This window comes from Malus sylvestris, chromosome 17, assembly GCF_916048215.2.
Source record: "Malus sylvestris chromosome 17, drMalSylv7.2, whole genome shotgun sequence".
Classification (NCBI taxonomy): domain Eukaryota; kingdom Viridiplantae; phylum Streptophyta; class Magnoliopsida; order Rosales; family Rosaceae; genus Malus; species Malus sylvestris.
Window position 1 is genome coordinate 21491504 of NC_062276.1, and position 63007 is coordinate 21554510.

At 36.9% G+C, this 63007-nt stretch overlaps 3 protein-coding genes and 1 long non-coding RNA gene across 10 annotated transcripts; 3 read left to right on the forward strand and 1 right to left on the reverse strand.

The window, feature by feature from the left end:
* Positions 1-45172: 45172 nt before the first annotated feature.
* Positions 45173-46534, forward strand: LOC126611684 (uncharacterized). The gene has a single exon (XM_050280059.1). The coding sequence runs from the start codon at positions 45277-45279 to the stop codon at positions 45853-45855; it is 579 nt and encodes a 192-aa protein (XP_050136016.1). The 5' UTR covers positions 45173-45276; the 3' UTR covers positions 45856-46534.
* Positions 46535-48282: 1748 nt separating this feature from the next.
* Positions 48283-51287, forward strand: LOC126611404 (uncharacterized). 7 transcript variants are annotated; one of them, XM_050279682.1, is made up of 5 exons: positions 48283-48685; positions 48763-48874; positions 49426-49515; positions 49944-50006; positions 50145-51287. In XM_050279682.1, the coding sequence occupies exons 1-5, from the start codon at positions 48649-48651 to the stop codon at positions 50149-50151; spliced, it is 309 nt and encodes a 102-aa protein (XP_050135639.1). In that variant the 5' UTR covers positions 48283-48648; the 3' UTR covers positions 50152-51287. The 7 variants fall into 7 exon arrangements, 2 of the variants coding, with proteins under 2 accessions (XP_050135639.1, XP_050135640.1); XR_007618830.1 differs by having other exon boundaries at positions 48964-50006; XR_007618832.1 differs by having other exon boundaries at positions 48964-49515; positions 49944-51287.
* Positions 51288-52402: 1115 nt separating this feature from the next.
* On the reverse strand, positions 52403-59469 carry LOC126611403 (homeobox-leucine zipper protein ATHB-15-like). The gene is made up of 18 exons (XM_050279681.1): positions 58468-59469; positions 58131-58290; positions 57632-57732; positions 57440-57530; positions 56958-57053; positions 56758-56871; positions 56589-56672; positions 56282-56437; positions 56099-56173; positions 55860-55966; positions 55580-55772; positions 55211-55396; positions 54959-55039; positions 54361-54495; positions 53927-54252; positions 53593-53698; positions 52911-53060; positions 52403-52717 (listed from the first exon to the last, which is right to left on the reverse strand). Exons 1-18 carry the CDS (start codon positions 58674-58676, stop codon positions 52571-52573), a joined length of 2517 nt encoding a protein of 838 aa, XP_050135638.1. The 5' UTR covers positions 58677-59469; the 3' UTR covers positions 52403-52570.
* Positions 59428-59927, forward strand: LOC126611405 (uncharacterized). The gene is made up of 2 exons (XR_007618834.1): positions 59428-59502; positions 59625-59927. It is a non-coding gene; the product is annotated as an uncharacterized LOC126611405 (long non-coding RNA).
* Positions 59928-63007: the final 3080 nt, after the last annotated feature.

Sequence of the window (63007 nt, forward strand, 5' to 3'; positions counted from 1 at the left end):
CTTGAACCCCAAATGTTGGAACTTCAAGGTGTACTGAAGATCAATGAAAGTCTGAAGGAAGAAGTGGATGAGCTGCAGAGCATCCATGTTGGTCTGCTCGAGGAGGATGAGCAGCTGAAAGGTGAAGAGGCTGGGTTCGGGGTTTCGAGACCTTCTCTATTTTTCCGGAATACTTGCTTGATTTTACTTTTAAGGCTTCTATTGGTGAAGTAGTTGGAGAAGTTAGTGCCCAGGCTAGGGCAGCCGAGGGTGAAGCGCCGGATGATACGGCTGCTAAGAGCGTCGTGGCTGCTGAAAGTGTGGCGACCGAGTAGTCGTGGGATGTCCAAGCTGCTATAGTCTTCTAGGTAGCCTTTAGGATTTTATTTTATTTTTCTTGTAGCTCTTGTTTTGCTTGAACTCCTTCGGCCTTTGCTAGTTGTTTATAAACATGTTTTCCTTCACTTTTCTTCATCTTCGCTTCTTTTGTTCATGCCTTAACCTTTAGACTTGATAGACCAATGGCAGGTATGCTACTTTTTTATAAGCAGACAAGCACGCATAGCCTATGCAGCCGTAGGTGTTGGTGTAGAATTTTGCAAAGTTGTTAGCCATAGGGTTGGCAGCCGGATGCCTTACTTACAGAAGCAGACAAGTCCGCGTAACCACTAGGCTGTTAACCTTGACTTTCTTTAATTCCGTAGGTTGCGTAGCAAGTATCACAACACTTTAGGACTTGGTGTAGGTTGTTCCGCGCTTGGCAGAGGTGAAGCTTATCGACTACGTAGCATGTCGGCAGTGGATAAAACTTTGTATATGCGCGCTAGCTTGTTTAACCTTTCACAAGAATGTGCGGTTGTATAAGTCTAGCGCGGCTTTACTGCTCGAAGGGTAAGTCGTAGGCAGTCTTCCGGAATCCGTAGACTACCTTAGTGCACTCGGTAGCAGCTTTAGGATTCCAGGGCAGCCGTCTATAGGGCGTACTGCGTAATGTGCCCCTTCCGTCTCTAGGGCCCGGTTCCCTGCAGATTAGGCCAAGAGACCCAAAATCCTTCAGTTAGCTAAGCCTTGAAAAAGACCATTGTGGCTAATTCTAGGAATCCCGGCGCAAGCCATCGTGCATCTAGTTATACTAGGGCAACCAGGCTTATCCACGTCTGGATATTCAGAGTGTAAAGTTTATCCTCTCGTCTTGGAGAGCTAACCCATATGGGTGTCAGGGAATTGGTTTACCCTCTCGCACTGGAGAGCAATTAGTTTACTCTCTCGAACTGGAGAGTATGGTTGGTCCCTCGGGGGGCGCAATTCCTGCGATGGGTGCCTAAGAAGGGCGTAGTCTTCTTTTGAAGTGCCGAAGTGATCAGTTGTTGTAAGCATGCAGCCGAGCCAAGTTATGATTACTTCTGAATTCCTTATTGAAAAACGAGTGAAACGAACGAGAACTTAGCTGTAAGGTAGGAACTGCATAACAACTAGATAGTCCTCGACTTGTAAGGTGGTGCCCGTCGAGCTTCTTGAGTCTTCGGGCTTTGATGTAGTGGAAGGTCACACATAGTACTTCTTCAGATTGTAAGTGCTCCACTATTTTTCGATCTTTTTATCATTTCATGGTGGCGAGGGTGTAATTACTCTTGCCGCCTATTCTGCTGATCTTGTACAGACCTTCCCATATGAGATCTACCTTTTTTTAGCCTTCTTTGTGGGCAATGATGATGGCTTTTCTTAGGACTAGATCTTTGGGTTGGAATTGCCGGATCTTGGCCCTTTTGTTGTAGCTGGAAAGGAACTACTTCTGGTAAGCTGCGATGAGGGTGATAGTCTGCTCGTACTTCTCCTCTGTCAGATTTAAGCTTGTGGCCATCTATTTTCGGTTGCTTGTCTTTTGGTGGTGCGATATGCCCATAGACATCCAGGGAGTTCGTCTGGCCATTTTCTTTTCTTACTGGTGGGGGATTTCTTGTGGCAGTCGATGATCATCTTGATAGATACTTTGGCCTGCTTATTGCCTTGAGAATATCTTGGCGTAGACATATGCTGCTTGATGTCATATTTTTTGAAGAACTTCGCCAAATCTTTGCCCATAAATTGCAGGCCGTTGTTGGTGACGATGGATTAAGGGATGCCAAATCGGTAAATGATGTTTCTCCCTATGAAGCGCTCTATGTCCGTCTAAATCGTGGTCGTCATGGGCTCTGTTTCTACCTATTTGGTGAACTAGTCGGTTGCCACGATTATCATGCCTTTGCCCCTAGGAGTCTGGCTGGTGATTAGCTGGGAATCAGAATGAATTGAAAGCTTTTTAACTGCCAAGTCTTTTGTCATTTGAAGGCCTGTTAGTGGGGCTTCGTACTCTGCTTTGTTGTTAGATGCTTTGAAACCTAGAATGATCGCCTGCTCCGGCATCGAACTGCCTGGGGTGACAAGGACCACGTCTGCTCTAAACCTTTGTAGTTGGATGCACTGTTGACATGAAAATGCCAGAAGTCTCCATTGGTTGGAGCAAGCGCGGCTGAAGTGTGCTCAGCAACCTTCGGGGAGTCATTAGGCTATTCTGTTACGTTGTTAAGGTTAGGCGTGAAGGCGCGGTAGGGAGCCATAGAACTAGGGCCATGTTACATGTGGCAGGAAATGCTCAACTACCGGTATTGGGCCACTCTAGAATTGAATAATTGAGCAAGGGTCAGCTAGGGCCGTGTGACACGCAGCAGGAGGTAGTGTTCAACTGCCAGTACATGTTGCTCTTATGTAGAATCTTTTGGGATGACAAGGATAAAACTTGTTTATAAGTGTTCCTTCTAGTGTTCGTCTGCCCTTGGCGTGTCTTTTGGGCCGAGTTGTTGCGTTCGTCAGAAAACTTTGCATCCGCCAAGGTATACGCCTTTATTGTTGTGCGTCTGGATTCGACGGAATAGTGAGTCATGATGATGACTGTGTGCGTTTGAAGGTCAAACTTGAGCTTTCAGGTTACAACAAATATTGCCAAAGTTAACTTTTGAATTTCTAATAGCATCGATGAGAGCTTTTAAACTAAAGAATACAGGTATTGTTGGAAATATGCCCTGAAAGTCAATCTTTGGAAGAAACCTTTCAGGACAAACGAATCGATGTATGGATGACTCTTATACATCAAATGGCAAAGACACGAATTAGGACTATCTCAATAAACGATATATGTCCTAAATAGTGTATCCATGGATAATGGATCGATTGAAGAAGTAATCTAATGATGTTAGACTATAGAGACCTTCTTCAAATAACCATTATGTCCAAAAGGTTCCTAGTCATTGGATTGTCGGAGGGAAACTGACAATGCTTAGACCGGTACATACTGTGTCCGCTTCAAATGGAAGGATGGAAAGTCTCATCCCATTCGTGTTGTGACACTAAGACAAGTATGTAGGTGCTCATTAAGAGAATGAGTTCACTGAACATAATCGAACAAGAGTACTTCCATGGAGGTCTACTCACATGTCAAGCAAGTAACTCTAATGGTTGGAATAATGTAAGTAGTCCGTTGACCTGAGGCGTCGTCGTTGTCTTGTGGCTAAGTACTTAATCTTTGATTATGTCAAAGTCACCCCATTCGCGGATGTCCACGGCATAATTGGGGTTAAGCCACTTAGTCATGAAGGCAAGTGAATGCGCAACAAGGAATCTCTAATCCTTGATTAGAGAGGAAGAATACTCTAAGATATGATTCGGGAATCTTCGGCCGAAGTATCGAGCGTAATAAAGGAAAGTGTTCCTATACGACTCAATAGAATCATATAAGAAGGAATAATCACATTAGGGGTTTGACATAATATATCCATACCCTAGTAATGTGATTGAGAGTATTGTTTTAGAGAAGGATCGAATTACATTGTAATTCCAACTGAATAGGTTCTCCGAACAACTTCTACATTAGCTTGGGTAGCTATGACTAGGCCTGGCAAACGGGTCGTGTCAGTCGTGTTCGTGTCGTTTTCGTGTAACACCTGTTATCTTAATGGGTCGTGTCGTGTCACACCCGTTATCTTAACGGGTCCTTAACAGGTCGTGTCACTTTACCCAACGGGTAAAGTGACCCGACCCGTTATGACCCGTTATGACCCGTTAATAAAAATATATTTTTTTTCTTAAATTTGCACATACCACACATTGCCACATAAATATTACTTCAAAACATTAAAATACATTTGTCGTTTAAGTACTACATCTACACTCGAAAATAAGAGCCTAATAAAAAAATAATACATACACTACTAATCTATTACAAATTTTAAATGTGCAAGGATATGCAAAATGAAACAGTTTTTGTTTTCAAGGTTGTGAAATCTTTCTCAAAAGTTTAAACCTCAATTTACAAAATCCTCGATTTACATCGATTATCATGAAATTGCATTGGAACTTTGGCTTGATCTATTGCCTTCAAGAGTTATGTTGATGATGTTTTCAGTAAGGTTTTCCACGTCATAACTCTCTTCTGCATAAACTAAGCATAGAAAAACCAAACATTAAAAATCATTCAAATTATGAGAAGTTTACCAAAATAATTATGAAAAAAAATAAAACAATAGTACTATACCATACTTTTATTAAGTATAAACATAAGATTTTGTGGTATCCACTAGTGTAAATATTTTAAATTGAAGATCGAATTCAATCATTGTATTCATATAAGGTCAAGGAGTGTAGTTGTAAAAAATCATCAAAATCGGAGTTAAATTAACCGTTAAATCGTGATTTTTCGTTTATAACCATCGAAAAGTTTTGTCCCATTACTTGCTCCCTGAATGTTTGTTTTTTGCAATTTTTGGCGTATGCGATATCGAAATATATACAAACATGTTCGACGGTTGGATCATTGAAACTAGTTTCGTAGAATGAGTATCCCATCAAAACAATAGATTCACTAATACATAAGAGTTTATTCATACTTTTATTAAGTATAACATAAGATTTTGTGGTATCCACTAGTGTAAATATTTTAAATTGAAGATCGAATTCAATCATTGTATTCATATAGGGTCAAGAAGTGTAGTTGTTAAAAATAATCAAAATCGGAGTTAAAATGACCGTTAAATCGTGATTTTTCGTTTATAACCGTCGAAAACTTTTGTCCTGGTACTTGCTCTCTGAATATTTGTTTTTTTCACTTTTTGGCGTATGCAATCTTGAAGTATATATAAACATGTTTGACGGTTGGATCATTGAAACTAGTTTCGTAGAATGAGTATCCCATCAAAACAATAGATTCACTAATACTTAATAGTTTATTCATACTTTTATTAAGTATAATATAAGATTTTGTGGTATCCACTAGTGTAAATATTTTAAATTGAAGATCGAATTCAATCGTTGTATTCATATAGGATCAAGGAGTGTGGTTGTAAAAAATCATCAAAATCGGAGTTAAAATGACCGTTAAATCGTGATTTTTCGTTTATAACCATCGAAAACTTTTGTCCCGTTACTTGATCTCTGAATGTTTGTTTTTTGTAATTTTTGACGTATACGATCTCGAAGTATATACAAACATGTTTGACGGTTGGATCTTTGAAACTAGTTTCGTAGAATGAGTATCCCATCAAAACAATATATTCACTAATACTTAATAGTTTATTCATACTTTTATTAAGTATAATATAAGATTTTGTGGTATCCACTAGTGTAATTATTTTAAATTGAAGATCGAATTCAATCATTGTATTCATATAAGGTCAAGGAGTGTAGCTGCAAAAAATCATCAAAATTAGAGTTAAAATGACCGTTAAATCGTGATTTTTCTTTTTATAACTGTCGAAAAGTTTTGTCCCGTTAATTGATCTCTGAATGTTTGTTTTTTGTAATTTTTGACGTATGCGATCTCGAAGTATATACAAACATGTTTGACGGTTTGATCTTTGAAACTAATTTCGTAGAATGAGTATCCCATCAAAACAATAGATTCACTAATACTTAATAGTTTATTCATACTTTTATTAAGTATAACATAAGATTTTGTGGTATCCACTAGTGTAAATATTTTAATTTGAAGATCGAATTCAATCATTGTATTTATATAAGGTCAAGGAGTGTAGTTGTAAAAAATCATCAAACTTGGAGTTAAATTAACCGTTAAATCGTGATTTTTCGTTTATAACCGTCGAAAAGTTTTGTCCCGTTACTTGCTCTCTGAATGTTTGTTTTTTGCAATTTTTGGCATATGCGATCTCGAAATATATACAAACATGTTTGACGGTTGGATCATTGAAACTAGTTTCGTAGAATGAGTATCTCATCAAAACAATAGATTCACTAATACTTAAGAGTTCATTCATACTTTTATTAAGTATAACATAAGATTTTGTGGTATCCACTACTGTAAATATTTTAAATTGAAGATCGAATTCAATCATTGTATTCATATAAGGTCAAGGAGTGTAGTTGTAAAAAATCATCAAAATCGGAGTTAAATTAGCCGTTAAATTGTGATTTTTCGTTTATAACCGTCGAAAAGTTTTGTCCCGTTACTTGCTCTCTGAATGTTTGTTTTTTTCAATTTTTGGCGTATGCAATCTCGAAATATATACAAACATGTTTGATGGTTGGATCATTGAAACTAGTTTCGTAGAATGAGTATCCCATCAAAACAATAGATTCACTAATACTTAAGAGTTTATTCATACTTTTATTAAGTATAACATAAGATTTTGTGGTATCCACTAGTGTAAATATTTTAAATTGAAGATCGAATTCAATCATTGTATTCATATAAGGTCAAGGAGTGTAGTTGTAAAAAATCATCAAAATCGGAGTTAAAATGACCGTTAAATCGTGATTTTTCGTTTATAACCGTCGAAATGTTTTGTCCCGTTACTTGATCTTTGAATGTTTGTTTTTTGTAATTTTTGGCGTATGCGATCTCGAAGTATATATAAACATGTTTGACGGTTGGATCATTGAAACTAGTTTCGTAGAATGAGTATCCTATCAAAACAATAGATTCACTAATACTTAATAGTTTATTCATACTTTTATTAAGTATAATATAAGATTTTATGGTATCCACTAGTGTAAATATTTTAAATTGAAGATCGAATTCAATCATTGTATTCATATAAGGTCAAGGAGTGTAGCTGCAAAAAATCATCAAAATCAGAGTTAAAATGACCGTTAAATCGTGATTTTTCTTTTTATAACCGTCGAAAAGTTTTGTCCCGTTAATTGATCTCTGAATGTTTGTTTTTTGTAATTTTTGACGTATACGATCTCGAGGTATATACAAACATGTTTGACGGTTGGATCTTTGAAACTAGTTTCGTAGAATGAGTATCCCATCAAAACAATAGATTCACTAATACTTAATAGTTTATATATACTTTTATTAAGTATAACATAAGATTTTGTGGTATCCACTAGTGTAAATATTTTAAATTGAAGATCGAATTCATTACTTGTATTCATATAGGGTCAAGGAGTGTAGTTGTCAAAAATCATCAAAATCGGAGTTAAAATAATTAAATCGTGATTTTTCGTTTATAACCGTCGAAAACTTTTGTCTCGTTACTTGATCTCTGAATGTTTGTTTTTTTGCAATTTTTGGCGTATGCGATCTTGAAGTATATACAAACATGTTTGACGGTTGGATCATTGAAACTAGTTTTGTAGAATGAGTATCCCATCAAAACAATAGATTCACTAATACTTAAGATTTTATTCATACTTTTATTAAGTATAACATAAGATTTTGTGGTATCCACTAGTGTAAATATTTTAAATTGAAGATCGAATGTAATCATTGTATTCATATAGGGTCAAAGAGTGTGGTTGTAAAAAATCATCAAAATCGGAGTTAAAATGACCGTTAAATAGTGATTTTTCGTTGATAACCGTCGAAAAGTTTTGTCCCATTACTTGGTCTCTGAATTTTTATTTTTTGCAATTTTTGACGTATGCGATTTCGAAGTATATACAAACATGTTTGACGGTTGGATCGTTGAAATTAGTTTCGTATAATTCGTATCCCATGAAGTTCAATGGTGTGTGTGTGTGTATATATGTATTTATTTATTAAGTAGATTTAAATCTATTTATTTTGTATGTATAATTATTATAGTTTTTAGGGGTATAAAATTTAATATATATATATATATATATATATAATTATTATAGTTAATATTTTGGGTATAATTATTATAGTATATATAATTATTATAATTATTATAGTTAATTTAATATATATATATATATATAATTATTATAGTTTTTAGGGGTATAAAATTGTTAAATTAATATATATATATATAATTATTATAGTATTTTTTTAGGGTTATAAATTATTAAATTAATATTCTGCTTATCGTGTATCGTGTTACCCACGTGTATACCCGAACAAACCCGTTATCTTAACAGGTGCTTATCGGGTTACCCGATAACGACCCGTTTCGTTATCGTGTCGACCCGAACACCTGTTAATTTCGTGTCGTGTCGTGTCGGGTTATCGGGTCGTGTCAGGAATTGCCAGGCCTAGCTATGACATATGGTTAGATGTCACTCATAGCTTGTGAGTTCTTCTAAATGATTAAATGTAGTCATCAAAGAAGAAAGGTGAATTAAAATGAAGTTTTAATTCACTAAGTGATTGAATTAAATATAATCAATTGGATTGAAGCCAATCACCTCACTGCCTTGCTAATGAGAACCTAAAATGATTGTACACCGATACACTCTTGTAGTGAGTAATTAATGGATGTTGGAAATAATTAATTGGATTAATTAAGTGTTGTGATTAATTTAGAAAGTCTAAAGAAATCATAAAAGCGATAAAAGATTGTTTTGGGCTTAAAGAAACGTTCGGGTTTAATTAGGCTCATTGGGCCTAAACCCATTGCGTTTTTATTCAAGCATAGGATGACTTGAAATAATAAAAGCCCAAAGCCCAAACCAAACACTAAAGGGCCGACCACTTAAAGGGTTTGGGAGAGATATTTAGTCAAGTTGTTGACTAGGTTTCTTTTTGTCTATATAAGGAACTTTATAGCACAAAGTTCATTAGGGTTTTTTGTGTGTTTTTGAACAACAAAGAGGCAAAAGAAAATAGCTCTCTAAAACCACAAAGGCCGGCCACCTAGAGGGTGAATTTACTAACAATCTTTCACCCTTTTGGTTATTCCTCCATCCATCTCACTACACTAGTGGGTGTTGATCTTTAGAGGTCTTCTCCTTTGGAGACTAAAGGAGAACCTTGGAGCACTCTTACTAACAAAGTGGAGGAGGCAAGGAGGGAGGCTAGGCTCAAGGACTTCAAGGAACAAAGGGCTTGGAGGTGGTCCATCATTGGCCTCAAGTCTAGATCAAGAGGTATAAGACTAAACTTTCACTTTGTTCTTTTCTAAAATGTTTTGATGCATTATATATAAACCTATGAACCTTGAAGGGGATTTGCATGACTATTGCTTTGATATTATTTGATAAATTGCTTCCGTTGCTCATGTATATAAATTTTGAATTGTATATGCATGCTAGTCATTTAGAAATCCCATGTGTTAAACTCATATTTTTTTCCCTTCAGGTAATCGGGCCCCCAACTCTTCTCGCATGATGATAGAGCTTATTGCTGGTCTAGATACTGTCAAACACGTAAATAAGTCATCCACTGCTTCCGGTTTGGATAGTAGGGATGTGATGTCGAGTACTTTTTCAAGTCTTTGAATGTGCATTGGCGAGCCTCGTCCCAAAGTGCATGCTTCTCTGCCAGAGCGAAAGAGTCTGCCAGAGTTAGATCCTCTTTCATGATCAATATTCCGAATAGCGGGTGGTCTGCTAGAAGTCTTTTTTGGAAGACTGCTCTAGTTATTGAGTCGTTGCATCCGACTATCCTTACCTTTTCTACTCTGAACCTCCTCACATAGTCGTGAAGCGACTCTTTTGGGTTCTTCTTGACGTCGAACAAATGGTCAGACTTCTTTTTGATCGAGCGATATGATGGATATTCTTTGGTGAAAACCAAAGAAAGTTCGTAAAAATTCCGGATGGATTGTGGCAGCAAGGTGTAGAACCAATCTTGCGCCTCGCCTTGTAGAGTGGTGGCGAATATCTTGCACATGAGATCATCATTGTTTCGATAATGGATCATTGCGCTTTGGTAGTGTTTTAAGTGTCTCTCCGGGTCTTCATCCCCTTTGAAAGATGTGAAATATGGCATGCTGAACTCGCGTGGAGGCTCTACCTGCTCGATCTCGTCCGTGAAAGGTAACCTGCTTATGTTGGTCATGTTCTGTCGTAGTGCCTCGTTGATGACCTCGTTGCATTGGAAATCATGTAATCGCTTAGTCAAGAGTCTCTCTACTTCTTCTTGAATTTACCTTTGTTGGGGTAGCGGAGCTCTCGGCTGCCCCCAGCCATGACTTACTGGTCTAGACTACTCTTCCATGTGTTTGGCTCATCTATACCATGGATGCAGTGCATGTGGTGCGTTCCTAGCAAGCGAGCGAGTTCTTCGCAGGCTGCTGGTTAAACTAAAGCTAGATTGAGTGACTGCTTCTCTCCGTCCGTCGTGCTGCCTACTCCGATGTGAGGTGGAGGATGCTCCTTGCGGGCTTAGCCATGAATGAACACTTTTCCTGGAAGATTGCTCATGTTGACTATCGGAGTGTGACCCCAACCGTGAATGTATGCTCATCTGTGGGCCTAGTCGAGAGTGCACTCTCCTCCGCGCGCTAAGACGAGAGTATACGTTATCTCGAGAGCCCAATCAAGAATGTACACTGCCCGAACGCTTGGCTCTTGTCTGGTTGAGTGGCTACTTACCGAGACGCTGCTGGAAAGGTTCGTCTGCCCTTGTCTTACTTCGGGATACCTCGTTTGGGGCACGTTGGATCCCGATGCGTTGAAAAGGTTGATTCACCAAGGTTGTCTGTTGTGCAAGGGCGCTTGTCAACTCTATGACTTGTCGAGACAAGTGTTGTTCACCATTTGGATTGGAAGAGCTTGGAAGGAATGCACCTTCTTAGGCAGTGGAAGGGTGGTAGACTCCGTGCGCGAGATTTGAGTTGGGAAATGTCAAATCCGCGAAAAAATGTGGTGAGAATGCCCCTTGCTCGATGGTAGGTCCGGATGGTTGAGATAGTCTTGGGCCGACTTGGACTGCTTGGAAAGCCACGGGAGCAAGCTGGGTCACAAGAGTGAGCTGCTCGACAGAAGCAGGCTGGACCACGGGAGTGGGCTGCTCGTCGGGAACAGGCTGGGCCACGAGAGCAGGCTGCTCGGCGAGAGCAGGCTGAACCAAGGGAGTGGGCTGCTCATCGGGAACAGGCTGGGCCACGAGAGTAGGCTACTTGGCGAGAGCAGGCTGGGCAGTGAGAGCAGGTTGGGCCATGAGAGCAGGCTGGGCCGCGAGAGTGGGCCGCTCGTCGGGAACAGGCTGCTCAGCGCGTGATGCATGCGAATGCGAGGCTTGGGCTCAGACGCGTGCAAGCTTAGATGGCATGGCTTGGGCTCGGAAGCATGCAAGCTTGGATGGCACGGCTTGGGCCGTGGCTTTGGTGCCGTGAGCCTTGGATGGCACGGCTCGGGCCGTGGTGAAGGCACCATGGACCTCGCCATGGGTGGCTACCGAGGTAGCCACCCTGGTGGTTCCCGTGGTGGAAACTCGTGGTAGTGGTGCTGCTCCACTTATTGTCGCATTTAGCCTCACGGATCTCCGCAATCCCATTTCTTGAACATTAGAAATTTCACTTGTGGAATTTTCTAAATTTCTAGCCATTATATTTTGGTTATACGTTTTATCAAAGAACCTTTGCAAGTAAAAAACCTTTGTAAGTAAAAAATTCTAATAATAAGAATGTATGAAAAATATTCAAATGGACTAGAAAATAAAGAAAAAACCTTTTTGTGCGAGAGTCTTCTACGAGCATGGATTTCAACTCTCAATGAAAGCACCAATTTGTGGATGCAAATTTTCTCCTCCTTGATCTTGGACGATTTTGCACCTACAAAACAACTAGCACCTTAGGTTAAGGCCAAAAGCCTCACGTGCCCACGATGAATGGGGGGGGCTTTGGCCGAAGAACCTCTGATGCCAATGTTAGAATTTTAGAGAGAAAAAAGTGTTTAGAGTGTTTGGGATTTTTTGTAAGAGAATTAGCCTTAGTGTTTGGTGAAAATGGGAACCAATATATAGGAGAGGAAGGGTGTGGCCGGCCATTAGGCCAAGGATGAGTTATTTTTGGGAGGTTATGGAGATAATGGGCTAGTTATTTTGGGGGGTTATGGAAATAATTGGCTAGTTAATTAGCAAATAATAATAACCTAATTAACTAGCTATTTGAATGTCATAAAAGGGGAAGAAAATGGTAGCAAAAAATAGAAAATAAAAGGCATGGCCGGCCCTAGTGGGTAACCGGCCTTTGGTAAGTTTTTTGGTTATAATTTGGTGGTTTAATTGATAATTAAGGGATTGATTAGGTAATTAATCACTTAATTAGTCAATTTTAGGAAATATGAAAGGAATATATTATTTAGCTAATTTATTAGCTAAATAATGAAATATAGAACATATAGAATAAATTAGATTTTGGGAATTACCTTATAGAAAGGATTTGGTGAAATAGGTTTTAAATTGTTACCTATTTTGGGCACTTTTGACTTGGTTGAAAGATGATTGCCCACTGCTCGTGCGTAGGAATCCCGATATGCCTCAAGGGTATTTTTGTCATCTTTTGTCCAAAAGTCCACATGTCGCCTAGTGAATATTTTTGGCTCCACAGTTGGTGTTGCTTTTATAAAACATAGTGGCCCTTAAGACATTACGACACCTACTTTACATGGTGTCGGAATTACTGTTGCTTATAACCGACATAAACTGTTAATGTCGCTTATAACCGACATAGATTTTAATATTTTTTAATAGTGGTGTCGCTTTTAACCGACATAATGTTAGCGTCGGTTAAAAGAAGACTGGTGTTGCTTTTTTCCGACACTAATAATAGTTTTTAAATATTTTCAAAGCCAGTGTCGGTTGTAGCCGACATAAGTTTTAATTTTTATTCAATATTTTGAAACCCGATGTCGCTTGTAATCGACATAAAGTTAGTGTCGGTTAAAAGAAGACTGGTGTCGCTTATACCTGACACTAGAGAAAGTTTTTAAATATTTTCAAAGCCTGTGTCGCTTGTAGCCAACATAGATTTTAAATTTTTTTTAATATTTTTAAACCTGGTACAGTTGTAGGCGACAGATTGGTGGCTTTTATATACCCTCTAGAATAGGTCTGGAAAACAAGTCATGTTTGTCGTGTTCGTGTCGTTTTTGTGTAACACCTGTTATCTTAATAGGTCGTGTCGTGTCACACCCATTATCTTAACGGGTCACTTTACCCGTTGGGTAAAGTGACCCGACCCGTTATGACCCGTTAAAAAAATAATTTTTTTTCTTAAATTTGCACATACCACACATTGCCACATAAATATTACTTCAAAACATTAAAACACATTTGTTGTTTAAGTACTACATCTACACTCGAAAATAAGTGCCTAATAAACAAACATCCATACACTACTAGTCTATTACAAAATATTAAATGTGCAAGGATATGCAAAATGAAAGAGTTTTTGTTTTCAAGGTTGTGAAGCTTTTCTCAAAAGTTTAAACCTTAGCCAATGGAACTCAAAGCTTGCATGTTATTCCTTTTACAAAATCCTCAATTTTCATCGATCATCATGACATAAGATTTTGTGGTATCCACTTGTGTAAATATTTTAACTTGACGATCATATTAGTTCATTGTATTCATATAGGATCAAGGAGTGTAGCTATAAAAAATCATCAAAATCGGAGTTAAAATAACCGTTAAATCGTGATTTTTCGTTTATAACCGTTGAAAAACTTTCTCCTGTTACTTGATCTCTGAATGTTTGTTTCTTGCAATTTTTGGTGTATGCAATCTCGAAGTATATACAAACATGTTTGACAGTTGGATCGTTGAAACTAATTTCGTAGAATGCGTATCCCATCAAAACAATAGATTCACTAACACTTAAGAGTTTATGCATACTTGCATTAAGTATAACATAAGATTTTGTGGTATCCACTAGTGTAAATATTTTAAATTGAAGATCGAGTTCATTCATTTTATTCATATAGGGTCAAGGAGTGTAGCTGTAAAAAATCATCAAAATCGGAGTTAAAATAACCGTTAAATCGTGACTTTTCGTTGATAACCGTCGAAAATTTTTTTGCCATTACTTGATCTCTGAATGTTTGTTTTTTGCGATTTTTGGCGTATGCGATCTCGAAGCATATACAAACAAGTTTGACAATTGGATCGTTGAAACTAGCTTCATAGAATGCGTATCCCATCAAAACAATAGATTTACTAACACTTAAGAGTTTATTCATACTTTCATTAACTATGACATAAGATTTTCTGGTATTCACTTGTGTAAATATTTTAAATTGACGATCAAATTAGTTCATTTTATTCATATAGGATCAAGGAGTGTAGCTATAAAAAATCATCAAAATCGGAGTTACAATAACAGTTAAATCGTGATTTTTCGTTTATAACCGTCGAAAAGTTTTGTGTCATTACTTGATCTTTGAATGTTTGTTTTTTGCAATTTTTGGTGTATGCGATCTTGAAGTATATACAAACATGTTTGACAATTGGATCGTTGAAACTAGTTTCATAGAATGCGTATCCCATCAAAATAATAGATTCACTACCACTTAAGAGTTTATTCATACTTTCATTAACTATGACATAAGATTTTGTGGTATCAACTTGTGTAAATATTTTAAATTGACGATCAAATTAGTTCATTGTATTCATATAGGATCAAGGAGTGTAGCGGTAAAAAATCATCAAAATCGAAGTTAAAATAACCGTTAAATCTTGATTTTTCGTTAATAACCGTCGAAAAGTTTTGTGCCGTTACTTGATCTCTGAATGTTTGTTTTTTACGATTTTTGGCGTATGCGATCTCGAATCATATACAAACAAGTTTGACGGTTGGATCATTGAAACTAGTTTCGTAGAATGCGTATTCCATCAAAACAATAGATTCTCTAACACGTACCAGTTTATTCATAATTTCATTAACTATGACATAAGATTTTGTGGTATCCACTTGTGTAAATATTTTAAATTGACGATCAAATTAGTTCATTGTATTCATATAGGGTCAAGGAGTGTAGCTGTAAAAAATCATCAAAATTGGAGTTAAAATAACCGTTAAATCGTGATTTTTCGTTGATAACCGTTGAAAAGTTTTGTGCCGTTACTTGATCTCTGAATGTTTGCTTTTTTCGATTTTTGGCGTATGCGATCTTGAATCATATACAAACAAGTTTGACGGTTCGATCGTTGAAATTAGTTTCGTAAGATGTGTATCCCATCAAAACGATAGATTCACTAACACTTAGAGTTTATTTATACTTTCATTAAGTATAACATAAGATTTTGTTGTATCCACTAGTGTAAATATTTTGAAATTGAAGATCGAGTTCATTCATTGTGTTAATATAGGGTCATTGTATTCATATTGATGATTATGTCATACCTAATTTGGATGATTGGATACTTGACAATGAAAATTTCCATACAAGGGTTGGGGTGGAAGAGACTCATTTTTATGAATCATTACCGTCTGTGATGATATTAATTAGACTATGTATTAATTAGACTAAACATATTAATTATTTTATGTATTAATTAGACTAAATATATTAATTATTTTATGTATTAATTAGACTATGATTCGTATGTGATGATATTTTATCATAAAATTATATTTTTATTTTTTATTACGTACTTTATTTATTAAAATCTTAAAATATTATATGAGATAACATTTTAAAAAAAAACGATGGTTAATCTTTTTCTTTGGGTTAAACATTTTTTTTTTCAAAATAGTTTTCTGTCGCTTTTAAATGATGCCATTGGCCGGATTATTTGAAATACTTAGGCAGGAATTTTCCCGTTTGTATCTCTTAATTCGACACCATGTGAGTAGTGTCGATTAAAAGCGATGTAAAGTGACTTGGGAAGAGAAATTCAATCAGTCACTTGGGAAAGGGACCATCAGTCCGCAGTCAAAGTGTCAGATATGCTGTCGTTTTTAACCGACGCTGCGTGTATTTAAATAAAGTGTGTCAGAATCTAGTGTCGGTTATAACCGACACCAATTTTCATTAAACCGACGCTGCCTGAACTTCAATAAAGTTTGTCAGGCTTTATTTAATTCGACGTGGTCTGTCAGAAGTTGGTGTGGGGTTTAATCGACACTAAGATTAATTTATTTCGACGCTAGTGACTTTTATTTCGACGTCATGCAGTCAATGTCGGTGTTAACCGATGCCAACTCAGTATCCATATTTAAACCCCTTCTTCCCCATTTCATCAGTGCCTTCATTTCTGTCTTTCTCCTTCTCCATCCCCATTTCATCCGTGCTCCATCTTCCCCGTGCGTCCCTTTCTTCCCTTGTTTCAATTTTCTCCTTCTCCTTCTAGTAACATGTGTTATGGATCAACATTTTGAAGATCAACATTCTGAGGAACTCCAATTCGAAGAGGAAGAGTTAGAGGGTGGTTCATTTTTAAATTATTGTGATTATTAATTTTTGTTTTTGCTTTGTAGTCTAACTAGTATTATGCTTAAATTGAAAATTTATTTTTTGTTTCTTGGGTTTTAACTGTTTTTTTTTTTTTTTTGTATTTGTAAGGATCAACTCAACGGAGACGTGGACCCTCAATTCCCATTTGGAAAGAGCAGCCTTGTTCATTTGATTCATCTGGAGAATGCATTAGTGATAATTCTAGTGCATTTTCTAGACATGTAGCGGCAAAGGTTAGAGATTACATAAATATTCCAATGGTGAGAGATGCATTTGATCAAGGAAGAAGACAAGGAAGTGTTCTGGAATTGAATAAAGGTATAAATATTTTTTTTTACTTGAAGATTGTAGAATAAGTCAATGATTATAATAATAATTAATTAGCTTGGATTTTTTTTGATGAATTTAGGACAATGTTATTTTTCAAGAAGATATAGTCAATGATCGGCCACATGATGATTAAGTCAATGATCCGCCACATTACGCTTAAGATTACGGAGCATGCACATAAAGAGTATAGAAATAAATTTAAAAAAAAACGTATTATAATGATAAACCAATCAAGTTTGTTATGGCGGATGAGTTTTTGTATGTTATGTGTGATATAAAATGTTTGTTATGGTAGATAATTGTTATTAATTTGTATTAATGTTTGCTTTGGCCTAAAATATGTTGGGAATTATTTTTTATATAAATTTTTTTTATTAATTAATTTAATTTTTTTTTATTAAAATATTTGGTGTCGCTTATGGATGACAGCACAAGAAATATTTTATGTATCGAGATGTCAGGTAATGTCGGTTCAAACCAATAGTAGGTTTGATTAATTTATTATTTTAATTGTTGATGTCGATTATGATCAACAATAGGTTTGATATTTTAATTCTTTAATTGTTGCTTGATGTTGCTTAGAACATCCATCATGTCATAACCTAACGTCGTTTCTAACCGACGTAATGTTGGATGTCACTTTTAAGCGACACTGTTGTTCTTTTTTATTTTATATTACTTTGCTTCGTGGTGGCGGATTAAAGGGACTAACCGACGTCAATACCTTTTTGGTGACGGGAGCAATGGTTGTCATTTCACCTATCCAACATTGCACGACTTTATGTCGGATTTTTACCAAAAATCCGATGGTAATTGGGTTTTATTGTTTGTTTTTACACTGGCAGTGATAACCTCTTTTGTATTAGTGACGGACAGAGTAAAACATTTCTTCTAATGGGGGCAATTTGAAAACAATTAACAAAACCTTATTATGGTATGGCTTGTACCAAATATGATAATGGAGATGATTTCAAATGATGATTCATCACAATTTTTGTCACATATCGGCTCAGGCCCCCATCACATCCTGGGCCCTACTCCACCATAGCACGATATTCTCCGCTTTAGGGCCCAATCACGCCCTCACGATTTTGTTTCTGGGAACTCACACGAGAACTTCCCAGTGGGTCACCCATCATGGGATAGCTCTCGCACGAACTCGTTTAACTTCGGAGTTCTGACGAAACCCAAAGCCAATGAGCTCCCAAAAGGCCTCGTGCTAGGTAGAAATGGGAATATACATATAAGGCTTACAGGATCCACTTCCTTGGGCGATGTGGGATCTTACAATCCACCACCCTTAGGGGCCGAAGTCCTCGTCGGCACACATCCGGCCAGGGATTGGCTCTAATACCAAATTGTCACATTCCGGCCTTGGCCCCCATCACATCCTGGGCCTGACTCCACCGTAGCACGATATTCTCCATTTTGGGCCCCAACCACGCCCTCAAGGTTTTGTTTCTGGGAACTCACACGAGAACTTCCCAGTGGGTCACCCATCATGGGATAGCTCTCGTGCGAACTCGCTTAACTTTGAGTTTTAACGAAACCCGAAGCCAGTGAGCTCCCAAAAGGCCTCGTGCTAGGTAGAGATGAGAATATACATATAAGGCTTACAGGATCCACTCCCTTGGGCAATGTGGGATCTTACAATTTCAATGTTACAAAAATTTCAGTGTAGTAATAGAAAGTGGTAAAATGTGGAGAAAAATATAACACATGAAATGCGAGAGAGGAGTTTTTTTGTTTGAATGATTGAACAAGAACACTTTTGCTCATATAATATTTTATATAAGGGTATGCTTGATATTAGATACATATACGTTCTTCAAATATAATAAGTGTATGTATATAACTGCAATCTACAGCTTAACAATGAATGACTTGAGTGGGAGCATATACCCCTTCATTAGCTCCATCTATGCAAACATGTACAATGGTATTACTTTTTTAGTAGGGAATTTGCATAAATACGACTTGAACTTTTAGAACAATGCACAAATACCACATGAACTAAAAACTTTTGCAACTTACCACCCAAACTTTGCTTTTTTAGCAATGTACCACCTGCCGTTACAAAATTTGTTAACTGATGATGTGTGCTATGAGGATCTCGATGCTTTGGTTGATGTGTATGCCACGTGTATACTAAATGGCAAAACAAAACAAAACAAAAATGAAAAGGACGAAATCTGGTTATGGAGCCAGAGATTCCTAGGTCTTCTTTATTTGAACGCATGGGTTGCCTCCCAAGAAACGCTTGCTTTAACATCTTTCAGTCGGACGAAATCTCTTCTTAAGCTTTATTGGACCCCACGGCATGGAGGGGTACATCCTCTACGACATTTCCCTCGAAACACTTCATACTTTGGATCTTTGAACGGAATGGGATAATGATCTTTCCTAATTGCGGTGTTTTGCTTCCTTAAGTCAACGTGAACTCGCCTCCCACCTTGAATTCGATTAGGTACCTGCACCAAAGGAGGTAACAACCTATTAGTTGAAATAGGAATGGGAATTGGCGTAGGTGGCTTACCAATGTATTGCAATGAAATGGCAGTACTGTTAACAGATGCACAAGGGGTTCTCTCGGCCAGATTTGGTGGTATGAGGCTTGGGGCGTGTCCCTTATGCTTTACTCCAATTCCCTCTTCATTGGTGCTTCGAAATTCATCCATCTTAATTGGTGTTGAACGTTCCTGCCCTACATCTTTAATTACATCAATGGCAAAACAAGAACGAAAATCATTAGGATTCTCAATTCAGGAATTTTAAAGTTAATCATATTGCCACCAAACGCCATTGGTAATGTTCATTTGCCACATCAATCTTGGTTTGGGCTGTTTTCATGAAAGGTCGTCCAAGTAAGATTGGCGATGATGAAGAGTGGGCTGAATTCTCCATGTCAAGCACATAGAAATCTGCAGGAAAAATCAAGTTGCCTACCTGCACCAAAACATCTTCCAAAACTCCTTTTAGGTATGCATTAGATCGATTGGCTAATTGAATAATAACACCATCATTTTTAAGCTCTCCTAAATTTATAGATGCATAAACAGAATATGGCATGACATTAATTGATGCACCTAAATCTAGCATAGCATGTTCAAACCTTGTATTACCAATTACACAAGGGACAGTGAAACTACTTGGATCTTTGCATTTAGGTGGCAGCTTTCTTTGCAACATTGCAGAGACATTCTCACTCATATGTACCACCTCTTTCTCCCGAATCCATTTCCTTGTTATACAAAGCTTCTTAAAAAACTTAACGTACTTCAGGATTTGCTTTATAGCATCAATGAGCGAGATATTGACGTGCATTTTCCTAAACGTCTCCAGAATGTCCTTTTCATCCTCTTCGTTCTTAGCTTGCATAAATCTACTAGGAAAAGGCACATTTGGTGGAATAACGTTAGAATTAACCGACTTGGAACCAACCTTACCTAAATTTGTCGAATTGGAAGGTTTAGGGGGTTGCGGCAAGGGTTGTGCAATCCTTGCCATGGGTTTGTCCAATTTTTCTTCTTCGAGCAGCAACTTCTCTTCCTCTTCTTGTTGTGGTCATGTTTGGCTTGGTTCCAATCTCTTTACCACTTCTCAAAGTGATGGCCTTGGCAGTTTCAAAACCTCATTTTGGATTAACAATGGTTGAGCTAGGTAGTTTGCCTTCTTCTCAAAACTGCCCAAGGAACTCTGAAATATGCCCTATTTGCTTCTTTACTTCACTCATCTCCTTGGCTTGTTTTTGTTGGCCCTGCATTAATGAAGTTAGTAATTGAAGAAGTGTATCATTATCTAATGACGAACCTGAGTTTGTTTGGGCAGATTGTGGATGGGGTTGAATTGGTGCGAATGGTCTTTGATAGAGCCCGGGAGGTGGCTGTCTATATCCTCCTTGTTGTTGAGGTTGTTGAGGCTCCCTCCACTTGAAGTTTGGGTAATCTCTCCAGCCCGGATTATAGGTGTTAGAGTATGGATCATTCCGTGGCTGATTTTAGCCTTGATAGCCCACGGCATTTGGACTTTCCCATCTTCTATTCTCTATCAACTAAGGGCATTGATCATTAAGATGCCCCTGTATAGAGCACACTCCACATATGGCCGCACCTTGCACTTTGGATCCATTGACAACCTGTGACAAAAAAACAGTAAGATTAGCCATTTGAGATTGAAGTTCGAAAATTGCACTTACCTCATTCACTTGTTGTTGCCGTGGGATGTCTCTTTGTCCAACACCTTAGTATTGTTGTGCATTCAAGGCTCGGTTTGCAATTAAGAATTTGGCAGCCACCGGTGTTTTATCAACTAAAGCACATCCCGCTGAAGCATCTAACATTTGTCTTTCAATTGGGCGGAGTCCCTCATAGAAATATTGAAGTAAAAGTTCTCGAAGTTGGGAAAAACTTTTCTAAAAATGCTCGTTTCATGCTTTCCCAAGAAGTGACAGTTCCGGGTGCCAATTCGTATAACCAATCTTTAGCCTTATCCATAAGAGATAATGGAAAGGCCTTCATCTTTAGAATGCTCCCATCAACATTGATGGGTGTCATGCTTGAGCACACCACTTCAAACTCCTTCAAATGCTTGTTTGGATATTCCATGGATAGCCCATGGTACTTGGGAATATGATGCAACAAGCATGACTTCAACTCGAACTCATCGGTCTTTCCTTGGGCAGCCACGGGGTATTGAATGCAAAGGGGCACGACATTGTCCAACCTTGAGGCTGAAAGTTCTTTGATTGTACGATTGTCTACTGCCATGACTTGTTCTTCTTCTTCTTCTTCTTCTTCTTCAAATTCATATTCGGCCTCTGAACTTAAACTAGGTGGATTAGGTTCTGGTTGCTTCCTCTTTCTTCTCAAAGTTCGTTCAAAATCGTCATCAAACTCCAAGATGTCTGCACTAATAGGTTGAGAACTACGAGTCATAAACTAGTACCTGAAACAAGAAACAAAAACAAATAAACAACCAGGTAAAGGGTACGGCAAAAACACACAAAAACACACTTTGACATTTAAAAGAAAGCACAAAGACACAACACAAACAAAGGATTAGCAAATTTGCTAATCCCCGGCAACGGCGCCAAAATTTGATGTGAAAATTACTTGACACATAAATTAAACCCTATTGTTAACAATTGTAATAAAGATGTAAGTAGAGATTGTTCTAAAACGAGGATTAACTAAGGATGATAATCTACACAAATTAAACTTGAAAACACTAAACTAGACTCAAAAACACAAAACTAGACACTTAAGACTTAAAACTGACTCAAAACACTCAAAACAGCAACAAACAATAAAAAAGACTCAATTCTAGACCCTAGGGAGTTATTTGGACGAATTTAAGACTAGTAAGACTCAAAACACTAAATTGGACAGATTCAAACACTTTTCTAACTAATCTAAGACACTTAATTAAAAGGGGGATTGATTTGGACGAAATTTAACTAAACTAAACAGATTGCAAAACTAAAGCAAACTAGGTACGAAATCAGGTGAATTGAATGGTGAAATAGGCTAGTTAGAGGGTCCTTCTCCACACATGACATATGCATACGAACTAATTTCCAGTATTGTTCCTTTAAACCATGAATGACAACACCCCAAGTTAACCGTGACAGCACAAATTAACCATCAGATTTTCCTTAACTCGTTGAATTAGACGGGATACGCATCACAACCAAATTATCCTTATCAAGTCCCTTAACTATGAAAAGCATGAGAGAGAGACATATCAAAGGTCATTAAGTTCCTTGAAAATTATAAGCATTGACGAGGCATTCGTAACTATGAAAAGCATGATACTCCTACCAAGGATCACTTAACACGATTATGACTAGCAACCTCCATTACTTGTGAATTTCATAACGATTAGGTGAAACTCCCTTATACTCTAGCATCAAGTTTATGCATGCAAACTAAGTATGCATCCTCAATCAACACACATAAACAAGTTTTAATAACTCAGATAAGCAAATCACATTCAAGACTCAAGAAACAATAACTAAATGTAATCAATTCATATAAAACATATAATCATGGCTTCGAATTCACCTCGAACTAAAAAGAAATTAGTTCCTCATGTTCGCAATTAAGCAAAGACAATTAAATTTAAACATTGAGAATAAAGATAGAATACACCTAGAAACGCCCAACAATCCAATGTCTTGAATGGCAAGCACGGCTCCAGGTGGCTCCTTCTTCTCCTTCCTTGCACAGCTGCAGCATAATGAGATGAATTTGTGGTGGATGGTGTGGTGATCTGATGGTAGACGGTGGTGATCTGAATGAGTGCTGGAGCAATTATATTTATAAGGAGAAAAAGCACGACCTAGGTAGCATTGGAAAAGCATTGGCACTCCAAAACCCAAGTGGAATGGGTTAAAACAATCAGAAACCAAGGGAAATTAGGATGACACATCAAAAACCATCAGGAACAAGGATATAAGGTGCGGCACCACTAGGAAAAAGGGTTCTAGAAGGGGTTGGGGTGCCACTTTTGTAGGGATAGGAGATTGTTGGAAATGTGCCCTAAAACCAATCATATGATGATACTTTACGGACATTTCACATGTTAAACTAATCTAGTTTAATATCAAGGGCAAAGATTATTGTTTGAGCCGTCTCATATAAATGTTATATGCTTAAACGATAAGTCCAAGGAATATGTGATTGGGAGAATGCAATCTAAAGAAGTTAGATTCATGAGACCATTCTTTCGTAGACACATCCTAAACGTTCCTGATCATAGGATTGCCAATTGGGCATTGACAGTCCGTTAAGATCAGTACATGATGTGTCTTCTCTCAGGGAGAGTGACTAGTCTCGAGTCATTGGTGTGTGTGACATCAAGACAAGTACGTAGGTGCTCAATAGAGAATGAGTTCACTGAACACGATCAACGAAGAGTTCTCATATTCATGTCACATGAGAACTCATGGTTGGGATAATGCAAAGTAGTCCTTTGACCTGAGGCATCATAGTTGTCTTGTGGTTAAGTCCTTGATCTTTGATTATGTCAAAGTCACTCCATCAGGAGGGTGTCCACGGCATGGTTGGGGTTAAGCCACTTAGCTATGGAGGCAAGTGAATGCGCAACAAGGGATCTCTAACCTTCAAACTGTTTGAGGGAGAATACTCTATGATATGATTAAGAATCTCTGGCCAGAGTATGAATGAGATTTAGGAAAGTCGTTCCAAATCACATTCAAGGTAATCATATGAGCACACGAATTACATTGGATAGTAGACATGAATAAACTATCAAACCAAACAATGTGGTCAAGAGTATTGTATTAGAGAAAGACCGTATTGCATTTGTAATCCTAAACTGAATAGGTTCTCTACCTCTTCTGATTAGCTTGGGTAACCATGATATGCTGCTAGGTGTCACTCTTGGTTTGTGGAAGCCCTAAACGTGTATAATCACTAAGGGGAGAATTGAAAGTAAGTTTCAATTCACAATCGATTTGAAAGAGTTCTAATCACCCACTGCCTCGCTAAAAGGAACCTAATGGATCGTACACCGTGTAAGGTGGAGATTGAAGAAACAATGGAGATGAGTAAGAATAATTAAATGGTTTAATTGTTTATGGCAAGGATTAATTAATATGTTAATTAATCAAACGAATAAGTTCGTTAAAGACCTCGGGATAGTTTTGGACCTTAAGGCCCAATGGGCTTCGAACGTCAAGCCCATTGACTTAAGATTGTATGACAATTTAATGAATAAAGATTCACAAAGGCCCAAAAGCCCAAATCCCTTATGTGGCCGGCCATGTGTGTTGAATTAGGGTTTTTGGTTCTTTAGGTCATTTAAAGAAGTGACTATATAAAGAACTTTATAGCCTAAAATTCATTAAGGGTTCTTTTGGAGAAAATTGGAGAGAACATGTCTCTCCTTTTCTCTCTAGGAGGCCGGCCTCCTTGGAGGGTGTATCTAGCAATCCCACTACTCCAAGGTCATTCATTTCTTCATCAATCTTACCTTGGTGTAGAGACTTAGAGGTTCTCAATTTTGGGAACTTGGAGAACCATATTCTTTCATCCAAATCCATGGATCTAAGAAGCAAGGAATGAAGGCCCTCTCTTTGGGTGATTAGCCTTTGCTTATGCAAAGAGGAATCTACAAAAGTATAAATTTCTCAACTCACTTTGATTTGAGTTGAGTCTTGGTTCACCAATCTACTAGGCTTTGAATTTCATGGGTAATGTTTTGTTTTTGAATGCATGCAAGCATGATTCCGCCTTTTAATTGTTAAATGCATGCTATAGATGTTATTCAAATGAACATGTTTTCACAAATCATCCTTCAGAGATAAGGCTTCAAGAATCTGAAGTATGTATTTTAAATGTATAATTATCCCTTATAAATGACTAGAATTAAGGCACAAACTGATTTGGATAAGATAAGATTGGATAATGCTAGATTAGGAAATGATAAGATAAGATAAGGTTAGTTTGGATAAAATAATGTTGGATAAGGTTTTGGATAATGACTCCTTCTTTTGAGCTGATTCTTTATCTTCTTTGTCTTGAATTTATTTTCTTCATCTTTTCAGCACATTCCTAGCCTTTTGAACTTCAAATTCGTCCATCCATCTTGCTCCATATGTAAGCTATCAATTTGATGCCCAAAACTGCTTCAAAATGCTCCAAATTGCACTTTCTTATCAATTTTGTCAATTGGACCTACAAACACACGAAAATAGCTTAAAACACTATAATAAACACAAACTAACTAAGAAAATTCAAGAAAACAAGCTAACTAAGTCGCATAAATATGCTCCTATCATTTCTATAAAAAATTAATATAAGATGTTGACGTGGCTTAACCGTGACCGTTCAAATAGGAGGGGAGGGAAGGGGAGGGAAAAAAAGAGGGGAGAGAATCCTACTCCTTAATCCAAATGAATTAAAGGCTTCATTTAAGAGAACTCAAATGATAAAATTACCCGACGAGGTAGGGATCGGAGGTGCCTTCTTCGGAGAGGAACAAGATGCTTTGGTAATTTTCTTTTGGATTTTTATCACAAATGGTTCTTGAAATTGACCTATCCTATCAAGATGGTCCTTAAAATTAAAAATCAATCAATGTGGTCCCTAAAATTGAGAATCGCAAATTAATGTGTTCCTTTCATTACAATTTTGTTACAAATTATGTTATGTACTATTATGACACATAACTGAGTTCCACATGTCTAATTAAATATTGTACTATTAGTTTAAAATATTAAGTAATGAAAAAACAATTTTTTTTGTCTAATTAAAAACTTAAAAAATAAATTTAAAAAAAAAAAAAAAAAAAAAAGCTGAGACTTTACTTTTGTTTTTGGTGGGGGAGGGTTAGCACTGGGTGCTTGCAGAGGCCCCCATTCAAGAATTTGATGATGATGGGTTTCATGATGTGGATGGCTACGAGTACGGTCATTTGCTTTTTTTGCATGGGAATCACATATCCGCTCAACTTACAAGGTATATAGAAGGTTTCTAAGCCTACAAGGACAACAAAGTAGATCTTAATCCCCCAAAGTTGCTCGTCGTTGCCCTAATTTGGGGGGTTTACCATTGGGTGTTTGGAAGCTTAACACTTTTGGGTTGCTTCCTACACATGCATCTGATTCGGTTTCTTCCTTAAACCCTGCTCAAGAGGTTGAGTATTCAGGTGGTGGCATTCCTCTTTATTGACATCACCGCTCAGTTTGCAAGGATGAATGGCAACTTGCAGAAGCAAAAAGAAGATTGATTTGGGTATTGAAATTAATTCCATAGAGCAGGAAGAAAGTACCAACACGTTTCAAAAAGAATAGAATTTGGGATTTGTAGGGCGTGAGGAGGGGCTTGGATGTGGTTGTGCTCGGGGTAGGAGGGGAAGAAGAAGATCAAATCATCATCATCTTCTTTTTTTAAGTTTCAATATACAAAAATAAAAATTGTTCTTTATTATTTAAATAATTTTAATACAATATTTAATTAAACTTGTGGGACCCAGTTATGTGCCACATTAACACATAATATAATTTTTAACAAAGCTATAACGGAATGACCACATTGATTTGCAACACCTAATTTCAAAAACTACATTGATCGATTTTCAATTTCAGATATATTCTTGATGGAGTGGGTCAATTTCAGAGACCATTTGTGAAATCCTTTTCTTCTTTTTTTCCTTTTTATTTTTGTTTTGTTTTTCCATGTAGTATATATATGGCAGACACATCAACTCAAGCCTCGAGGCCTACATGGCACACATCATCAATTAAAAGATTTTGTAACGGCAGGTGGTATATTGCTACAAAAGCAAAGTCTGGGTGGTAAGTAGCAAAATTTTTTAGTTCAAATGGTATTTGCACATTGTTCTAGCTAAAAGTTCATGTGATATTTATGCAAATTTCCATTTTTAGAATGGAATGGTACTTTTAGGAATGTGATGATAAAATGTAAAGCTCTGCGCAATATATTTGCTTCAAAGAGAATCGGCAATAAAAGCTATAATGAGGAGAGAAAAGCCCTAGAGGATGAAATTGACAAACAACAGGTTACAAAGAGATTTACTGGCATCAACATTCACGTGTGAATTGGCTAACTTATCAGGATCAAAATGAGCTCACTTTTTGAGAGAACTCAAATTTTTCATTGCCCAAAGTGCTTTGAAGCAATTTCGCTGAAACTTTTCTCGCTAAAGAACTAAAAGCACACCTCGGGTGTTATTAACCATAGTCATTAGTGATGACATGGCTGATTAGTGATGACGTGGTTGATTCCTTGATAGTCATTAGAGGTAGTTAAAATGTGTTGTTAGGTTGTTATAAGGATAAGATTGGTTAAGTGTTGTTAGAGGGTATTATTGTAATTGAGCTCATCAATCTAGCTCTATAAAACCAAAATGTAAACAGCCATCTATGGTTAACAAAAACATATATGAAAAATCCTATTCTTTCTCTCTTCTTCTCTTCAAAAGTTCTTTCTTTTATTCTTTGTTTTTTGTTCTTCGTTCTTTAGAAAAGTTATCATGGTATCAGAGTTGGAAACGGGTTGCTGCCATTTCCGATCCTGATGGTTGTTCTTCCGCTGATGTTATTTCTTTCACTGGCGATTGCGCTTCCGCTGGAGATTTTTGGTTCTGAAGGAATGTTTTGATTGGGTTGCTGCTGCGTTTCGAATCAGGTGTTATTCCTGTTATCTTTGTGATTAAATGTTTGGGTGTATTGATTCGGTCAGGTTTATTCCTGCGATCTGGGTATTCATATGATTCTTGATTCTCTAAGAAAGTATCAGTCTTTCTTGAATTAGAAGGAAGTGTCATTCTTTCTTCGTTGCAGATAGTGTTTTTGTTGTTGTTGGAAATATACAGAAAGTGTCAATCTTTCTTGTAGTGAGTAGAAAGTATCAATCTTTCGTGCTTTACAAGGGGGTATCAATCTTTCCTGCGAAATTAATACACAGTTTTTTTTTTTTTTTGGGATATATTGTGTATTTCATCATGTCTACATCTACGGTTAAAGTTGAGAGTCTTTTGGGTATGCTCACAATCAAACTGAGGGATGACAATTTTACTAAGTGGGTGTTTCAGTTCAAGTCGGTTTTAAAAGGATATAAAATGTTTGGCCATTTTGATGGTACTGATGCTTGTCCACCAAAATTTGTGATAACTACTGATACTGGGGTTACAACTGAGATTAATAAAGAATATATTGACTGGGAATCGGTTGATATGGCACTACTTAGTCTATTACTAGCTACTCTTTCTGATGATGCTATTGAGTATGTTCTTGGTTGTAGAACTGCATTTGAAGCTTGGTCCAATCTTGTTGATCGGTTTGAATCTGTATCTAAGTCCAGAGTTAATCATTTGAAAACAGAGCTGCATACCATTCAAAAGGGAGCATATTCTATAGAAAAGTATATGTTGAGACTAAAGAACATAAGAAATCAATTAACTGCTGCAGGAGAGTTTGTGTCTGATAGTGATGTTATAATTGCTGGACTTGCTGGATTACCAAAAGAGTATGCTATAATTCGCACAGTCATTCTTGCCAAAGAATCTACTATTACTTTGAAGGAGTTTCAAGCTCAGTTGTTAGGTGCTGAAAATGAGGTTGAAGGGGAGCTCAATGTATTGTCACAAAGCACGAATGCTTTTTATACTTAAGGCTCATCTACGATGCAGAATTCATCTAATGCATCGGGTTCTAATCCATTGGGACATTGTCATATTCCTGCAACAACTGGTGGTGTAATTCAACAACAGGTTCCAGTGCCTCAGTACCAACAACAACAATTTCCCCAACCCCAATTTCCTATGTCTCAGTATCAACAACAGCAATTTCCTTTGTTCCAGCAGCCCCCAAATTTTGAGTCACAGTCTTATAGTTTTGGTTTCATGGGGAATGGTTTCAACTCTGGAGGATCACGATAAAATTATGGTCAGAAGTCATTCAATGGTTCAAATGCCAGAAAACAAAATGGTAGGTATAGAGGTAAAAATTTCAACTCAGGTAGTTCTTCTAGTTTTCAGTCTGGGAATTCAAGACAGAATGGGTGGAAAGGTAACACTGAAACCAGGCATACTGTGGTTATAGAATGTCAAATTTGCAATAAAATGGGTCACACAGCTGTCAATTGTTTCCATCGAAATTCAAGTACACCATCCACAGGGTTCTTGATTGAGTGCCAGATTTGTGGAAAAAAAAGGGCATTCTGCACTTGAATGCTTTCACAGGGCAAATTATGCCTTCCAAGGGGCTTCTCCACCATCAACAATGACTGATATGGCTGCACAGCAAACATCTCAGTATGGTCAACAAGATTCATGGATTGTTGACACCGGGGCTTCTCACCATATCACTACCGATGTGCATGCCCTGAGTCAAGTCACTCCCTTTGCTGGTTCTGATAAAATTACTATTGGCAATGGAACAGGTTTAGCCATTGACAATATTGGTTCTACTACTCTTAAACATAACTCTCATGAATTGATTCTTAAGAATGTATTACATGTACCTAAAATTGCAAGAAGTCTTCTATCTGTAAAACAACTTTGTGCTGATAACCATAGTTGGTTTATTTGTGATGAAAGTGAGTTCTTTGTGTAGGACAAAAAGACAAATGAGGTTTTGTATTAAGGAAAGAGTAAGCCTAAGGAGTTGTTTCAAATCCCAGTTATGAAAGGAGCAAGAGGAGTACAGTCTACAGTGCAGAGTTCAGCTTTCTTGGGAAAATTGGTCAAATAAAAAATGTGGCACCAGAGATTGGGGCATCCAACACATGAAATATTGGCTGTTATGTTGAAAAAGGCAAATATAAGTGTAGATACTGATAGTACACATAGTATATGTTCTCAGTGTATAAAAGGCAAAATGTCAAGAGTTCCATTTTCGGTTAGAAATGATAAGTGTTCTGTGCCATTTCAAAAGGTTCACTGAGATATTTGGGGACCATCTCCTGTAAAATCCATTGAAGGGCATAAATACTATGTACTGTTTGTTGATGAATATACAAAGTATACTTGGATTTTTCCATTGTGCAATAAATCTGATATACTTGTTGTGTTTATGAGGTTTTATAATTTTGTTCACACTCAGTTTGGCACTGCAATTAAATGTTTGCAAACTGATGGTGGAGGTGAATACACCAGTTTTTCTTTTAAAGGGTTTCTTGATTCCAAAGGGATAGAACACATGATTGCTTGTCCATACACACCACAGCAAAATGGATTAGTTGAAAGCAAACACAAGCATGTAGTGGATACAGGTATTACTTTGCTAATTGCTGCTGGGTTATCTGCTGAATTCTGGTATTATGCATGTGCACACTCAGTATTTCTGATCAATAGGATGGTTTGTAAATCTTTGTCCTTTGAATCTCCTTATCAAAAGTTGTATACTAAACCACCTGATTTGAAGTCTCTGTGGATTTTTGGTACTGCTGTATATCCATGGTTGGGACCATATAACAACAATAAACTTCAATCAAGGTCTGAGCGATGTGTTTTCTTGGGATATTCAATGGGATATGTTTTAATCCTAATACCAAGAAATGTGTTATTTCAAGGCATGTTTTATTTGATGAAATGGTTTTTCCCTACAGTCAGGATTCCAAAAGACATGATTCTTCTTCATATGCTGTGGATGCACATTCTCCTGAGATTAGGCCAGTTATTGTTCCAGTTCCGATTCCATTACAAAATGATCATCATGAGAATGTAGATACTTCAAATGACTATTCTTATTCAGCCTCTTTATATAGTCAGCCTGTGAGTGTTTCTATGCACACTGAGGGATCTACTAGCACATATCTTAATCCTACTGAATCTCCAACTACAGCTCATCAAGATATCAGTGGTCAGATTCAAGATTCAGCACCTACAATAGGCTATACTCTTTCCTCCCCACCTGATACACCTTCTTTGCTTCCTGTCCTTGATTATGCACAACTCCAGGTAATTCTTCCTATTTCTCCACCTCATTCTCATAATACCTCCCCAAATATACATGATAGTATTCAAACTCAGTTGAAGACATGAGCTATTACAAGAAAAGATTACTCATCTTTTGCTGCTGCCTTCCCAGAGTTACAATCATTACATTTCCATGATTCTTGTGGTTCTACAAATTTCAATTATATGAGTGATGGATTCTCTTTTATTGCTGATGCAACTGAAGTGACAGAACCTAAGAATTTTAGGGTAGCTTCTACAATGGTCCAATGGCAGAATGCCATGCAAGAAGAGTTTGATGCATTACGAGTTCAAGGAACTTGGAGATTAGTTCCACCTCCTGATCAACGAGCTATTATTGGTAGTAAATGGGTCTATAAGGTTAAAAGAAATCCGGTTGGGACAGTTGCACGGTATAAAGCAAGGTTGGTAGCTCAAGGTTATAGTCAATAACAGGGTTTGGATTATTCCAAGACTTTTGGTCCAGTAGTTCGACACACTACAGTGCGACTAATTCTTGCATTGGTTGTTCAACACAATTGGAGTTTAAGACAATTAGACGTGAAAAATGCCTTTTTACATGGAGAATTGGATGAGGAGGTCTATATGACACAACCACAAGGTTTTGTGCATCCCAAACACCCATCACACGTTTGCAGGCTTGTAAAATCTCTTTATGGTCTTAAACAAGCTCCACGAGCTTGGAATTCAAAGTTCACTAGCTTCTTACCTTCTTTGGGGTTTAAAACATCAATGGTTGATACAAGTTTATTTGTCAAAGAAGATGATGGTGATGTGGTTATCATGCTCTTATATGTTGATGACATAATATTGACAAGGTCAAGTACAACAAAGGTCCAATCTGTTATTTCTTAGCTAGCAAAAGTTTTTGACTTAAAAGATATGGGGCAGTTGACATATTTCTTAGGTCTTCAGATCCATTATCAAGTAGATGGGTCTATATTTGTAAATCAATCAAAGTATACCACATAGTTATTAAAGAGAGCAGGAATGGAGTCTTGCAAACCTACTTCAACCCCTTCCAAGCCTCATTATCAAGTTCTTATATCTGAAGGAAGTCCTATGACTGATCCAACATATTACAAAAGCATCGTGGCGGCACTCTAGTATCTGACTTTCACACAACCCGATATAGCTCATGCTGTTAATGTTGTGTGTTAGTACATGACACAACCATCTGACCTCCATATGCATTTAGTCAAAAGAATTTTGCGGTACTTGAAGGGTACAATCCATTGTGGTTTAAAGTATACAAAGTCACATGACTTTATACTTTCAGCTTACTCTGATTCGGATTGGGCGGCTGACATCAATACACGACGGTCTATAACCGGTTATGTGGTTTATATTGGTTATAATCCAATTTCATGGCAGTCTAACCGACAATCCACTGTATCTCAAAGCTTTACAGAGGCCAAATATAAGGCATTAGCTCATTGTGCAGCTGATGTGTTTTGGATTCGTTCTTTACTAAAAGACCTCTATTAGTTTCTTCCAGTACCACCTCATTTACATTGTGATAATTTTTCAACACTTGCATTGTGTTCAAATCCAGTGTTTCACTCTAAAATTAAACACCTTGACACAGATTATCATTTTGTGAGGGAACGGGTACAGAAATGAGATATAACAGTGCAGTACATTCCTACTAAAGAACAGGTAGTTGATGTCTTCACTAAAGGCCTCCACAGTTCAATTTTCAGCAAACATTGTCATAATCTCAATATTGGTGCTCTGTCCCAAGCTACTACAACGAGTTCTGTGACTTAGCAGTATTCGAAGGTGTCTGTCAAGCAATCTAAGCTATGACTACTTAGCTTTAGGGGGGAGTATTAACCATAGTGATTAGTGATGACATGGTTGATTCCTTGATAGTCATAGAGGTAGTTAAAATGTGTTGTTAGGTTGTTATAAGGATAAGATTGGCTAAGTGTTGTTAGAGGGTATTATTGTAATTGAGCTCATCAATCTAGCTCTATAAAACCAAATTGTAAACATCCATCTATGGTTAACAAAAACATATATGAAAAATCCTATTCTTTCTCTCTTCTTCTCTTCAAAAGTTCTTTCTTTTATTCTTTGTTTTTTGTTCTTCGTTCTTTAGAAAAGTTATCAGTTTCGATTGTACTGTACCAGAAATGTTATGTAGGGTTGCCTAAAAGTGCTAGAAAAGAGTAAGATATTTCGCAATCTGAAAGATCGTATTCAAACCAAAGTTCAAAAATGGGAAGGGAAGTTGTTGTCCAAGGTTAGGAAAGGATTCGAAGGAAACTCTTATTAGGTTGTTTGTTAAACAATAGATTTTGTTATATTAAATGTTAAATTAGCCACCAACGGAGTTTGAACCATGTTGTCATGTAAGAACTCAATACATTTTCATCACTGTAGTAAACGGCCACTTACTCTCCAAATATAGTATTGAGCCTTTTTTTTTATTTTTTTTATTTATGGTTTGTGCTACGAGTTGGAAATAATTATTGCTCGATTTTAGTGATCTAAAGGTGGGAGTAGAGGGTTTATTTATAATTCTAAGTACAAAGAAGGCGATTTTACTAATTGTGTCAAAAAATATATAATTTGTTGATATGTAATATTTGAGACACACCAATATGGGTTAGGCCTTCTACCTCTCTGGTGCCTCTATTTTTGGGCTATGTTGCCTTTGGGTTGTGCCCATTGGGTACTAACTGGGTTTATTGGGTTTTTTTTTTTTTTTTTGGTCCTAAAACTGGGTTTATTGGTTATGTAGCAATGTTGGGGATGTTGGTTATTTACCTTATTTTATTAAAGATTCAAAACATTTTTATTATTATTTAAAAGAATAAATATGAAGATTCATGTCTTTTATCAAAGGGCATATAGAGTTTTATAGATAGGGAACATGAAATATACGTTATAATATTTCCCTTCTCTTTCTACTACAGTACTCATTTATATTGTCTATTATCCTCCTACTCATCCTTATCATCAATGGGCAATTAATCACTACTTGGCCCCCGTCTGTTGTAATCATATTTATGGACTAAACACTTTGTGAGATTCAAGGATTGTATCTTGGAGTTGTAGATAGCCCTTATAATCTGCACATAGGGAGTTGTCAACGGCTTTAGAACATTGATATTCTCTATTATCCTCCTTACTCTTTTATATATTGCTTTGTTTATTGATATATGTGTTTAATGCATTTGGGTATTATCAAATTGATTTAATTTACATGTGTACTATGACTTTAATTATTTATCTTATCATGCAGGGAAAGGAATATGGCATTGCAGCAATAGCATTGCTCAATGGCCCGAATTTACCTGACCATGCCCACCTCCAACCTAGTTAAAAACAAAGATAGCATATGATTTCCAAACTCCTGTTTATTTTTATTTATGGATTCTCTTTGACTTGTTCAATTTAGATGACAAAAATAATAAAACATGTGCATGGAAAGAAAAATAGTGCAAAATCTCTTCCAATAAGATATTTATTATTGTGGCCTATATTTAACTGACAAGGCGAGGGGCCCGGCGGCACAGAGAGAGAAAATAGGGAGAGAGATGTGTTTGTAGAGTTGTGTAGAGGATGTGTTATTCTCCTTACGCAGTGCCTTTATTTATAGTAATAAGGGAGGGAAGAATCATTCTCCTTCAAGGAATACAAGTCCCAATAGGGAAGAATAACTAGTATCAAATCTAATATAGGATTTACACAATCACACTTAAATACAAAGTTTATAACACTCCCCCTTAAGTGTATAAATACTCAAGTAGATTCAGCATCACATAGAGTTGAGGAAGTCGACTCGTCGGCACTGATTCTGGGAACACGATAGTCTCAAATAAGGTAAGAACTTGCATAAGGAACTAAGTCTCACAAAAACCCCTATGGCTATGGTAAAAACCCGAGTAGGGACAAAATCCATAATCTAAGGAAATATGTGTGCATAATGCAAAGTCAAATGAAACGTCTACGAGAAGTATCAGGAATATAATCAACCCAAGGTGGGTGCCTCATCACAACCTCATTATGTAGCAAAAACCCAATGGGAAAAATGCTCCTAATTGTAGGGAAAAAGAGTACATTAAGATCACACAAGTATACTTCAAGATACTCCTCCTGAGTTTGACATGATTCTGAAGAGAACTAACAATGTTACAACTCAGAAAGTTTAAGCATACCAATTCCTTGAACAAGCTTCTAAAACATCGCCTATGGTAGTGATTTGGTGAAGAGGTCGGCCAGATTGTCTTGTGAATGAATTTGTGTGACTTCAATCTTCTGATACTCTTGTTGTTGACGTAAGAAGAATAACTTCAGCGCAATGTGTTTGGTGTTATCTCCTTTGATGTAACATTTCTTAAGTTGTTTGATGCATGTTGTGTTATCTTCATAGATCGTCGTCGGGACATCAATGACGGGGTAAAGATCGCAAGAGCTTCGAATATGGCCCATAAATGCTCTCAACCAAAAGCATTCCCAAGTTGCTTCGTGTAAGGCGAGAAATTTAGCATGGTCAGACGAAGTGGTAACTAAGGCCTGTTTAGTTGACCTCTAAGAAATTGTGGTGTCTTTAATGGTAAAGACATAACCCATTTGAGAGCGCATCTTGTGCGGATCAGATAAGTATCATACGCCGACATAACCAACAAGGCGAGAATCAGCTTGAGATAAGGGGGTGCAACATCACTCAAGGATCCATAGTACTCTTAAGGTAACGGAAGATGTCTTTAATACCAGTCCAATGTCTGCATGTTGGTTCATTATTGTATCTTGCCAAAAGATTAACAACAAAGGAGGTGTTAGGTCTAGTGTATTAAGCTAAGTACAATAAGTGCCTATTGCAGTTAGATAAGGAACTTCAAGCTCCAAAATCTCTTCATCATCCTCTTTCGGACGGAAGGGATCTTGTTTTGCATTTAGCGATCGAACAACGATAGGTGTACTCGAAGGCTTCGTTTTATCCTCGTTAAAGCAGCACAACACCTTTTGGGTGTAGTTCAGTTGATGTACTAAGATTCTATTCGAACGGTGCTCTATCTGGAAACCGAGACAGTATCGAGTCTTTCCTAGATCTTTCATCTCAAATTTCAACTTCAGGGGTGCAGTAGTTCTCTAGAGCTCTTCAGGAGTTTCGATGAGGTTCATGTCATCAACATAAACTGCAATAATCGAAAAACAGAAATGTGACTTCTTAATGAACATACAAAGGTATAGTTCGTTTTTCACATATCCCTAACTAGTCAAATACTCACTCAGACGGTTATACCACATTCTTCCGAATTGCTTCAAACCGTAAACTGAATGCCTTGCGCAACAAGACAAGCTTTGTAAGGCACAATTTTGTTCTTCTCATTACACTTCCGAACGAAAACCCACTTGTAGCCAATGAGCTTCACATGTGGAGGAGAATGAGCTACATGTCCAAACACCTTACCTTTCACAATCAAATCAAGTTTGACTTAAATTGCTTGTTTCCAATTTGACCGATTAGTTCTACGTCGACATTCACCAATGGAACGGAGTTCAATGTCATCGCTCAACATAATCTCAGTAGCTACTGCATATGTTAATGCATCATCAATGACCATCTCATTTCTACACCAAACATCATCGAAGCTAGCATAATGGACCAAAATCTCTCAATTCTCGGGAGGTGGGTTCGTCTCTTCAAGAACGCTTCTGTAATCTAGAATTTCTTCATGAGTTGGATATAATGAGTAGGCGACAGTCAGATTCACGGTAGGTTCTTCAAGGGCCTGTGCCGTGAGTTTTCTCTTCCGAGGGTGTGAATCCTTTGAACCAAGTGGTATGCCACACTTCTTTGTAAGGGCAGATGATTAGCTAGCTGCTAATGTACGTGGATCAGCCAAAGTGGTGTCCTAGGCCTCTAGGAGGGAAGTTCGTCATACATTTGATACATCCATCTTTGCAGGCACATTTATAGCTAGAATATGAGATCTTGTCACTGGCGCTAGATCAGTAAAAACATCTGGCATGCTCTGAGCTACACTCTAAAGATCTAATATGCGCTGCACTTTAGTTTTAGACTGAGCGGAGTGGGGATCTAAATGAGATAAAGTGGGAGTCATCCATGATAATTTGCATCGTTCTTCAAGAATGTTGATGTTCTTACCTCCCCCTAACGATGGGAAAATTGTCTCATAGAAGTGACAATCAGTGAAACAAGTGGTAAATAGATCGCCTATTAAAAGTTCTAAGTAACGAATGATTAAAGGAGAATCATATCCAACACAGATTCACATCCTTCGCTGAAGCCCCATTCTGTACGTAATGGCGACGAAATCAGCACATAGATCACATAACCAAAAATGCGCATATATCATATGTCAAGTTTGTATTTGGTAATCAACTGAAGGGCACTATATAATTGGGTTGCAACAGGCCTTAGGCAGACCAACATGGTTATATGCAATATTGCATGACCCCAAGCAGCGATCGGAAGCTTAGTACGTATGGCCAACGATCGAGCAATCATTTGTAAGTGCTTAATGAAGGCATTTTCCAGGTCGTTCTAGGTGTGAACATGGGGTACTGAATGTTCACCCCAACTGACATGCAATAATCATTAAAAGTTTTAGATGTGAATTCTCCAGCATCATCCAATCAAATAGATTTGATCAGATAATTAGGGTGGTGAACTCTGAGCTTGATAACCTGAGCCAACAATTTAAAGAATAGAGTGTTCCTTGTGGACAACAAGCACACGTGTGACTAACGTGTGGAAGCGTAATCCAAAACCATAAAATATCTAAATGGTCCATATTGAGGGTGAATCGGTCCACAAATGTCCCCCTGAATCCTCTGTAGAAAAATATAAGGATTTGAACGAATCTTGTCATAAGAAGGCTTAATAATAAGCTTTCCTATGGAGCAGGTTTGGCATGCAATTCCTTGAATCGAACCTAAAGTTCGGGTTAGTGGATGCCTGTGTGATGATTTGAGGATACGACGCATCGTTGTTCATCCAGGTTATCCCATACGATCATGCCAAAGTGTAATTTCGTGCATGGTCCTCGAGATAAGGTCGACCACATAGTGGCTTTCTATAGGGCGTATGATTCTAGTATACAAACCATTTGGGATACGCTTCATCTTCTCTAGAACACACTTCTGGCCATATTCGTAGGAAGTTATACACATAAAATTTAACTCCATTTTCTATATAGGTTTCAGCATGGTAATTATTATCTCTAATGTCCTTGAAATTCAACAACATTCTTCTAGAACGTGGAGAATAGAGTGTCTCATCAATGGTCAAGATTGTACTATTGGACAACATTATAAGTGTCTTACCGTATCCTTCGATCAGGTTGGATGAGCCTGAGAAGGTTGTCAGATGCGCATTATTAGGTATGAAGTTAGTGAAATAGATGCGTTAACGCAAAACAGTGTGCGTGGTTGCACTATCTGCTAGACAACTAACTTTCCCACTAGTCATACCTAGAAATAAAAATTAATTTGAATATGTCACATGCATAAAATTTATAAAAAAAAAATATCCATTCAAAATAATTTTTAAGTATTCAACGGTATTAATTAATTAAAAACTTAATATCCAAAAAAAAAAATCACCAACAAATAATCCAAACATAAAAGAAAATTGTGCAAAATTAAACCTAAAACAGAATGGGGGTTTGGCCACTAGGTGGAATTCGGCCCCAGGTGTTCTACTAAATTCAACTAAAAATAGTTTATGTCTAAAATTCTAATCTTCCATAGGGGTGGTATCCTCCTGAAGGTCAAAAACCTTCATCTTGGTACTCTCCAGTTCATCCACTTGCACAAAGTTTGATTCAAACTTTTTATGACGAGAATGATATTTAGCTACAACCTTCTAGGGAGCATGGCAAACATGGGACCAATGGTCCTTGGAACCACAGTGGTAGCACATGTCCGTATCCATGGTTTCAGGTGCTTTTCCCTTATTCTTGAAGTTTAGGGCCTTGGGAATGAGGTTAAGGCGTTTCTGGGCTTGGTTTCCTCCATTAGATGGGCATTGGCTCTGTTGACCTTGACGGGGTGGCTTTTAGCCGCCCCTACCATGCCTATGTTGGTTGTTTGGGCGTTGGTTTGTGCTATAGTGTGCTTCAAGCACAGAAGTCACCCCAGTAGGTCAAGCTTGACGATTTTTCATCAATAGCTGATTCTGCTTTTTAGCGAGAAGTATAACATATATCAAATCTGAAAACTTAATTAACTTCTAAGCCTTAATTGTTGCTGCATGGCAATATTAGTGGCAAAGAAGGTCGAATATGTATTCTCCAAGATATCATCTTCGATCAAATTCTTGTTACAAAACTTGAAAAGTGATCAAATTCGACAAACTTCATATTAATATTCATTCACAGATTTAAAGTCTTGGAAGCACAGATGCTAGCAATCATGTCTTACTTCAGGTAAGAAGATGTCTTTTTGGTGATCAAAACAATCAGCCAAAGCGACCCAAAGTGCTCGTGAATCTTCCTCAACAAGGTACTCGGTTTGCAATGCGTCATGAATATGTCTTCGGATGAAGACAATGGCAGTGGCTTTCTCATATTCGCCAACCAGGTTGTCCGTCTCATCTTCAATGGCAGGACGCAAATTCTTTGCAGTGAGGTGAAGCTTCACATCTTGGACCCACTTGAGGTAATTTCTTCCAGAAACCTCTAAAGCGGTGAAGTCAAGTTTGTTCAAATTCGACATCTCCCTATCACAAAATAAATGGACAAGAATGTGGTTGGTGTAATGGAGAAAAAATCAATCCATTCAAATATGAGTAGAACATTCAAGTTCTAATAGACATTTATTGGTTTAAATTTACATGAAAAAAACTTTGGGTTTTCATGGGTGATGTTTTTAAGGAAAACTTCGGGTTTTCAAACAAAGCATGTTTCTAGAAACTTCAGGTTTCAAAAGAATTATGAAATTCAGGTTCATATGTTATTGCAGACAAACACAAATATATATACAGAAATATGCAACAAGAAAATATGCAAATAGATCTTCATGGTCTATTATAATGATTGAATTAATTATTTGGACTTCGGGCCAAAACTAAAATGTGGGTGAAAAAAATATAAAACACAAATTGTCTAAAAAAAATATACAATTAAGCTCGGGGCCAAAAAACAAGGGCCAAAGCCTACGAGTGGGCTGAGTAGATTTGGACCATGTGGCCCATGCCCAAAAAACATGGATTGGGATTATGGGTAATAGGCCCAAGAACAGAGGCCTAAAAGGAGCTCTGATTTGGTGCAACAAGGAGCAAGCTAGGATTGCAGGTCCTATATGAAAGTGTGCTCCGCTGCTTTGCATCGTCTATGTACCCGGGAGACGCAATCTTATGTGTCACGACATAGAGGAACATCACAACCATGAAGGACTGTGATCAGGTGTGTCTTGGTGCAGATGCATCGACTCACCAGCTACGGGCTGGGATCTGGTATGGTTCTATGCACAAGGACACCATAGCCCTATGGGTTGGTGTCACGTTTGCGCTGAGCCAAGGAATTAGGCCACATCATGCAAGCCCGATTAAGAAAAAAAAATTCTTTCTTTTTTCGGCAGGCCAAAAAGGCCAGCCCAATTTGGGCTTTGGGTTTTAGTGTCCAAAACACCCCAACGTGCGTTGGGTTATTTTGCTGGAGAATAAGACCGGCGCCACTACTACAGGCGGTTGAGTTATAGGTTGAAAACGTTGGTGTAGGTCCGTGAGTTCAATGGGGAACAAATCCAAGTGACAGAGAAAAGGTTTCTCGATCGAGGGATTTAGAACTAAAAAAAGTTCAAAAAAAATTGAAGGAATTCTTCTAGAATTCCGTTCAATCATCATCGAAGACGATGGATTAGCCCAAGAACACAACTTCAGGTCATGGTTGCCCAGAAAAAGGACGCCGAAGCCATGACTCATGACGGCAAGTGAGGGGGTTTTCTGGGTTTTGGGACGATGCTAGGGAGGGCGTCGTTTTGGTTAGCTCACGGATTAGAGCTTCAGGCTCCATGAGTTGGCTCGGGTCATGGGTTCGAAGAACCCTAGATTTTTTTTAATTACTGATAACGTGTTATGACCTATATTTAATTGATAAGGGGAGGGGGTCGGTAGCACAAAGAGAGAATAGGGAGAGGGATGTGTTTGTAGAGTTGTGTAGAGGATGTGTTATTCCCGTACGCAATGCCTTTGTTTATAGTAATAAGGGAGGGAAGAATCATTCTCCTCCTAGGAATACAAGTCCTAATAGGAAAGAATAACTAGTATCAAATCTAATCTAGGATTTACACAATCACACTTAAATACAAAGTTTATAACATTTATCATATTTTTGCATTGTAAATCACATGATGACCGTCTCATCCAATATTATGATCTATTTATCGGAAGAGTGTGCTCACCAAAAGTGGTTTTACAAGTACCAATCTCTACCCAGCCAAATCCATCAAAAGTTAGGGGTTTATGTTCTTATTTTTACACTGTTAGAGTTTTGAATTACAATTTTTTGAGTTATCTTCTGTTTTTTTGAATTTTTTTTATAAAACTGTTGGATTGATATGGTACACAGTCAACTTAAGAACTAAATAATCTTAAGAAAACAGAGAATCGAAGTTCTTAATTATTGTCATCTACCTATGAAACCCACATACTTAAAGCAGCCATTTTACAATGAGCTTAGACTACTGTTGCTTTGGTTGGTAATTTAGGTTTTTGTTATGAATAATGTTAGGGAGATCAAAATTCTAAACCAAATTTGCAAACTAAATGATGTGTAATCAATGTGAAATAAATATGTTAATCAACACTTAAGTAATTATCCAATTATGTGGTTTACAAATTTGGTCTCCTTAGCATTACTTTTTTGTTATATACCATAACGCCACCAATCTCTCACCCACTCCTGATGAGTCGATATTATACTATATATTTTACCCTAATCTTAGCATTAATTTGTTAGTTATTTTGGTAGAATTTTGATATTTTGTTATGTATTTTCAATGTAGGACATTTGACTTCCTTTGGAGCAAAAAGTGATCAAACGGATGAATTTTGGAGTGATTCCAATTGAAGGATGTTCGTGAGTCTTTGAAGATGATTGTATCAAAGTTTCAGATTTTTCTACCAAGCTGTTTGACCGTGACGATGAAATAAAGGCCCAGCGTGCAGTTTTCCCAGATTGATGTTTCTGGATGTTTTGGGCATTTTGAAGGTCAAGATGGAATATTTTGAGGAAGATTCCTTTTAAGGATTTGTAGGGGACGACCTAAGCTTACAAAAGAGACATTTTGGGACCAAATCGGAGTTGATATGGTCGGTCAAAAGTTTGATTTTCTGAGAAATCCGAATTTTAGTTCAAATAGGAAACCTTTTATTTTTTGTTTTATTATTTTATTATGTTTCCTAGTTTTATTCTAAGACCTTTTAGGGTTTTATTTTGTAGTAGTATAAATAAGACTTTTAAGCCATTAGGGTTAAAAAAGGGGAAGGAGAGGAGGAAACACACACACACTTTAGAGAGTTTTTCAAGTTTATTTTTAGTTCAAATAGGAAACCTTTTATTTTTTTGTTTTATTATTTTATTATGTTTCCTAGTTTTATTCTAAGACCTTTTAGGGTTTTATTTTGTAGTAGTATAAATAAGACTTTTTAGCCGTTAGGGTTAAAAAAGGGGAAGGAGAGGAGGAAACGCGCACACACTTTAGAGAGTTTTTCAAGTTTATTTTTAGTTCAAATAGGAAACCTTTTATTTTTTGTTTTATTATTTTATTATGTTTCCTAGTTTTATTCTAAGACCTTTTAGGGTTTTATTTTGTAGTAGTATAAATAAGACTTTTTAGCCGTTAGGGTTAAAAAATGGGAAGGAGAGGAGGAAACACACGCACACTTTAGAGAGTTTTTCAAGTTTATTTTCTAGGTGTTTTCTATCCTTATTCTCAATAATATTTTGTTTTATGATTATTCGTAAGGGCGATGCCATGAGCCTTAGCAAGAATATGTGATTTTATTAATTTGCTTATGAATGGATGCATGCTTGCTTTGAATTATTAATCACCGCAATTAAAACTATCTAATTGTCTTAGTGATTCACGACCATTAGGATTTTTAGACAAGTAATTTGATGCAATTTCTGTTGGAACATCACCCTAAAATTGAGGAGGGCTTCTTGTGATTAGTAATTGTAAGTTCACTTAAGGCGAACATCACTTTGCATGGTTTTTCAAATGGTTTTCACAAAGCTTAATGAGTCTTACATGTTTATATTTGATTTGAACATTACAGAAGGATTGCATGTTAGATATACATTTTCGCTTGAACATCACAAGGAAAATATGCATTAGGAAAACCTAACCTTGAAAGCATGTAGGTAGAAATTCATAAGTAATTGGTAAAATTGCATAGGATTGTTTTGATGACGGCGGAAGGCTTTTACAATTTGGCTTTCAAAACGTATTTCTTTTGTTTTCTTTACTTAGTCAAATATTTAATTATTTTTATTTAAATTCGTTTTTATTATTTTAAATTCCAAAATCATACTTTTCACAACTTTGTTCTAAATAATTAGCTAAGGATTAGTTTAAATACAAATTATTCATTCAATCTCTGTGGAAAACGACCATGCTTGAGCCGCTATACTATGACAACCTTGTACTCTTGCAAGTATTTTTAAGTGATTTTATCCCTATTTTGTAGATAGTAAAAATCCTATCAACTCCCTCCCTCTCTCTCCCTCTCTCGTGCATATAGGGATATGGTTGATTAAACTGCTCGTGAAATTAGAGTTGTGGCTGTGGGAGAGAACCCATGAGTGAGAAAGGCAGTCCTTTTCTTTCATGTTGGCCTTGCTTGCTGCTAGTATTGTCGAAGATATATGGACCACTCATTATCTGTATACGGTTTGAGTAGGCTCACACGTGAATATGCAATTTGCAGCCTTTTACAAGGGCAAAATAATTGTTCAAAGCAAAAGACAATGGATTTCAAGCTATAAACCAAACAGCACTTCGTTCTTTTCGGACCTTTTTATACATAATGAAAAGGCTACGTACGTTGAACTTTTCCTTTTTCAGAAAAATAACGTGTAAATATATTATGGAAATTACCAATTATAAAAGGTGTATATGAGTTATTTTTAAAATCTATACAGTTCGTTAGGCTAGCTATACTATTGTATAAGACTTCATGTTCATGTCTATTTGGCGCTTGTTTCGAAACAGTTCATCGGTGTTTTGCTCATAATTTTACATATATAAAGCATATCAAGTCAATCGCTTCAAGTTTTTATATTTTCCGTTGCTGTTACTTTGATATATAGTCAATGCTTTCAAAATTTGAGATACTTCACTTTAATTTTGTCAAATAAAGACGGTTTGAATGTGAATTCATATTATTTCCCTCCAACAACACAAAAGATTAACGTATGGCATTCCCACTTAGTAAATGTTTAATACCCAAACATAGAGTCATGGGGTATAGAATGTGCCACAGCCTTTCATACTATATCCTTCAAAAGAAAAATAAATATGCGACCTTTTCATGAAGCCAGAACATCCTCCACCACATGATCAATTGGAAAAAGAATAATAAAACTCCATGAAAGTTCTGTAGCAAGTTTCAGCTAGCATTTATTTCAAACCTAAAAAAGCAAAACATATTTCCTTTTCTTTCAAAACTTTCTTGAAAAATCTAGCACGGTCACGAAACTATTCACCCCTTCCGTTGATAAGTGACAAATGATTGAACAATATCCATTCAAATAAATAATGGCTGGAGGGCCAAACTGACTACTATAAATAGGCTACTATAGACCTCCTTCTACTACCATGTGACAATCTTCAGAGTTATTTGGCCAAGTTAACTAACTCTTGCTTCCCATTGCCACTCAATCCAATTAGCTTAAGTCCTACGTTAGGGTTTTTTTGTATTCTCCAAAATTTTCAAACATGGCACCTCCTGGAGAGTTTATTTCTGGCTCTAGGGCCAACAACATCTCCAAGTGTAAGCCACCAACGCTTTCATTCTCAGCAGATAGCCTTAAAAGAACAATATCCGACATCTCTTACGAGCTCATCAAAGAAGTCAAAATTGATCAGGATCTGAAATCCCTTCCGCCAATATCTGAGGTGGAAGATGCAAAGTGTGAATGTTGTGGCATGAGTGAAGAGTGCACGCCCGAGTACATAGACCGAGTGAGAGACAAGTTCTTGGGGAAGTGGATATGCGGGTTGTGTTCTGAGGCAGTGAAAGAAGAGGTTGAGAAAAATGGAGGAAATAAAGAAGAGGCTTTGAATTCACATATAAGTGCATGTGTTAGGTTTAACAAGTATAGTAGGGCGTATCCGGTTTTGTTTCAAGCTGAGGCTATGAGGGAGATGTTCAAGAAGAGTAAGTCAGACGGGACGGGCATGAGGGCTAAGTCAATTAGTCCGAAAGACAAAGGAGGGCCAAAGGGGAAGATTGCTCGGAGTTCAAGCTGCATTCCAGCGATTACGAGGGAGATGAACGATCTCTCCATGGCTTGAAGGCTAGGCATATAATATCTGATCATGATCTAGGGGACATGGTTTCGTATTTGTCAACCTGCTCTCCCCTTTTTATATGCTAATCATTAACTCGTATAGCTTCCAAATTAACCTTCTCAATCCCTATTAGGGTTTCTCTTCTAATCATCTTGACTCACAACATGTACCGGTTACCTAGCTAATGGACCGACCTTTTTCCTTCTTGGTTTTTTGGGTTAGTCCAAACCCTCCTAGCTATCATTGGGGCATCTTCAGTGTCTACTGGATTGTCTTCTTAACCCTTTCCTTCTTTCAGTCACCCTCTTGGGTTTTCTTTCGGTGGTATTTAGTTTTCCTACTTCAAAGCCATGCATGTACTTATGCTTACCTATGGGGTTTTTGGGGTTTATTAGTACTAAATGCTCCATCACTGCCCTTCTCCCCTAGGGTTTGATTTTCCTTTTTCTTTAGTTCGCTAAGCTTATCTGCAGTGAGATTAATCATTTGCTATTTCTGTATAAATAAGAAGGGTTAATTGTTAGTTTCTGTGAAGAGCTACTACGATATCGATCCTCGATTTGAATCCAATATCAAGTCTCTTTATCTAATTTTCATTCTAGCTATATGTATCGGAACCCATGTAATTTAAATATATATGCGTGGTTTCAATAATAATCGGGTGTTATATTCTTCTGGATAATATATTTGGTTTATGTTTTCTCTTATCAATGGACTGCAAGAACACTGAAGAAAGTATCACAAATAGCTATCAATACTTTTAATCATAGTGCAGCGAAATTAGGTTCATTTGAAAATTTGTTTTCTGTAAATGGTCCATGCGCGCTGGCAATAGAGTGTTTAAGGAAAACTAATGAAAAGAGCTTGAAAACTTTGAGTTTTAATGATAAGGACAAAATAAAGGGTGAAGTGAATAGTACCAGGATTGACTTTTTAGTGTAAAAATGTGGTTTTTCGTTAAAGTGAACAGTACTGGGTGCTTTTTGTTAAAGTTCCCTAGAGTTTATTGGTGGAACGGTAGAGGGGAAAGGATGTGGGGTAGTGTACCAAAATAACATTTTTTAAAATTTCTAGTTTGTTTATTTTTTATTTTATTTTTTTTCTTCATCAGCATAAATTAACAAATATTGCCCTTTTTCTGAAAAGGTACTAGATTAATTTTTTTTTTTTTTTTTAATTTGGTACGAGAAAATTTTATTGATATGAAGAAAAAAAAAGTTAAGCTGAGTTAGAAGGACATAAACCTTACCCCTTTTAAAGCAAAAAAACCTAAGTACATGATAAGAAGAGGGAAGAGGGACATAAACCTTACTCTTCTTGAAAAAGAAAAAATAAGAAAAAGAGGGGGACATAATTTTACCCCTCTTGAAAAAGAAAGTACAATAAAAAGAGGGGAGGACATAGAACCAAACCCTCTAAAATAAAACCTAAAAGGTAAGAACCTGCAAGATAAGTTGCAAAACAAACAGGATAATCCAAAAGGTTAGGTAAAAAAATGTGATCAAGAAATCTAAATGCAAAAAATGAAAATCACTATTGGTAAAGCAGCATGCCAAACAAGTGAAGACTAGAAAAGCCGTAAATGATGATGTTTTATTCTATAACATGATGCATGTCTCAATTTTTTCTCTTTGGGATTTTGTTTTTGAATATACATTAATCAATCCACAAAAAAATATTAATTCAGTTTGTACTAGTTCAAAGAAAATATTAACCGAGCAAATTTTTATTTCTTCCTTGAACATGATTGGCTTGGAAATATTCTACCATGGTTTTTTTTGTCAAAATAGTTCTAACATGGTTGAGTTCTATAGTTTCCATTGCTTCAAGAAGATTAATTTGAATGTAAGCGGTTTCATTGTTCCCTTTTACAACTTCTTATTGCAATAAATTCTACTGGTTAATAATAGAATTTTTATCACCTGCAAAAGTAGGGATAAAAACACTTAAAAATACTTACAAAAGAACAAAGTAATTGTAGTATAAATTGCTCAAGCAAAGTCATTCTTCACAAGAATTGATATGAATAACTTGAATTTAAAATGTATTCTTAACTAACTATTCAATACAAGTTTTGAAAAAGCTTTGAAATAGTGAATTGAAATAACGAAAATAAATAAATAAATAATTGAAATTGGTTTTTGTAAACTCGGCAACAAAAAGACAATAAAATAGTTGTTGAGAAAGCGGAATCAAAATTGAAGTTACGATGAAGATTTTACAGAATTACGAATCCGAGAAATACTTTTGTGAAAAAAAAAATTATTATTTTATATTTTATACTTTTTTTTTGAAATTATTATATTGTTATGTTATTATTTTATTATTTTTTAATTTGATAATTTAAATATTTTAATAATTTATTTTCGCCCGTGGGGCCCACACCCCATACTCTTCCCTCTCTTCCGTGTCTCCCACTCTTTTCGCCCATCTCTGATTAGTCATCTCTCTCTCTTCACACTATCTCTTTCTCTCTCTCTGCAAAAGCAGAGACCATACTACACCCATCTCGTCGGAACGACGAGCACCACCATCAGGACTAATCATGGGCCACCGTCGACTGCCGTGATTCTCTCTCTCAGCCCTCTCTTCACCTCTCTCTCTCTCTCTCTCTCTCTCTCAGCCATCTCTTCCCTCAAGCCTCTCTTTTTCCCTTTCTCCGTGAAACTCACTGGACCACCACCGCTCTCTACAACAAGCATTACCGCCACAAACCCGAAGCCTACCTCGTTGCTTGGCTGTAAAACCGTATACTCAGACCTCAAGCTGCAATCACGAACCCGGACCTCGATCTCCATGGTTCCCGGCAAGTCACCACTATTTTCCGACCAAGGTAGGTCTCGGGAACTCCCATCTCTCGTCCTTTTTCGTCGTTTTGAAAGATTTTAAGGTTTTAGGCCTTTGTTGTAGGGTTTGGTGACAAAAACTACTCGGGGAACTCCAACCCAGTTTTCTGGAGAGAGATCCGGCGGTTTTCGAGCCGTTTTCAGGCCAACTCCGGCCACGGCCGAGGAAACCAAAGGTATATTTGAAATCCTTGTTCTTTGATCTTCGTTTTGGTATATGACATGGCAAGGTTTAATGAAGTTTTAGTTGGTCTACATTTTCCAGATTCCGACGATTGCAACGGCAACCAGCCGAAGAGGAAGAAGAAGAGGAGGATAAAAAAATTTAAAAATTAAAAAAAAAACAAGGGCCTTAGGCCCAAAACCCGGTCCAAAATCCTTGGCCCAAATCTTTAGCCCAACCAGCCCATTTACGAATTGGATTCGGAATATTCAGGAATATTCAAAGAATATTCCTTGTGTTGATTTTTCGGAAATTTCTTGGAAACCCTCCTAGACTAATATCGACGTCTTGAGTCCGTTTTTGACATTCATTTAGTGAAATTCCGAAGTTTTAACATAGTTGACCACTGGGGCATCTCAGCTTACTTTTCGTTGACTTCTTACGAAAATTGCCCGGGATCCTCCTTAGCATATTTAGACGCGCTGATTCTGGATCAACCGTCCGTTTCTCCAAATTCAAACGTTTTAATTGAGTTTTACTAATGTGTTTCAATATTATGCTTAGGTGCGATTACTATCGGAGACTTCGGTTGTTCCAGAATAAACGAAATAACGGAAAATTACGAAATTATCATAAATCTTACATGATGCACAGGTACGCATACTTTTATGGGATTTTAATTATGGTCATGATTAATATTTTATTTATTACCATTATGTCAATGTGAATTATCGATTTACTGTTGTGTGATCGTATTTACGTTATCTACTCATCGTTGCTGCACCGATGTTAGTCCTTACTCGAGTCAGGGCCAGTCTTTCACGTGTATGTGCACATCGCACCTTACGCTCACTTTGGATCCATTGTAGATGACATTCCTGATCTAGATTGTTATAGGCAATTAGGACTTGTATGTGATGCACATAACGCCAGTCTTCACATGATTGTAGTACTAAAGCGTATATCATTATTACACACAATTATGTTTATGTCAAAATATCTCTGCATGAACTCGTGTGCCAGCATGTGTCGATGAGCACTTGATATGATCTGTTTGCTTATGCAAGATTATGCGGTTACAGATGTGATGTTTTTACTTACGAAATATTGTGCCGTATTGAATTTTTGAGCTATTGCAGGCTACGGTAAGTATTTTCATACTATACGTAGTATGTATATTTGAAAACTATACTTGTTTTATGGCGAGGGGTTATAATGTTTTCAAAAGGTTTTTATAAAACTTTATTTTTAGGCTCACTCACCATTGTTTTTCACCCCTCCAGGTTTTAGCAGTTGAACTTTCGTATCGACAAGGATTCTTGGAAAATCTGGTATTGGAGACTACCTTCGATGGTATAATTCTCAATCCACTCTGTTGTACTTTACTTATACTCTGAGAGTACGTGTGAAATGGTCTTAACCTTTTTAAACATTCCAAACAAGTATCCAACATATGAAAATGTCACATCCGCCCCAGTTAATTTTCCAAACATAGATCATATATATTCAAAAACCACAAACTCGGTATATCATGGTCAACATTAATATTAGTTGCCTCAATATCAAAAATTTCAAACACAGTTTATATTATATGGAACCAATGATTTGAAATTATATAAGAATGGCAATCTCCTAACAAAGAATAGGGTTAAAAAGTCAGATAGGATTTCAACGAGTTTGTTTCTGCTCATGTGATTTCCTCATTCGCCGATTCTCATCTTGTAAAGTTTCCAGTTCTTCTTTATGGGCGGGTGGTGAAGATGGTAGTGGCTGTATCATGGCAGTCCATACCATTTTAGCAATCTTCATGACCGTCTTCTTGATGTTAGCAGCTTGAGTAAGGGTGGAGTTTGTGGTTTTACGTTGGGTTTGGAGGTGATGGCATGTTGAGGGTGGAGTGTCATTAGTTGGTGGAGGGTATGCTTCCATAACTTTCTATTGATTTTGGAGACAAAGTAACCTAGTTAATTTAACAGATTTTTAACTAGGCTTAATGCATGTGACATTTTCAATAAGATGAGTACTTGTTTGGAATGTTTAAAAATGTTGAGACCAATTTAGAGTGACACTAAAAACTCGGAGAATTTCAAGTATTTAATTCTAAAGAAAAAGACATCAGAATTGCCATTGAGAGAAATGTGTTTTGAATTTTGTAACCACTTGAAAAGAAATCAAGGCTGGGGAGGTAAATAAGGGGAGACATTAAGAATGGATGCTCTCAAATAGCATAAAAAGGACCGTGTAGATCATTGTTCAAGGTCCTGCACAAACCACACTTTTGCACTCTATCGTTCTAACTGTCCATTCGACACTAGGTTGAAATTATATTTTTTTATGGTTTCTTCAATTTCAATTTTCGCATTGTTTCATTTTACTTGTATCCAGTACTTCAATTTAGTATTATAAATTTAATTTCATTCCCTGCACTTCAATTTGTCACTTGCTTGTTCTCACTTTTACCTTTTTATTTTGCACTTTAATTTAGATGTTAGCTCTCTATCAATTCCATCGTCATGCAGAGTTCGTTCGGATTAATGCGATTTACCATGCACACTCACGTCATTTATTGCACTACTAAAAAAACCAAATCCATTACACATTCATCATAATCATCACATGCAAGTATACTAACGATTGCTCATCCATCACGAAGACATTTGAATTCACACATCACGTTACAAGGCCCGTAGTTGAACACTAAAAAGCCAATCAAAGTTCTTCCACATGAGACACATAGAACCCTCGACCGACACACGTTCAAACCTCAATTGCCCTGAAAGAAAAATGATTCATGTGCAATCAAAATATTTACTCTCCCATCCCCTAGGCCGAGAGTTGGCACGCCCGCACATCAAAGGGACAAAGATCCCCAAATCCTCGGCCCACTTGCTCTATGGCCGAGGCCTATTATAAGATCAACACTTATTCAGTTAAACATCAAAATCTTGGCAACGTTTACCGAAAAGTAAACAATTATTTATTTGATTGATTTATCAAAAAGTTAAGTTATAAAATGTGAACTATAATGCAAACGGTTTTTCGTGCAACTCTCATTTATTATTTTCCTAATTTAACAATATAATCGGACCACCACTTAGTATTGCAGTTTAATAATATTTTTTTTTAATTGTTTACTATTGATTTTTCAAAAAGTTACATTATAAAATGTGAACTATAAAGCAAACGGTTTTTCGTGCAACTTTCATTTATTTTTTTTCCTAATTTAACAATATAATCGACCAGCTACTTAGTATTGCATTCTAGTAATATTTCTTTTTACTTGTAAATGAGATCTTAAATTCAATTCTCATTAAAGACGAACTCGAATCACATTATTACTAGCCATTATGAGATTAAACCCACCCCTCCTCTTTAGTATAAATAATTTTGTTTGTTCCAACCAACATAGTTGGATAACTTAGGAATGCAATCCTCATTTTCTTGGGGAGGACAGCATTAACATGCCTAAATCCAATACTCCTTTCCAAAACCACCCGAAAAAAATAAAAACTGGAAAATAAATTGAACAGATCCAAAGCAGTTATAGAGTACGCAACAAGAATCTAACAAAACTTAAGTCATAACATCCATACAGCATTTTATCACATCAAAAGGACAGAAGAGATGGTTTAAACATGAAGGGTTCAAAGTCTCCTCTACTCAAGCCTATCATATTATGTCTTCTAGTCTTTGTGACCTGGTCCCGATATCAGACGAAAGACCAGTTTACAAACAAGAAACACATGCAGTGAGCCGTCTCCTCTTCGTTCAACACCTTCCAAGCCACCGCTCTCTCATATGACACCGGTCGCCCCATGCTCGAAAGACAGATGCCACCTGGAAGACATGTGAAACCCTACAAAAGTAGCACAATGAAATCACTACAAAAGCTTACAACCCTACGAATATCGTGTTTTAGCAATTCGATCTTTATATGGATTCAAACAACGCATTGGGGTGTTGAACCATAGCTCGTCTTTAGCACCATAGCATGTTAGTTAAAAATGACATGAAAGAAAAGTATATGATTCAGAGATGTTCTACTACACCTGTTGCATTATTTGGGGGAATTCCGAGCATAGAGTCTTTCGTCCATGGTCATCAAATATCTTTTCCAAAGTTATGTCTTGGAGCGCAACCAAGGTGGTCTCCAGCATGTCGAGCCCTGCCTGGTTTGCAAAGGTGAAAACTGGCAATGCCTGCAAAAGGGGAGTTCCATAGCATATTAGAATACGTAGGCAAGATAACAACTCAAAGAATGATGCACCTTCATTAGAGCAACTCCAGCCTTGCTGGTTGCTCGAGTGTCAGGCGAGGAGAAAGGGCCCTCGGGCCGGTGGGAGCAAATCCAGCGGGGAAGGGCCCGAGTGAGGGTGGGAGGTCGAGCGAAGGGGGGGTGGGGAGTCGACGGGCCTGTGGCCCGAGGGTTTTGTATTTTTTTATTTTTTTTGTGTCAGAGAGAGAGAGAGAGATAGCTTTTGTAATTTTTTATTATTTAAACAAACATAAAAAACTATTATTTTTATTGCTTATTGCCCGGGGGGAGGGTTCCAAGGGTGGAAATGTAAATGGCAATTACAGTTCATTAATGGTAATTACTATTCATTTAAGGCAGTTACTGTTCAATAGGGTGGATTGAATAGTGGATTGCCAGGGGGGGAGGGCTCCATGGGTGAAGTTGCTCTTAAGTGTTGTATTGGTTGATTTTTCGAGGTTGTGTAACATGCTCACCTTCAGAGAGCAGCACATAATTGCATCCGAGTGATGCCACAAGGATTTGAGGATGGATTCACTTCTTTCATTGCCAGATTTGAGCAGCTCCACACCCAAATAGCACCTGCAATATCAATAGTATTACAAGCTAAGCCACCTATATGATCATCGCATGGTTTCACAGATCAAAGTTTCTTATTCCAATTTGTAACGTTCATTGCAACAGAAGAAAGAATAGATAACATGTTGCGGGTGTGCCGAAAAACCCATTTTTTATTGTTGCACAGTGCATCATATATTTTAGTCTAAATAAAAAGGGGAAGAGAGAGAGAGAGAGAGAGAGATATAAAACCTGTAACTGTTACAGATCCAACGAGCAAGTGTTTGCGCTTCAGGAGTACCAAGTGGTGACCGAAGACCAGCCTGTGAACTCAAATGTGAAGGAGAGAGAGCTAATGCCACCCTCTGAACTGACGATATAATGCTGCGAACATATTGCCGGGCCATGGATGCTACATGCTCTTGCATGTGGCTCTCACAAGCAAATTCAAATGCTATAGTCATCACAGATCTTACACAACCCGCATTTGCAGAATATTCACCAGATCCTTTATTTCCAGTTGGCCCAATTTCAAGAGCAGAAGCAAGGTCCAAGGTGCGATTTGGACTGGCAGATTCCTGAAACATTTTTCAGAGCACTATTGAACATTTCCATAAAAGATGTAGTGCGGTATAAATTCTGACAGATAACATCACTTAGGAATGGGATTTAGTTTTGAGGCTAACCTTCCCATAATCAAGAGGAATGATGCGAAAACCAGACGGTAGAAGAGGTGCATCATCAGCAAAAGAAGCATCAATGGGAGCGAAAATGAGTTCAGCACAGGAACCCACAGCATTCTCATCCATTCCACTGCACAGCTATTAAAATAAAATGGAAATTAAGCAAGAGAACCAATTGGTTACAACAACAACAAAGCCTTTTCCCACTAAGTGGGGTCGGCTAAAGAGAACCAATTGGTTAGCCAAAAAAAAAAAAACACATTGAAAGAAAATGGATTTCAAGTCAACAAAAAAAAAAAGAATAGAAACTGGATGCAACTACTTATCCATATCACTTGTCCAAGTTTTCTGCTCTCTCGTCTTTCTTTCCCTAAATACTTTATCACAGATTCACAGGATACTTTGATAGGCACCAAACATGTTTGAGATTAAAAAATACACGTAAAGAAAAAAATCCTAAAGGAACATAATATATATCGTGCACTCCCAATGTGCAAGAAGTCTATTAGGTTAAGAATTAGTCTGTTATTAGGCTTTGACAGTCCAAGTTAACCTATGAATAAATACCATCATTAACACAATTAGAATAACTGACACTTACTTGCAAAAGAAACATTTCTCTCGGCATCATTGCATCTTCGAGAGAATGGCCAACACCTTCCAATTTAATGACTTCCAAGAACTAATAAGTGCAAAAAAAAAAAAAATAAAGTATTAAACAATTAGAGAACAATATAGAGTTCTATATATATATATTTTGGGGGGGGGTGTGTGTGTGTTTTATGAAGTTATAAACCATTGTGAAACAAGACTTTTTAAATGGGGAAAAGTTCCTAGACGTCAACTTGCTTACCTCTTCATGCTCAAGAGTGTGGGCCAGGGGAAGTATAACTTGACCTCCGAAAGTTCCAACTCGAGACCCAGCTAAGCTACAAGGCCCGACTTTAACAGCTGCAGCTGAGTAAGCATCAATATTGTTGTCTGCCCATTCTGATCTGTGCTCACGCAGGAACCGAAGAAGTATAGCAGGGGGTACATTCTGGGAGAAATAGTAGACAACAAACCAGGAAGGTTTAAGAAGATGAGCTCAATATGAAAATTTTCGTCATTGTCCATTTGAAAGGTCACCATGATACAAATAACGAAAATAACATGCATGCATATCTTAACTTTTATTGCTAATCTCCAGTTGATTGAAATGAAAGATGGGAAGCAACCTAACCTGTAACAGCATCGATGCTTTAGCACATAAGACGGAATTACTGACAGCTGGAAATCCATTACCAAAGGACAGGTTTAAGCCCATTAACTTGTCAGGAGACGAGTTTATGAGGATAGTAACATCATCCATGCCATCATTTCCCATCAATGACCACCCCTCATCAGTAAATCCATTAAGTGCCTCATTAAAACCCCTGGAAGAAAACTCCATTAGCTTCCAAGTAGCAAAGAACCCTTCTCCAACTGACAAATATATATTGAAACCACCATTATATACCAACCTGCTAAGCCTTTGGCTTAATGCTCGTAGAGCTGCAGGGCGTCTTCCCCAACCTGTGACATTAGATTGGGAAACCTCATGCGCTATCTGCCTCAGCTGACGTAAAGCCTGAACGTACGTTAGAAAGACTAATTAAAAACTCAATCTCCCCTTTGCCCTTATAGCATGCTTGTGATATACAGCTTGTTAGTTTTGAACCCTACAAACAATGTCCAAATATCTACCACCATATGGTCTTACCGCCATTGTCATCTTTTGAGCAAGGACAGCTGATGATTCATACAATGGGCGCAGGACTTCAGGCACGCTACAAGGCTGGTTGATGAAACACATTTAAGAGTTACAATTATTGTAATGGATGTATCAGAACAAAACTAAATTGAAGACGATTATCTCATTACGCTTCATGAATAACATATTAACCTCCAAATCCATATGGTCAACAATATGTATGATTGAACCTCCCCCTTCACAGGGTCGTATAAGGTATCCACTAGGCAGCATTTCTGCTCTAACAAAATGCTGCACTGGAGGCATGGTTGGACCATTCTGAGTGTTTTTCAGAGATCTCATACAAATCTGAGCATTGTACACAACGAGAACAACTTCAGTTAAAGTGGTAAGTGAAGATGTATGCCATATGTATTTACTTGTGTGCCATGAATTGCTCGATCAACAAGATAGTTATTTGGCAATATGAATCAAAATTCACAACTTTGTGACAACATACCACAAGGCTGCCATCCTCTAAAATAGAAGTATAGCGCAACAGCCAGAAATCACAGGCAGGCGCCAAAGTTGTCGGCGCATAGAGCTACATCAGATAATTTAAAAAATTAATAAAATAAAAAATAAGGTGGTAAAAGAATGCTCTAACTTACAATACAAGTAGAACCTACCTGCATGTAGAGCAGCTCAATGGTTCCACCGTTTGCTGTAGGCAATACATTTAAAACATCTACAGCACGGCAATCACGTAACCACAAAGGTAGATCTTTGAGGATCTCCGCAACCTAAACATAATATAGTCAACAGTCAATCATACATTCTCTTAAATTCAAAGGAGGATAAAACAGACAGACAAGTCATGTTAACTTACCCTGGTAGGGTCTAGACCCACCAGGCCGCAGGCACGTGCTGCCACTCCAGTGCAACCATGAGAAATAGCAACGATTCCAATGGAATCCGGACCAGGCTGAGAAATCCAGAAGAGATAGCAAGAAAGAAACATATTAAAAAGGCCTAAATTCCCTTTAAAACATAATAAGCAAAATAAAAAGTGCAGCCTAATGTATTTCATGAGAACCATACAAACAAAAATTGAAGTCCTGCTAACTAAATGGGAAGAGCGTAACGAACACCAATAATCGAAATGTACTTTTCCATATTTATAACAATTCAACTACATCTCGGAACGTAAGGATTTTTATTTCTGATATAATTTCATATCATTGAAAAGTCAATGTTTAGAACTATAACTCCACTGTCAAATTGTTCAAGCATTTCTTCCTCACTTAATCAAATACATATACGAATACTTCAAAAATATATATATAGAGAGAGAGAGAGAGAGAGAAATACCTTCATTCCAGGCATTTGGACCCACTCAACAGCAGTTCCAGTAGCCTTTGAAAGAAACTCTGCTAAAGTTTCTTCTGCAATGGACAAAAGTCTAGCAAACACAAGCAAACAAAGCACGAAACCATAAGCCACAATGCCCGATGAACTGAAAAGGACTTAACAACTACATCCCACTACTACTAAGTTACTAACCCTGCAGGACTTGCATCCCTTGGCGGATGCTGAGGTGTCAAATGGTGTTGGCCACTCGTCACCACCGATTCACAACTTGTGTCTTTGGTTGCAAGCGTTGTCTGTAACAAAAATAAACAAACTTCACATGTCAATTACATTACCCCATAAATTCAGAAATTACGATAAAAAAAACAATTATAATTCAGGACATTTTTGTTTGCAATGCTTTATTATAAACTACTCTAATTTACACGGAGGTGCATTCGAACTTTGGCGTAAGGAGTCCGGCCAACCAAATGGCCTAACCCACATCTGAATAATACGTATTACGGTATCTCATGTTGCTCACTAATTGATCTTAAAAGGGAAAATTTCTATCTTGGGTTTTGAATGGTTAATGATTTTAGCTATTCTAAGATTCCAAACGAGAATGTTAAAATTTCAGAGAGACGGACCAGCCGCCCGTCCACTACTAATCAACAACGAAAAGGGTCTTGAATGGTTAATGAATTCTCACCCCCTGGGTATGCTGACGGAAATAACCATTTTCATACACCAAGTGAGACACCTGCTTCTGCAACCTATCATTTTCTTCCATTAGTAGCTTATTCATAGCAGTGAGCTTCCTGTTGACAGCTTGGAGGCGCGAAGCCTCTTTCCTCTGCTTCTCCCTACATCTGTAAAAACCAAACCACAACCAGACAAGCCCACTAACATTAACTTCCTTCCTCAGAAAACAAAGTAAATGCAATGTAATTAAGATTTTTGAACAAGCAACTTAGCACAAATAAGGAAACCAAACCCCATGCAACCAAATAAATCCAGAATTTACTCAAGATCCAATTTTTGTTTACCTTCTGTTCTGGAACCAGACCTTAATCTGTTTTGGCTCGATGTGGGAGAGAATCGGGCACTCCCGAATAAGCTGTTGGCGACGAATCGAACTGGGTTTGGGGCAATCATGATACAGCCTCTCAAGGGCTTCAACCTGCTCAGGTGTGTACCTCACATACTTGCCATTATCCAATGCATGTTTATTACCATCCTTGCAGGACATAGCCATTTCCAAATTCTCAGCTCAGAAATCACTTCCAACCCACAGAAAATTACACCAAACCCAGAAAACCAAACCACTTTCCAAACCCTCAGAGCTCCAAAACAGACCAAAACAACAACTGAGTGTGCACCCAAATGTGCAAACTTGCAGACACAGATAGCTAATTATTTAGAAATAAATTAAACTTTTCGAGGATAGAGGATAGAAATAAACCGACAAGGGACAGCACTATCCTTAACTGGAACGGAGTTAGCACCAAACACAAAGAAGCTGTACAAATCTTTCGAGATCAGCAACCACAACCGATCTGCTCCCCAAACGACCACTACCCAATAAACGTTTTGAGATGATAAACACGAGTTACTGAGCGAGTGGAATCAGTGAGTGGAACGACTCCTCGTACACCCAGCTGGGTAGACCGGTCTCTGTTCTACGGCCTGAGAACCAGAGGAAACGTCACCGTGTCGCCGATCTCGATGGCTTCCATGTCCAACCCCCGAGACATTTTCTAGGACTTAAAGGGTTGAAGCAGCATGGTTTGCGTGCGGGATTTGGGTTTTGGGAGCTGAAAGTTGGAGGGTATGGAGCTGGAGTAAGAAGAAGAACAAAAGGTAAACCACTAGCGGTATGTTTTGCTTTGTTTCTCGCTTTGGTTTTTTGGTTTGCTTTTCTTGTTTCTGCTTTCGGATTCATACAGTTTTGTTGCTGCTGCTGATGATGATATTGTTGGTTTTCATTGGCTCGTCACTTTCGGCTCAGATGAGGAGAGAGAGGGTGAGAGAGGAGAGAGGAGAGAGGAGAGAGAGTGTTCTTTGCTCGCTCCACAGTGTAGGTAGCTAAAAAATCTTTACCTTTGAATATCTTTTCGTTTTTCTTTCACGCTTCTTGAATGACCAAAATGGCCTTGAACTCAATTCGCATGATTACTTTTCTTCAATGCCTTTGAATTTTCAGACCAACCAACCACAGTAAAAACTAAGATCAAAGTGGGCCAACCGGATGCAACCACGTATACAATGAGAGTTCTTGCCAACAACAAATGTATACCATGTTTCTCGTATAATTATGTCATCAGTAATTCTGATCAAATGTATTCCCTGTTTCTCGTTTTGGTTTTGATTTGCTTTTCTTGTTTTTGCAGTAACTTACGATTTGAATGCAAAATCTACTAGTTTTTCGATTTATTTAAATGTCATTATATGTGACTCATGTAAACTACGTATGTATATAACGCTCTTCTAATTATTTCTTTACACATTAGCTATGTGATCTTTGCTAAAAAAAAGCGTTGCGTACAGAGAATTCTTCATAACAAACAAAGATTAAGCAGCATCAGTTATTATCATCATTTTTTTTCTTTTTGATTATGTGATGTCATTGGAATTTACAATCTCTATTACCAAATCACAAAAATTCAAATTGAGGTCAAGTAAAGAAGTGGGATTTAGAAATTCCAAAAAAAAATAAAAAAATAAATCTCTCCAAAAATTGAAAGTATTAACCTCGGTACAATCTCATTTACCAGATTATCTAACAAAAATGAGCTAAGCGTTGTTAGTTTCACCTGTTATGAACTTAATTATGACTCGTGTCAATAAAATAGGATTTAGAAATACCAAACAAAATTCTCACGCAAGCAGAAAAATGCCATTGACACTTTAAAATATCATTTTACACTTTTTATACGTGTAATTTTTTTAAATATAAAAAAATTGTAAAATGTCTTATTGGAATGTTAATAAATTATTGTGTTATTGCATGTATGAATCAAATTGGGTGGTTTTTTTTTTAACAAACGATGTTATCTACGTTAAGAAGATAAGGAAGTAGGTTAAACCTCACAATAGGCAAGCAATAATGTGGTTCAAATTTATTTTTTAGCAAAAATCGAACTTAAGACCTCTTATTTATAAATGAAAAAAAATGTCACTAGATCGTAAGATTAAATGAAACTTAATAGATTATTTTATTTTATTTTTTAGGAAGATACAATTTGAATCAAAGGTCCTGAAGAATTTTTAGGATCTTTCTATTAAAGGGAGTTAGTTAGTATCATTCATGATGGCAATTGGGTCAAAAGGAAATATTAGAGGAAGATGTGCAGTCCCTGCAGAGTGAGAGATAAAGCGCCCATCAGAGAAAGAGAATAAAAATAAAAATAAAGTAAAAAAATAAAAAAATAAAAAAATAAAAAGAGAAAAGCTTTTGAAATACTAAAAGGCATGGCGAGGCAGCAGAGGACACCATCATTAGCTTTTTGCATGCGTCTCGATTTCAAAGCTAATACCAAAAAAGAAAAAATATTATTACTTGCACACCAGACACACACCAATATTTTTTCTTTCTAATTTTCTATTTATTTGTCAGCTTCATTTTGTATTATTTTATTTATTAGGAGGCTACGTCATCATGATCACTATGCTATGGAATACATCCTACTACATCATGGTAATATTTATATAAGACATTTTGGATGCGGTCCCTAACTATCAATATTCTTTGATTGAAATCTTGTTAGTTTTTAGTTTTTTATTGAGGTCCCTGACATTAATGTAATAATGTAAGTTACAATATTTTTTTAATTAAAAATTAAAAATTGAAATTTGTAATTGTTTATATTAATGAGATTTTAAATAAAACCCATAATTTATGGGATTAAAAATAATAAAATATAAATTATACTCTCTATTATATTGTGTGTGTGTGTGTATATACATATATGTATGGGTACATTAACCAAAATTAACAAAAACAATTATTGTACCAAAATATAGATACATTCTTAAATCAACGAAAAAGAATGTACCAATATAAGTTTAAACATGGATTAAAAAATTTGAATGGATTTTATATTAAAAAAAAGGGTATATTTTACATATAACAAATTGATATATTTGAGAATGGGTATATTTAAGATTAAAAAATGAAAAATTATATGAATGGGTACATTTAAGATTAAAAAATTGAGAATCTTTTTATATATAAAAAAAAACTAATAGGTACAAACTTAATTTAATTTAATTTTTTGAATTGAAAATTAATTAGAAGTTTAATAGAGGTGTGAGTATTAAACCCTAAATTAATTACTAATTTTTATATTAAAAAATTATATAATAAACATGTAAATTCATTATCACATTAATGCTAGGGACTTTGATCAAAATTTGAGAACTAATAAGGTCTTAGTCAATTAACAGTAAAAACTAGGGAACGGATACTAATTTTTTCTATTTAATATTTATAAATAATAAATATTTCGATGGTATTTGCATTCGTATGCAGTAAAATGGAGAGAATGCAGGCACATTATACTCTCATTGCTGATAAGACATGTGACATTTGAGATGGAAAAAACAAATGGTGATGTGATGTGTTTGCAGGGATAATAATGTTGCTGATTATTTTGAACTGAATTAGTTTCGAGACTTAAGCTGCATTAGTGTGGCATAAATTAAATATTATAAAAATAACGAAACGTTAGATGCATTGTCGAATTAAGTCATAACCTAAATTTTTTTTTAAATTTAAATATTTTTTATCATTTTTTTAATTCATCTTATTAACATGTATTGATATTAATCCACATTTTTTTGTCCGACTCACTCTCTTTTCCCTCTCTACATTTCCTTTCCTTTTCTTTCTCTTCTTCACACTGTCTAGAATTGCTCTTGTCGACATACTAGTTAGTGACAACCCCTCTCATCACCTTCCACAAAAGCTCATCCTCGTTTAAACCTTTTGTCTCGTTCAAACCTACAAGATCTTTGGAGCCCACCTCCAATTTTGTTTTCTCTTTGCTATCAAACACCATAACTTAAGGGTGCATTTATTGCATCGGACTATCTCATACTGGACTAGCTTTAATGACTAAGTTGGATTGCCTTAGAATAAACTAAGCTAGACTAACTTAGAGAAACATTTGGTGCAGTGTCGGATTAAAAAGCAAGATAATTAATAAATTCTAATAATATTATATTAATTTATCTATATCTCTATTAATATTTTATTCTTAATTCTCTCAATTTTTTTTCCTTTTGTTTTCTTCTGAAAACTCTTTCTCTTCTTTGAAACCCAATTTCACACTCTGAGATCAAATCAAAATCAACTCCTGACAATTTTAAATTCCACAATTTGAGTTTGGCATCTAAGGCTGCTTACCCCATCTTCACAGTCGACGACCTTAAGCTAACGTCATCCCAATCCAAGACTTTCATCGTCTTCGTAGCCATCGTGGGTGCCGACGTTCTTAGCCTGCAATATTCCTTCATCATCGTCATATTCCTCACCCACCACTGGGTTCACAAGGAATCCGTGATTTGGGTTTCAACGGCCGTCGT

Coding starts and splice junctions, on each gene's coding strand:
- LOC126611684 (XM_050280059.1), top strand. CDS start 45,277: ATGGCACCTCCTGGAGAGTTTATTTCTGGCTCTAGGGCCAACAACATC.
- LOC126611404 (XM_050279682.1), top strand. CDS start 48,649: ATGGTTCCCGGCAAGTCACCACTATTTTCCGACCAAG. Junction 48,686..48,762: donor ACCACTATTTTCCGACCAAG/GTAGGTCTCGGG, acceptor CCTTTGTTGTAG/GGTTTGGTGACAAAAACTAC. Junction 49,516..49,943: donor AAATCTTACATGATGCACAG/GTACGCATACTT, acceptor ATGCGGTTACAG/ATGTGATGTTTTTACTTACG.
- LOC126611403 (XM_050279681.1), bottom strand. CDS start 58,676: ATGGCTATGTCCTGCAAGGATGGTAATAAACATGCATTGGATAATGGC. Junction 57,733..58,130: donor TCCGTCAGCATACCCAGGGG/GTGAGAATTCAT, acceptor TTTTTGTTACAG/ACAACGCTTGCAACCAAAGA. Junction 53,061..53,592: donor TTATGTGCTGCTCTCTGAAG/GTGAGCATGTTA, acceptor CCCCTTTTGCAG/GCATTGCCAGTTTTCACCTT.